The sequence below is a fragment of the Primulina eburnea genome, chromosome 9 (assembly GCF_022965805.1).
Source record: "Primulina eburnea isolate SZY01 chromosome 9, ASM2296580v1, whole genome shotgun sequence".
NCBI lineage: Eukaryota > Viridiplantae > Streptophyta > Magnoliopsida > Lamiales > Gesneriaceae > Primulina > Primulina eburnea.
In genome coordinates this window covers 27,899,480-27,971,568 of record NC_133109.1, presented here as the reverse complement: position 1 = coordinate 27,971,568, position 72,089 = coordinate 27,899,480, and the positions used below count along the sequence as shown (strand labels likewise).

The 72,089-nt window shown below is 35.5% G+C and overlaps 6 protein-coding genes across 15 annotated transcripts in view; 1 reads left to right on the top strand and 5 right to left on the bottom strand.

The window, feature by feature from the left end:
- Window positions 1-15,206: 15,206 nt before the first annotated feature.
- On the bottom strand, window positions 15,207-26,432 carry LOC140841438 (uncharacterized). The gene is made up of 10 exons (XM_073208854.1): window positions 26,085-26,432; window positions 25,879-25,984; window positions 18,570-18,630; window positions 18,183-18,478; window positions 17,427-17,566; window positions 17,045-17,119; window positions 16,723-16,813; window positions 16,165-16,368; window positions 15,829-15,873; window positions 15,207-15,566 (listed from the first exon to the last, which is right to left on the bottom strand). Exons 1-10 carry the CDS (start codon window positions 26,292-26,294, stop codon window positions 15,478-15,480), a joined length of 1,317 nt encoding a protein of 438 aa, XP_073064955.1. The 5' UTR covers window positions 26,295-26,432; the 3' UTR covers window positions 15,207-15,477.
- Window positions 26,433-30,338: 3,906 nt separating this feature from the next.
- Window positions 30,339-31,150, bottom strand: LOC140840487 (FCS-Like Zinc finger 3-like). The gene is made up of 2 exons (XM_073207673.1): window positions 30,914-31,150; window positions 30,339-30,803 (listed from the first exon to the last, which is right to left on the bottom strand). Exons 1-2 carry the CDS (start codon window positions 31,033-31,035, stop codon window positions 30,617-30,619), a joined length of 309 nt encoding a protein of 102 aa, XP_073063774.1. The 5' UTR covers window positions 31,036-31,150; the 3' UTR covers window positions 30,339-30,616.
- Window positions 31,151-49,880: 18,730 nt separating this feature from the next.
- On the bottom strand, window positions 49,881-52,973 carry LOC140840853 (uncharacterized). The gene is made up of 5 exons (XM_073208015.1): window positions 52,655-52,973; window positions 51,832-52,085; window positions 51,518-51,673; window positions 50,851-51,054; window positions 49,881-50,438 (listed from the first exon to the last, which is right to left on the bottom strand). The coding sequence occupies exons 1-5, from the start codon at window positions 52,971-52,973 to the stop codon at window positions 49,881-49,883; spliced, it is 1,491 nt and encodes a 496-aa protein (XP_073064116.1).
- Window positions 52,974-57,272: 4,299 nt separating this feature from the next.
- Window positions 57,273-63,177, bottom strand: LOC140841437 (cationic amino acid transporter 9, chloroplastic). Of its 8 annotated transcripts, none has more exons than XR_012120185.1 (10): window positions 62,895-63,177; window positions 62,350-62,756; window positions 61,379-61,555; window positions 61,019-61,243; window positions 60,754-60,930; window positions 60,305-60,541; window positions 59,233-59,322; window positions 59,026-59,115; window positions 58,430-58,531; window positions 57,273-57,421 (listed from the first exon to the last, which is right to left on the bottom strand). XR_012120185.1 is itself a non-coding variant. In XM_073208852.1 (10 exons), exons 1-9 carry the CDS (start codon window positions 63,112-63,114, stop codon window positions 58,481-58,483), a joined length of 1,674 nt encoding a protein of 557 aa, XP_073064953.1. In that variant the 5' UTR covers window positions 63,115-63,177; the 3' UTR covers window positions 57,279-57,421; window positions 58,434-58,480. The 8 variants fall into 8 exon arrangements, 4 of the variants coding, with proteins under 4 accessions (XP_073064953.1, XP_073064952.1, XP_073064954.1 ...); XR_012120187.1 differs by having other exon boundaries at window positions 58,430-58,517; window positions 62,895-63,176; XM_073208852.1 differs by having other exon boundaries at window positions 57,279-57,421; window positions 58,434-58,531.
- Window positions 63,178-66,578: 3,401 nt separating this feature from the next.
- On the top strand, window positions 66,579-70,580 carry LOC140841436 (uncharacterized). Of its 2 annotated transcripts, XM_073208848.1 has the most exons (9): window positions 66,579-66,640; window positions 67,506-67,577; window positions 67,666-67,800; window positions 68,455-68,602; window positions 69,008-69,097; window positions 69,687-69,741; window positions 69,842-69,964; window positions 70,189-70,245; window positions 70,336-70,580. In XM_073208848.1, the coding sequence occupies exons 2-9, from the start codon at window positions 67,525-67,527 to the stop codon at window positions 70,458-70,460; spliced, it is 786 nt and encodes a 261-aa protein (XP_073064949.1). In that variant the 5' UTR covers window positions 66,579-66,640; window positions 67,506-67,524; the 3' UTR covers window positions 70,461-70,580. The 2 variants fall into 2 exon arrangements, with proteins under 2 accessions (XP_073064949.1, XP_073064948.1); XM_073208847.1 differs by lacking the exon at window positions 66,579-66,640 and having other exon boundaries at window positions 67,385-67,577.
- A 544-nt stretch (window positions 70,581-71,124) lies between these two features.
- LOC140841435 (UDP-glucuronate 4-epimerase 3) overlaps window positions 71,125-72,089 on the bottom strand; it is a 1,791-nt gene continuing 826 nt past the window's right edge. For both annotated transcript variants that reach the window (XM_073208845.1, XM_073208846.1), the window contains one exon: window positions 71,125-72,089. This exon is cut by the window's right edge. In XM_073208845.1, the coding sequence (XP_073064946.1) occupies window positions 71,288-72,089 (802 nt within the window). In that variant the 3' untranslated portion in view covers window positions 71,125-71,287.

Genomic DNA, 72,089 nt, shown 5'->3' with positions numbered 1-72,089 from the left:
TCGGCCTATATGGCCCGATGATAGTAGGCTCAAGTATCTGGTTCAACACTGAACTTGGGGTTGGGGAATGCATGTAAACTGGACTCTCTTTTCTATCTTCGCCACGGCCTTTGATGGACCCAAAATCCCTGTTATAGTATCCGGCCTCCACTGTGTTGGCATGAGCTTGAAAATGCTGTGCAACGGCTTTCACAATCTTCACATCATGTCCTTTCCAAAATAAAAGGAGCTGATGCATTGAGAATGAGATGCACTGATTTGCATGGATCCAATTTCTGCCTAACAAAGCTTGGAAGTTGGCAGATGAGTTCACAACGAAAAGTACACACATAGACGACATACTCCCCACAGTAGCATCATCTGAGAAAACCTCAATGGTCTTGGTGGTTTTCCCTGTAAAAGAAACAACATAAACTTCTGTTGGGATTAGGTCCTCTTCATTTTTGCCCAAAATTTTCAACATCCTCACTTTCAAGCTATTCATTGCCAAGCCATTATCGATTAACACTTTGGACATTGGCTTGCCATTCACATGAGCCTTGATGTATAAAGGCCTTATGTGATTAGTCATAGCGGTTGTTGGCTTTTCCAAAATCACTTGCTTAGGCTTGTTAGGGTGATCTTCTCTGATGATAACTCCTGAACATCCTTCGGGGAGTTTGCTGCCAACTTTTATCTCTTCAATTGCTACCTCTGACATTGACTCCCCGCACTCTTCCTTGATAAATTTTAACCTTTCTGGTAGTATCACCACTCCTGTGGCACAGTCCACTGAGATGTGGAACTTCCCCACACAGAAACTGAGTGTTTTCCTTTCTTGATTCTCATCATCACTCAGCAAATCATCGTCTTCGTCTGCCAACTTATCTTCAGTGGTGGACCTACCAAACTTTGAGCTACTTCCCACTTGTGATTCGATGAATGACATATCACGTATGGATTCATTGTCCACCTTAGAAAGCTCTTTCTTTTTTGCAGCGGCGCTTTCCCTCAATAGCCTTCTTTTCTGGGTTCGAGTTGGTGGCCTAGGGAATTTTCTGTGTTGGGCCACTCTCCATTCGTCGATGAATTCTTTTCTGGCCGGACGTACAAATCTGGGTCGAACTTCCCTGACCTCTACGGCCTTTATCACCGGAGCTTCATTCACATGCCGACTTTTATCATGATAGAGTGACTTCTTCCTAATTTTTACCTTTCGTGGTTCGACTCCGTACATTTTTCTCCTGTTCGAGTATCTCTGGTGCTGATTGCGAGACGACTCCCCCCTGAACCCTTGATTCTCACGCATTGGTCTCTCGAAGAAATGTTGGTTCCTCGACCGATAGGCCGCGGATTCACCAATATTTCTGTGGAAATGCTGTTGAACTGTTATGAGATCAATAATATTCCTTCCATTAGCTTCAAACAGTTGACCCTTTGGGATCCAACATTTCTTAATTATTAGGTCTTTCACTGCAAAGGATCGGCTTCTTTTCTCCTTAGGAAGATTCTTCAAATCTGTCACATTCACATTAACAGAAGCTACTGGGGGAAAAGGATCATCATCAACTGCCATGGAATCATGTTTTTCGGGGAACTTCAAGATTCCATGGTTGATTCTGTCATGCAAAATGTTTTTGAAAGCCCAACACAATTTAGTGGAATGATTATATGAGTCATGATACTTACAGTATTCGCGACTTTTCAGCTCATCCTTAGCAGGCATCCGATGATCAGGTGAAAAAGCGATGAACTTTTCTTTAACCAGAAAATCAAATATGTCATCAGTTTTGGAAATATTGAATGTGTACTGCATGTCCTTGGGAGGTTGGGAGCTATTCTTCTTTTCAGGTTCTGTCAGCTTCATTTTTAGCAGGGGAACCGTATATGAACCAGCTGATCGAATTTCTGCCAAAACATCTTCCACCTCCTGGTAATAAGATTCCATTGTTGTTTTCTTGTTAGACGACTCATCTGTCAATAGTTCCTCGTACTCCTCAACCTTTGCTGCAAGTTCAAAGAAATCTCTGAATTTCATATCCTGAAACTTCTTCTTATGCTCAAAGTCTAGGCCCTCTTGTACTATTTTGACAAACTCAGTCTCTGGCAGAAACACCTTGCACTTGTTCTTTGTTTTCTTGAACCTATCAATGAACATATCAGCTGTTTCTCCTTTTTTCTGAAATATCTTTGACAAATGAGCTATGCACGCCTCAGGCTCAGTTCGGTAAAACTGAGTAAGGAATTGCTTCTCCATATCTTTCCAACTTAAGATTGAGTTTCGAGGAAGTGCGACATACCCCGAAAATGCCGTGCCAGTAAAGGTATTTGGGAACAATCTCAACTTCAAAGTAATAAAGTTTTCCAAGTCCGCCAGCTCCCCACACCTTATAATGAACCTAGCAATGTGCTCAAGGCTAGATTGACTATCTTCTCCAGAAAATAAGCTGAAATCTGGTACCTTGTAACATCTGGGAAATGGATTGTTGATATCTATGTGGTTGGGGTATGGCTTGTGAAATTCTGGGCGGCCAATTTGTCTCAAAGCCGGCCCATACATTTCTTGCACAGTTTCTCTCACCATATCAGGATCGATCATTGCTGCGTTTTTGTTGGGGAGCAGATAGTGATAATAGTTTGCCCCCCGAGCCTGAGCCTCTGTACTGTAACCAGCATTACATCCTTGGAAACTTCCATCAACTCCATGATAACCCAAATGTGGTATATCATCATCCATTCCTGGTTGATACAAAGGATTAGTAATCGTGTGGACTTGGTTGACAGGTTGTTTCAAACTCCCTGCTTCATCTGTACGTGGATATGGCCGAACTCTTCCACCTAAAGTTTCCTCCTTTTTATGTGATAGTGTGTAACTTCCTTCCCGTTGTTTTGGGAGTACCGACTCTGGGCGGCGAGGATCGCCGGCCTTTGAGTGTCCTGCTCCCTGGTCGAGTTCAGTGAATTGATTACTCCCCTGATCAGCCTCTTTGACAATGGTGTTTTGCTCTTTGTTGGTTGATTGGTTCGGTTTACCCAATACTGTCTTCAAGCAATCAGACACAGCTTTGGACAGTGCTTCTGATATTTCTTCAAATTTTATCGCAGCCAACGTTTCAACCAAATGATTTGAAACATGAGCATATACCTCTGGAATATGACTTGGATGCAAATTCAACTCCCTTGTCGGTTTTTCAGCAGCCGACTGTTCTGTCAGCAGAGCGTGAACCTTTTCCTTGCTTGGTTGAGACTCCCCATCTCCTTGATTGACGTTTTCTTTCTTTCTTGGCGGCATAGTGATGGTCCCACTGGGCGTGCCAAAAATATGTTTGCACAATATTTGGTGTTGCGGGCGTGCCAGGTGCGAAGTGCACCTATTTGTGTGAAAATGATAAAATCTAACTTCTAAATAATCAAACGACGTGAATTCTAAATTCGACCGTCAGTTATAGTCTCCTAAAACAAATGCAATGCCAAAATAAAGAAAACTATTGTGAATCGATGCAAATAAACCCCTGACATGATTTTGTATCAACAAAACTGTAGGAATTCATCAACACTTGAAAAATATAATAAACAGAGTTGCTGAAATCTAAAACGAGAATACGTAAATTGCTAGAATTATGCTGGAAAGCTTGAAAAACTATTGCTTGAATATTGAAATTTTAGCAGAGAGCTTTTGCAGATTTGTCTGTGTAGAGAGTTGTGTCTGTGTGTGGTTTGCCGATTCCTCCATTTTCTTTACTGTGCGGTGCGGTGCGGTTCCTTCCACTCCCCCATGACTCACGATCTTTTCCCATTTTCTCCAACGATCTCCTCCTCTCTCCACGATCTCTTGGACGTTATCTGCTTATTTAAATACACTAATGGGCTTCTTCTTTTTCTCTATCAATTTAAATTTTTGGGCTTAGACAATTAGTTGGGCTCAATTTAATTTTTGGTGCAAACAATGGCGTGCCGCACGAATATCCGTTGACGTCGAAGAACGGAGGGACACCTTGGCTAGCTTTCCACTTGAACCTTCGAAATTCTTTAACTATGGTTCCGTGTGTGTGTGCGCTTTTGGGAGAGATTTTCATAATAGGTGGGGTGTGTGGCCGTGACTTATGATGCCAATTGTAGGGTTTTGGGAGACTTAATCATATAATATACACTAATTAATTGCTGACATGGCTTTAGGCCTATTAAGCCAAAAATTAAGCCCATTAGCCTTTAATTAGAATTAAATAAAATTTTAGTAAAGTTTTGGTAAAAATTAGTTTGTGAATTAAATAGCCGGGTTGCCAAAAAGTACGTATTTTCGTTGAAAAACCAACCCCGATAAAATTTACGTCCCGGCGTATTAAATCATCTCAAAACCCCATATTTTTCAAAAATACTTAAAAAGCATCGACCATATTCTAAATAATTAAAAATAATTATTTAATAAAAATTATTTTCTATTTTCCAGCCCTCGGTCTCTGTTCCTCGATCGCAACTCGAATAACCTTTAAAAATACATTTTAATGCAACCATGTAGAAAAATATATTTTAAACATGTAAACATGCACATCATAATTAATTTATGCAATTAAAACAAGTAATTAAAATACAAGAGCATTTAATAATTGCATGCATGTGGTTTTTGTGGACATTTAAACTTTCGGGGTGTTACAATATCCTCCCAAGTTGTGATTGAACCTACATGTAAACAATTTAACCAAGTTTTAGCTCTATCTTTTAAAGAAAAGAAAAATAAGTGTAAATTTATAGCATCACTAGAAATTCCATTATGTATAAAAGTATCGCAAATCTCAAGGAAATTTGTGATATGAATATTAGGATCATCAAGCGTTGTTCCCCCAAACTGGACTGTGTTATGAATAATCTGAATTAATATTAGCTGGCTTGACTTCAAACAGGTTTGCTTTCACAACTGGTCAGACTATGCTTGGTTGTGTCCCATCAAGAGAAGGTTGGGCATACTCCAACATGGGTATGCGTCGTAGTATCTTGATGTGCTGCTCTTCCTCTTGTCAAGATCTTTCCATTCTGTCCTTGTTTCTTCGTTGTTGACGTCTTTGGCGAAACGTTCTTTCGATTTCTGGACAAGACTGCTCAAGTTCTAAATCAACTAATCGTCACATGTACTATGGGAAGTATCTAAAATAAAAGAGAGGGTGTTAGATCAATAAGAAAAATAATACTAAAGATAATAATTGAAAAAAAAAAATCGTGAAATAACAGTCCCCAAAAACTTCGTCAAAAACTTGATTAAGCTTCTCATTCACTGTAAATCTCCAAATAAAAATTTTAATCTTTTATGCTTGAATAAATCGCAAGTGCAAGAGTCAAGTTATAATATAGTGTACGAATTACGGATATCGTCCCACATAGACTGTATTGCACGATTATTACTTTCAAAATTAATCTTTAGTAAAGCGTAGACGAAAATTTGAATTTTTACTTATCCAATATATTCAAGGTAAAATGTAATGCAAGGAATAAATAAAAATAGACAATTTCAAATGAAGTTTTAAAATCGATTAGGCGCAAAATTTGTTTGGAATCTCGGTTTACCTATCTTTTACTAATTTATATAATCGACTTCAACCTTTGTTCCGACTTTTGACAAGATCCCCTAAATTAAAAAAATTATCTCTCAAGATATGCTAAACTAACCTGACATGATGAAATAATTAAATGTTTTAGCTATTTATCAAAGTTGAGTTGTATACATGAATCGTGGAATCCCCAAACTTTCGACCTATTGGGCTATGACTATCAATGTGTATTCAATTCATATGTCTATGCAAATAGTAAATCTGCGGATTATGTTACTCATTCCTACTGCAAACTATTCTCTCAACTTTATTCACAACATAAAATATATCAAAGTTAGATAGGCTTTAATAATCAAGTGAAAAATAATAACACAATTAAGTATATAGGAAATTCAAATGTCAAAATAAAAAAAACGGAGTTTCGGTGGTTGACAAAAAAAATGATTCAAATTACTTGAATCATAATATGAAATTATTATAAAATAGAAAAAAGTGATCAAATATATATACATTATAAGAATAATAAGAAGAAGAACATGCATTATCTTCTATAAAATATTACACATCCAAATGAAATTAAAATATGATTTTAAAAAAAATACTGCTAATTAAATGTGTTAATTATAATTTTTGTAAAATGAAGTAATATAAATCATCATAATCAGGTAATTATGGAAATTGAATTTTTTGTGATAAATAATTTACCTTGAATATGTTTTAATTTAAATAACGTTTTATTTCAATTGAGTCGAATCTAAAGGACAATATTAGAGATTGAATTCCTGAACAATTTAAAAAATACACAAACTAAAATAACGTAAAGACATATATAGGGATAAATTTATTATTGATGAGAAATATAACAAAATCTAATGTATATGAATGCAATTCCTGATTCAATTTTTGTACGAAAAAGTTAAATTTATCTTTATTAATATAAAATCTATATATCCAACAAATAAAAAGTAGATGAATAAAAACTGAAGAACATATATTAATTATACATTGATCAATCAAAGCAATACACATTAGACTAAGACATATATGATTTTGTCCATTTTGATTGTTTTGTGAAATCGAAGTATATTAACTCATTTGACTCAAAAAATGTAACGTCCAAAAGACAACCCATGTAAATCACATGCATGCAAATGATTTAAAATTGCATATTTATTTTACTTAATCAATTTTAAATACTTAAATGATATATTTTACATGCTTAAATGTTTAAAGTGCATGATTTCATGAAATTGAAGGATTTTATCCGAATATTCGATAATAAGCTAGGGAAAGGAGACCGAGTACGACCAAGACAAAATAAATATTTTCGATGCTTTTTAATATGATTAAATATGATTAAATTTTTCTAAAAATGATAGAGTTCAAACTATTTTATGAGACGCGCACGATTTTATCTGGGAATCTGGTTTTGGACAAACGAGGAACTTTTAAAATATCAAATGCATTATTTTGGAAAAGTAATTTTAAAAAAAAATTCAATTAAATTGGTGTTATTGTCCCCAATTTATCTAGGATGAGTAGGCCCAATTGCTCCTAAACTCAAGGCCCAAAACCTAAAGCCCGTTATCATACAAATTGAATTCTATAAAATAGAAAACTTAGGTTTTGGTGCACACCATCAGCTGAAACCCTACACACACAACACACACATATTTTCAAAAATTCCAAGGGAAGAAACAATGAGTCTTCGTCGCCCATTCGTTCTTCTTTCCACCCCACGCCTGACGATCGTATTTTCGAGCGTTCTAAAACGCAAAGGCACATTTCTAAACTCTTTTGACAAATCATTCAAATCATAGTATGCATGTTCTATGTATTTTGCATGAAAAATATTGAAGTTGAAATTTCTTACCGTTTTGATTATTATTTTTAAAGTTTTGAATTTTTTACGTGTATAAGAATGTGTTATGATTCCCAAAGAGTATGCTGCCAACATGGGATGTCTAAGGGATTGAACAAGTGCCGTTTAGGAGTGAAACGAGGGCTGGACACGAGCTAGAAGAGGCTGTGCACGTGGGAGGGTAGGATCCTAGGGGTTTTTGGGACTTTCCTTGTGCACTAGGTTGGTTGAGGGCTCGTATAGGTGGAAGCATGGGTTGCGGCTCGACCAGGGCTTGACCAGGGTTCGTGCTGGACGGGATTAGGTGTTAGGAAGAATCCTAGCATTGCTAGGAGTCATGTAAATCAGCTAGGAAAGAGTCCACGCAAGATAGGACTCTTCCCGTGCACTCATGCGAACAGCAGCTGCGTGGGGGGGGGGGGGGGGGGGGGTGGTCGCGGCTGGCTTGGGCTGGCTAAGATGGTCCAATAGGGACTAGGGAAGGTGTCTTGGGGTTGAGGCTGTCCTGGTGCAGACAGGACTCGAGGCGGCTCAAAGGTAAGCAAAGGGAGAAGGGTCGCGATCGAGGGCTGCGCATGCAAGGGTGCGTGCGACTTGTGTAAAACCCAAGAATTTTAGGTTTTATCATTTAAATTTTATCACGATAGTATATTTTGGATACCATGATTTATTTCATTTTGGGATGTGAGATTTTGAAAGATTTTACGTAGATTGAGTGAATAATAACATCGTGTATATTATTTAAAATTTGAGCAGATAAAAATCCAAGAATTGAGTTGATTTTGAGATACCGGGATAAAAATCAAGCAAGAGATAATAAAATCCCTATAATTCGAAATTAAATAGTGTATGGATATTAGCTGATTTCAAAAATTAGGGAGATAAAAGGTTGAAGATTTCGCATATCACGGATATATCACGATTAAGATTTGATTCATAATTCAAACACACTAAAACTCTTGATCACGATAGCTGCCAACCTCTATAAATAGGAGGACCATATAAGCTCAAAAATCACACCTAAATTCTCTCAAATTTTCGAGAATCCTTCCCCCTAGTTCCTTAGGATTTTCGAGCACAGCGAAATGCTGCCGCAGTCCAGCCGCCGAAGAGGAATTTTCGAAAATTCCTGTGCAATCAATCTTGGTCTTTCTCTCGTTTTTCTCCAAGAATTTAAAGTAAGTGGACTCGTTTTAAAACTTTAAAATTTCGGATTTGTGTATGCATGTTTTCGGTTTTTGCAAGAAAAATAAATAGTCGAGTACAATCTTTCTTCTACCCCGTTCTTGTATTATCATACGTTTTTAGCACTGTGAGGAGTCAACCGTATATGGGAGGGAATCCCAACCATGACGTACCCTTACGCGGTGGGGGACATAACCGCTATACGGCCTCGCCCCCTTAGAGGAGTAAAAATTAGGGACTGATATCAGTAAACCATATAAGGTAGATAAATCGCAGTGCTTGGTAAGTGTTATGCATGGGATGTGAAAATTATTATGCAAGTATGTGTTATTTTCGAAAATTATGCATGTTGTTTTATTGTGCTCGATATTCCCCCACTTGCTGAGTTTTTCCCAAAATACTCACCTCTTACAAACTTCCCCAGATAAATCCGAAGAACAGGTAGAGGAAGAAGAATCTTATCAATTTTGGGGATGGTGATTTAATTAGTTTCAAGATTTATAGAATAGGGATTTATTTTCGAATTTTAGTATCTTTATATTTTATAAGACGTTTCCGCAAATTTATTTAATTTATTCAGTTGTAAAACACTTGAGTTTTTGAGATTTATGATTAATAAACTGGTTTTCGGTTTATACTATGCTACGAGGCTGGTGTTTTCAATTGTGTGATTGTTAAACGACGCCGGGGTCAAATCCCGTGATTTGGGGCGTGACATTTAAGTGGTATCAGAGCCGCCAGGTTCATAATCCGAGTGGGAAAATTCGAGTTTCAAAAAAAAATCGAATTTCAAAAAAAAAAAATATTCGGCCAAACAGCGCCTAAGCACGCCGTCGCGTTTTTTGCCGGCCGCTTCCGGTACTTTTTCTTCGATCAGCGACCAGTTCCAGAATCGTCTGGAAGAGACGAACAACAGCCCTCAACCAATTTCAGATTTCCCGTTCAGATGCAACCGGAATTTCGGTTCTACCGATTTGGGTGCACGAACCCTAACTCCGAACGGTATTTTGTCCAATTGCCCTACCAATCCTACTTACGCGGTGGGGGACATAACCGCTATACGGCCTCGCCCCCTTAGAGGAGTAAAAATTAGGGACTGATATCAGTAAACCATAGAAGGTAGATAAATCGCAGTGCTTGGTAAGTGTTATGCATGGGATGTGAAAATTATTATGCAAGTATGTGTTATTTTCGAAAATTATGCATGTTGTTTTATTGTGCTCGATATTCCCCCACTTGCTGAGTTTTTCCCAAAATACTCACCCCTTACAAACTTCCCCAGATAAATCCGAAGAACAGGTAGAGGAAGAAGAATCTTATCAATTTTGGGGATGGTGATTTAATTAGTTTCAAGATTTATAGAATAGGGATTTATTTTCGAATTTTAGTATCTTTATATTTTATAAGACGTTTCCGCAAATTTATTTAATTTATTCAGTTGTAAAACACTTGAGTTTTTGAGATTTATGATTAATAAACTGGTTTTCGGTTTATACTATGCTACGAGGCTGGTGTTTTCAATTGTGTGATTGTTAAACGACGCCGGGGTCAAATCCCGTGATTTGGGGCGTGACATTTAAGTGGTATCAGAGCCGCCAGGTTCATAATCCGAGTGGGAAAATTCGAGTTTCAAAAAAAAATCGAATTTCAAAAAAAAAAAATATTCGGCCAAACAGCGCCTAAGCACGCCGTCGCGTTTTTCGCCGATTCCGGCCGCTTCCGGTACTTTTTCTTCGATCAGCGACCAGTTCCAGAATCATCTGGAAGAGACGAACAACAGCCCTCAACCAATTTTAGATTTCCCGTTCAGATGCAACCGGAATTTCGGATCTACCGATTTGGGTGCACGAACCCTAACTCCGAACGGTATTTTGTCCAATTGCCCTACCAATCCTACTTACGCGGTGGGGGACATAACCGCTATACGGCCTCGCCCGCTTAGAGGAGTAAAAATTAGGGACTGATATCAGTAAACCATAGAAGGTAGATAAATCGCAGTGCTTGGTAAGTGTTATGCATGGGATGTGAAAATTATTATGCAAGTATGTGTTATTTTCGAAAATTATGCATGTTGTTTTATTGTGCTCGATATTCCCCCACTTGCTGAGTTTTTCCCAAAATACTCACCCCTTACAAACTTCCCCAGATAAATCCGAAGAACAGGTAGAGGAAGAAGAATCTTATCAATTTTGGGGATGGTGATTTAATTAGTTTCAAGATTTATAGAATAGGGATTTATTTTCGAATTTTAGTATCTTTAAATTTTATAAGACGTTTCCGCAAATTTATTTAATTTATTCAGTTGTAAAACACTTGAGTTTTTTAGATTTATGATTAATAAACTAGTTTTCGGTTTATATTATACTACGAAGCTGATTGTTTTCAATTGTGTGATTGTTAAACGACGCCGGTGTCAAATCCCGTGATTTGGGGCGTGACATTTAAGTGGTATCAGAGCCGCCAGGTTCATAATCCGAGTGGGAAAATTCGAGTTTAAAAAAAATCGAATTTCAAAAAAAAAAATATTCGGCCAAACAGCGCCTAAGCGCGCCGTCGCGTTTTTCGCCGCTTCCGGTACTTTTTCTTCGATCAGCGACCAGTTCCAGAATCGTCTGGAAGAGACGAACAACAGCCCTCAACCAATTTCAGATTTCCCGTTCAGATGCAACCGGAATTTCGGATCTACCGATTTGGGTGCACGAACCCTAACTCCGAACGGTATTTTGTCCAATTGCCCTACCAATCCTACTTACGCGGTGGGGGACATAACCGCTATACGGCCTCGCCCCCTTAGAAGAGTAAAAATTAGGGACTGATATCAGTAAACCATAGAAGGTAGATAAATCGCAGTGCTTGGTAAGTGTTATGCATGGGATGTGAAAATTATTATGCAAGTATGTGTTATTTTCGAAAATTATGCATGTTGTTTTATTGTGCTCGATATTCCTCCACTTGCTGAGTATTTCCCAAAATACTCACCCCTTACAAACTTCCCCAGATAAATCCGAAGAACAGGTAGAGGAAGAAGAATCTGATCAATTTTGGGGATGGTGATTTAATTAGTTTAAAGATTTATTGAATAGAGATTTATTTTCGAATTTTAGTATCTTTAAATTTTATTAGACGTTTCCGCAAATTTATTTAATTTATTCAGTTGTAAAACACTTGAGTTTTTGAGATTTATGATTAAAAAATGGTTTTCGGTTTATACTATGCTACGAGGCTTGTTGTTTTCAATTGTGTGATTATTAAACGACGCCGGTGTCAAATCCCGTGATTCGGGGCGTTCTGTCACGCCCCGAGCTCGGGCCCGCGCCTGCTCGACTGCACAATGGGCCTCTATAGCAACTACTTCGTATTCGTCCTCGCTTACGAAAATGATTAACCCAAGTTGCTATAGAAGTCCATTGTAAGCTATTATAAACTCATTTTAAATCTTCAATTTTTCAGATGTGGGACAAGGGTATCACAATCACCCCTCCTTCAGAACGCGACGTCCTCGTTGCGGCCTGACCACTCGATCCACCAGCACCGAGAATCTAGAGGTGGCTCCTACAGGTTCAAGAGGTGGCTCCCGTCATGTTGTACTTTGGGACAAGGGTATCACAACTTGGATCAGGGCTGGGGGTTCGGTGGTGGTCTAGGCTAGGTCGGTGAGGGCTATGGGTATTTAGGAGGACGATGGCTCGGTGGTTGATAAGCTAGAAGAGTCCTAGCTCTACTAGGACTCCAACAAATTCAAGGAGATGGGTCGCGGGTTTCATGGCTTGTGCAAGGAGGTCCAAGCGTGGTGCAAGGGCTGGTTAGTGGGTTAGGTGTGTCCAGTAGGGTCCCTAGGTGGACTGGTCAGGTGATGGCTCGAGGTGGCTCGACCATGGTCCAAGAAAATTGAGAGTTGGCTCGGTACAAGTTATGCATGGCTCGAACTAGGGCTAGGTGAAAGAAAAGGGACTGAACTGTGGTCCAGAGGGGATCGATTCATGGCTCACGAGGGTCGTTTAGGTATGAAAAGTCTATATTTAAAATTTGAGAAGAAAATATTAAAGTTTGAATTAATTCGGGATTCAAACGCTTCGCGAATAAACAAATAGGAAATTGAAACGAAAGCTTAGAATTTAAGCTAAATAAAAATATTGAAAATTAGATTTAAGCTTAAATAATTATTTGGTATAGTCTCGAGTCAATAAAAGTGAGAAAAAGTCAAAACCGAGAATTTTTAGGCTCCAAGGGCAAAACAATCATTTTACACTTGGGTAGTAGCGTCCCGAAGGGTCATAACACATGTTAAATAATATATTATGATATGTTATGATTTATGGTAAAGCTGTGCAATTTTTACTGTTAAAATGCTATTTTTAGAAAGACATTATATTTTATGATTAAAAAGGAGATAAAATATATTTTGAAGGACGTGAATTGACTGTGACAAAGAGTATATATGATTTTTGGGAATATCGTGAGGGAAAAGGCCTCAGAGGGAGCCCGTTTACGAGAAAAGGCCCCAGAGAGAGCTTGACGATCGTATTTCCATTTTTACGTCGGTGCCTAATGCTCGTTCCCATGCACAAAGGTGAGCTAAGACTGATCAGTCGACTAGAGGATAAAAGACTAGTAACTTTCAATGATCAAACTTCACCCAAAATGATAAAGGAATGAAAGCTTTACGATTTTATGAATTTACGATATATTATTTGTTTATGATTACAAGTTATTTTAAATAAAAATATGATTTCAATGCATGTACATGCATAATTATTATTTGTTACTAATGTTTAGGACGTGCTGATTTATTAGACTCGCTAGGTTTGAATGTTGCAGTTGATGATATTGAGGGAGACGCTGACGCTTGAGTGGATCGAGTACGACAGTACACTCCTGATAGACTTTATTTTCCGCATTAGCTTGATAGTAAAAGTTTTAAAGGATTTTGTTAATGATTTTATTAGAGATTTTATGCTTTATTTTGGAGTTAGTATGATCATGTTAAGGGATGAAGTTGAATTTTGGTAATTGATGATTTTAGGAATTTTTATGCACTTGAGATTTTAATTTGTTAACTTATTTTGATTTATGGAAATGTTAATTTATTTTTATTTATTAATTTTCGAATAAAGTTTAAAAAAAATTAGTAGAATTTTAAATTTAAAACGTGGGAAGCGTTTCAAAAAATTCAACACTTTCGCATGAGAATGAAATTAATGATCATTATCTAAAAAAAATTGTTTAAATTAAAGCTTTAAATTGAAACTATGCATGATTTAAATGTGATAGTTTTTTTTAAAACAGGACCGAAGTCGTAAAAATTCCAAATCTCAAAAGCAACATATGCAACAAAGACATTGATCCTCGAGATTCGATATGTAATTATGGATTTAAATCGTCCAACCAAAATGTAGAAATAAGAAAATCCAAATATTAGTATCCGAAAAATATTTACAAAAGTACGTTATAACAGTAAAAGTAATACATGTAAGTGGATCGACTCATCATATTTCCATTGAAATAACATCCGTACGTGAAAAAACATTTTTCATTCATTTGTTATTAATGACATCCCAAAAACGTTTGTGTTAGAGTAATATAAATTATTCGTTAATATTCGATCAATCCCTCGTTATCTTGCCTTTCATAATTTTTAAATTTTTTTATTACGCTTTTTTCAATAATTTAAGTACACGTCTAACTTGAAAAACAAAATAATCAAAAAGAAAAAGAATGATATTGTGCACATTGTATTCTAAGTATGTTTACGCGTGTATATATACCACATTAATCCAATAATTCATATAGTGATAAATAAATTTGTTGTATTTCTAAAAATCCAATTACAATATCTAAATCTATTAATATGACTCTTATCCAATATAGTTTGATTTGCTCGTATTTGTAATTAAATATAAAAAATGATAAATGGAGAATATATATAGACAAACACCAAACATTAATTGTATATTATAAATGATTACCAAAAGACAAATATATACATATCTCTAATGATTAACACAAATCACACAAAGACAATTTAGTAAATAAACAATGAAAACTCACACTTTTATAATAATAAATAAATAAATAAATAAATAAATAATAATAATATAGATATAAATAGTTACGTTTCTTTAGACTAAAATTACAATAAATAAATTTTCAATGTATTTGGATTGTTACAAAGCTCACAAATAATATAATAAAAACTAAAAATCAAATAAAATATACTTATATTCAAGAAAAACCACATTAAATTAGCTAAATTTATTACATGATTTTTCTATATTTATGTCTCGGATTCAGATCGGTTTGGTTTTGGTGTATTTTTATCCAAAGTTGATGAATTTTAAAACAAATTCAAGCTTAAACCAAACCAAATCATACGGTTTGGCTCGGTTCTGAACACCGCTATACACTTCGCTAGCAAAGTTTGCAAAGGAAAAGAATGGAAAAGCGGATGGGGATGAAATCCTGAGTTTTATGCATTATATTATTTCCTGCTACATAAATGTAAAGATATAGTTTATGAGATTTAAAAATTGCTTTTGTAAATACGAACATATTTTAAAGTAAAAATTCACACATTTAAAATTGTGATCACAAAGCAACATTTTTGGATAGAGTCTACTCAAACATCGGCTAGGCTACACCAAGGGACCAAAAAACGATCTCCTTAGTCATAAACTCACCATCTTTTTTAGTGTAAACACAAGGATTGTGTCAAACTAGCTCAAAATTTTTCTAGAAGCCTGAATCTGCTATCGAACACTTCGACATTCTTCTGAAGGCAATGATTGAAGATTTAAAGCCTGTGACGATCACCCGTGCCAAAAAAATACTTTCGACACAAGTATGTATAAATATGCTTGCCTTCCTCCCACTTTTCCATTATATTAGCGAGAACAGTCCACCAGTACGTTTCTCTCAAGAGGGAGGAGAAGGTGGGGCTGCCCATAGCTTCACTTTCTTGTCAATGCCGGCCGTCGCTAAAACCAGCTGCTGCTTATTTTTTTCTACAAACATAGCACAAGAAAAACAAGGGTTAATATTCTATTCACTGATGTATAAATTGGAAGTGGGAAAAATATTAAGCAAAGCTTCCTTCGTGCATAAGAACTATAGAGATTCTAAACTAAACACCACTCATCCTGGTTTCTCCCAAAAACCCAATAAAAAGGAGACATTTCGTCTAAGATTCAAAGAAGTACCAACTTTTAGTTTTGAAAAAAATTGAATGATAGTAACAACAAAAGAGAATATCCCTCGAGCACTAACCTGTTGGCATAGGTGAGGGCGCCCATGACATATCTGAAATATCACCTGCGATAAAACATGCACGAATCAAATATTTGATGGAAAAAATGATGGCCAGGTAATTTGTGTGCATGATTTTACTTTTGGAAGTCGACTGATACGCAACAGAAAACTAACTTCCATCGTTCATAATTCATGACTAGCATAACATGGAAGAACACCGAAGAACACCAATCACCTTTTTCACTGGTTAAAAAGTGCGTGATCGATAAGTTACAAATAGAAAAACTTAGAATACCACCAAGCAAAGCATAATAAAATACGAAATAAAAGTTGGAACCATAAAAAAAGGTTTACCATCATGGGCTTTTTCAGCTGTGTCTAAAATCTGCCCGCTCTCGGCACATAGCCAATGCAACGTTGAACCATGAGTTGCCGCCAATATTTTTCCGTCAGGAGAAAGACTGAGGCGATCATAATGCAAACTCGCACCATTTGCATCATGAAGTGGAATGGGAAACAACTTCAAAGTTTTTGGATCCTCATCAAGATGGTACCGAACTTCATGTAACAGCCATTGGTCAGCAAACATATTATTTCCAAATTTTCGTTAAAAGTAAAGATGTAGTAACTTAAGTCAATGACGTGTGGTCAAAGAACTTAGTGTCACAATATAATAAGGTCAAAGAACAAGTAAGCTTCGCTTCAAAACCCCTCGTTGTAAAATATACAAATTTTTGTGGCAAAGTAATTTCACAACTGGCATGGGTGCAGCTATCTTTTTTTTTTTTTGCAGTGGAAAAATAAATCTCAACAATTAAAAGGCAAAAATACAGACCTGGAAAAGTACAAAATATTCTTAGTTCAGTAACAAAAAATTATCAAAAGAGATGTAGACTCCAAAAATAATCCTACCATTGATATTCCATAATCTTATTGAGCCATCCTTGGACGCTGTTATAATTTTTTCTGAATTTGGATCAAAGCACAGCCAAGTAACTGCACTCTGAAAATTCAACAGAAAATGTTAAATCCATCAAAGCCAAGTAAATTTGGTCAATAAAGTTTATTACAGAAACCAGCATACAAACTGAACTGAAAGAAAATGCTTTAAACATAAGAATGAATGCATGTATTTAATTCAGTTCAAAGACACCTTAATAAACTATCAGCTAACATATAAAAACAATAAGCACAAACGCATAACATAAAGAGCACATGAAGATCGGTATACAACCTTGTGCCCTTTGAGCTGCATAACTTTCACCACCTCTTTGACTGAACCATCTTTTGAATACACGATTTCCCAAACCTGTAAGATAAAGCTAGGTAAATGGAATGTTTTTTACACCACAAAAGTTCAGATGTCCTAACATCACGTGACACTTCATTGATAATAAAAGAAATAGTAGCAGTACAAAATGAGGGGATGTATGTCATTCTTTTCTGGGGGATATAAACAAAAGTAAAGGGCGGCGAAAATATGAATACAAACATTTCTCTGGAGAAGTTTGACAATAAAAACTTGAACGGTTAAAAAGTAGATTAAAAATACAAAAAAAATACTGCACACAGGACACCAGTCATGATGTTTACACGGCTGAACAAATAACTTTTACCTTCACATCTGCAGTAAAAGCTGCTGCTGCAATAAACCGCCCATTTGGAGATATACTGGCCATTGTATTTTTTAGCTGATTCGTATCAACAGTTCCCAATAGCTTCCCCGTTTTTCCATACCAGAGTTTAATATCAGTGCCTGAAGGAGAAAATGAGCATATTAAACATACAATATATATATATATATATATATATATATATATATATATATATATAGCAATAGAAAATGAACGAGGCTGTATAAAATGTGTAAAGTGACATGAGACCCTGAGGATGGTAAATACATCGCCACTGGTTGACCAAATCTCACCAGGACAGTCAGACTATGCAACTAAACAAACTGATGGTAAAAATAATAAGCAGAATAAACCATTTCTCAACGCTTCATAACATTGAAATGCTGGGTTAATAAATGAAATTGGAGCGAATTCCGGACACCAAAACCACCCACTCTTATAAATATCATTCCATACTATTTCACTAATTTGTGTTGGCCAATTAGTGCTTTACATAGCCAAAAGCAAGAGAAAAAAGAGGAACTCAAAATGCTGACAACAAACTTGTTATAAATTAATAGTGCATTCTATCTCTATCTCCCCAGTCAATAACCACCTTATGAAGCAACATAGATATACTGCACATGAAAAAAAAACAAGTTATTAACAACATTGGACAAGTGCCATGGTGGTGAGTTTCTCGGAGTAACAATAAAAATTGCGCAGCAATTTAATTGAAAATACATATACAAAATACACCTTCTGAACATGATGCAATAAGGGCACTTCCATCAGCACTTCCATATGTTGCCTTAGCTCCAATTAGAGTGATAATGGCCCTACTTTCATGAACTTTATGACGTTCCCATTTAATTTCTGGGAGAGGGAGTTTCGTCTGTTGATTCTGCTCAACAGTTGTTTTCGCCTTTTCTTCTCCATACATGTACAAAGATGATCCGGAAAGTGCTTGGGAAGCCACTACCACAGAGGATGCATCATCAGCAAATGCAACTGCAGTTGGATGACCTCCAGCAGGTAAGTTTATTCTCAGAAACCTAAAATTATATGATATGAATAATTAGTCCATACTGAATTATGAGGCTTGCACTATGGAACAGTGGATGAGAATGGTTGCACGATTCATACTTGAAACTTTTGCTTGAAGCATCATCCAACCTGAACACCCTGACCACACCATCTCCACAAGCTGGCAAACAATTTTTAAGGTACTATTCAATAACTTGGTGTCTTCAATCAGACCAAGATTCTAAGTCAGAAATGACAGAATTCTAGACGAGTTAAAAAACTAAAAGAAATAGCCCCCAATTCCAAAACATTTTTCCTATAATCAAAAACCACTTGGCAATATCCAATAGCAGGCTGAAATGAGAAATACTCCAAGTCATCTGTGCAGATTGAGTAAAGTACTCCTGGGATATTAATCACATCACCATAACCCTTTTTCTTTTCCGAATTGATGTTTGAACAACAGCCCAAACAAGTAGATGTCGTACAGAGCACACAAAAATAAACTCGTGAAATACATAAAAAATAATCCAACAAAATGACAAAATTTTCATCAGATACACAAAAAATCTGGGAGTTTGAAACAATTCAATGTAAAATAATTTTTTTAAAAGTATTTATCACTTACAAAATATACCATATTATTCTTTTTGCTTTTTAGATGAATGTATTAGAATCAAGAAATTAGTTGGCCGATTAATTAATATTGATCTTACAGTTGACTTACCTAGAATAGGTTATGAATGCTTTGTGTAATATACTTTTTTTTTTGATAAGAAACAAACTTTTTATTGATAAAATATCTTAGAGTCTATTACAGGAAGTGGACTAGAAATCCACCGAACGAACTAAAATAAGACTTCTACCAATAAATGTAAGACCAATCTCTAATTAAATCTGAAATCGCTAATCCCTGGAACTCTTTTACTGATCGAATCCAATTGGCGATGTTGATCTTGATAATCTCCCAACAATCTTCTTTTGTTCCTTGAGTATCTTGAAAGATTCGTCTGTTTCTCTCTAGCCATATGGCCCAACATATTCCATGAACAACCATTCGCCAAAAGATCTTTCCTTTTTTTCCGATAAGCTGTCCTAGGTCCGTGACGAACAAATCCTTTGCTGTTTTTGGAATAACCCAAACAAGTCTCAATTCTTCCAGTGCCCTAACCCACAACGCATTACTGAAATTGCAGTGAACAATCAAATGATCCTGTGTCTCCGCCTCGTTACGACACAACACACACCAATTTGGAGAAAGAGCACAATTAGGCCATCTTTTTTGAATCACCTCGGCTGTAGGTAGTTTTCCAAGAGTAGTTGTCCAAGAGAAAATTTGAATTTTTGTAGGGATAGGTGTTTTCCAAATAAAATTGAAGAAACTGAAATTCAGTGAATTGTTATTGGATTGGAAGAAAGATTGGAACATGGATTTGACAGAAAACTTCCCCGACGGATCCCCTTCCCATACCCGAAAATCATCAACCCCTTCCACCAATCTTACCCTCTCTAAAATACCTAAAAACGTAGACAATTGATTTATCTCCTCATCTCGAAGAGATCTACGGAAATGCAGATTCCATGATATAGCAGCCGATGGATTATGGAAAGAAACAAAAAAGGAAATTGGCAAGTTATGACAATTTGAAATGATATACAATGAAGGAAACATGTCCCGAAAAGATGACTCCCCCCACCAAATGTCCTCCCAAAATCTGATTTTAGTCCCACCCCGAACCTCTAAACGCAACCTTCGGTGATAAGCCGGGTAAGTTCTAGAAATGAATTTCCACGGACATTTAAACGTAACATTTTTCGCCAACCCCGCATCCCAACCGTTTTCTTGCAATCCATACTTGCTCTTAATTACTCTTCTCCACAACGTGTCGTTTTCAACACTAAACCTCCACCACCATTTTCCCAATAAAGCTATGTTTCTCAAGCATATATTCCCCACACCTAACCCACCTCTCTCTTTCGGTCTACAAACCTGTTTCCATCCAACCATATGATAGTGTGTTTCGCCTTCATTGCCATCCCAGAAAAAATCCCGCATTGTCTTTTCCCACCCCGCCGCCACTCCTTTTGGTACTTTGAAAAGAGACATGAAATAAATTGGAAGAGCTGTTAAGACTGCAGCGATCAATGTTAGTCTCCCACCCTTTGACAAGAATGCCTTTTTCCAAGTTGCCAATTTCTTCTTTAATTTAACAGTAATGGGTTCCCAGAAAGTTGATTTGAGTGGGTTTCCCCCCAAAGGAACTCCCAAGTATTTTATCGGCCATTGTTCCCTTCTACAGCCGATCGTGTGTGCTATGTCCACCTCAAATGCCTCATCTTGATTTAAACCCAATAAAGCGCTCTTTTCCCAATTGATCCTTAACCCTGACATATCACAAAATAGTTTGACCACTTGCGCCAGAAAATTAATGTCCTCTTCTGTTTTGACGAAAAACAAGGTGTCATCCGCAAATTGTATATGTGAGACTACCACCTTATCTCGTCCCACCTCAATACCGCTGATTAAACTTGATTCTTTTGCTTTGTCAATCAAACTTCCCAACACATCCACTACCATATTAAAAAGGAATGGTGATAAAGGGTCTCCCTGTCTAATCCCCTTATGTCCCTTAAATTTCCCCCTCGGTCGCCCATTAATCATGACTGAAAAAGATACATTGGATACACAACCTCTCATCCAACCTCTCCACCTATCCCCGAACCCTTTTTTTCGTAACACAAAATCCAAAAAATCCCAATCAACATTATCATATGCTTTCTCGAAATCAATTTTGAGGACCCAACCTTTCTTATTCGATTTTTGTCTTTCCTCGACCAACTCATTCGCAATCAAACAACAATCCAATATTTGTCTCCCCTCAATAAAAGCATTTTGAGATTCCGAGACTGTGTGAAACAAAATCTTTTTCATTCTTGTTGCCAGAACTTTTGCAATGATTTTATATAAACTCGTGATTAGACTTATAGGTCTAAAATCTTTTACCTTTAATGAGTCGCTTTTCTTTGGGATCAAACAAATGTACGACTCATTAGTCAATCCATTTACAACTCCCCCTTCATAAAATTCCATCAAAACCTTCATCACATCGCCTTTTACAATATCCCAACAATCCTGAAATAGCGCCATAGTGTAACCGTCGGGCCCTGGTGCTTTGCATCTGTCACATTCAAATACCGCCTTCTTGACTTCTTCTTCCATGAAAGGTTTCTCAAGCTCAGACCTCATTTCTTCATCAATAGGTCTCCAATCCAGTCCTTCAATCCCAAACTGCCTCCCATCGCTCTTACTGTACAATGTCTGGAAATAATCGACAATTGTTTTCACAATTTGATCCTCATCCTCTACTATCGTACCATCATCCATTTCCAGTTTAGTAATCATTGCCTTGTTTTTTCTGTGATTAAGTAACGAGTGGAAGAATTTTGTATTTTGATCTCCTTCTTTGAACCACACTGTTTTCGCTTTTTGAAATAACAATCTTTTTCTTCTACACAGCAACTCTTCCAATTCGCATTTGATTTCCTTTTTTACAGTCGCATCTTCAACATTTTCCCTGCCTTCACTTTCCTTTTCATCCAGTCTAACAATTCTGTTTTTTAATTCTGCCTCCCTCAACTCAACCCTCCCAAATTCTTCCTCATTCCATAATCTAATGTCACTCTTAATTGCCCTTAATTTTTTCATGAAATTATAACCCTCCCACCCTAGAGGTTGTGGTCTATTCCACCAACTTGAGAACTTTTTCTTAAAAGTTTTATCTTGCAGCCACATGTTTTCAAACCTGAAAGGACAAGGCCCCCATTTACATTTCTGTGTGTCCAACACTAGTGGAAAGTGATCTGATGTGATGCGTGGCAACACTGATTGTCTGTGATGAGGAAATAGCTCCACCCATCCTCCCAGAAACAGAAATCTGTCCAATCTGCTGCATATTGGTACTGTTCTTAAATTGGACCATGTAAATTTTGCGTTGAGTAATGGTGGATCGATCAATTCCAATTCATGTATCAACATATCAAAACAAGCCATACTTGTTGTGTTAGATTGACTGTTTATTTTCTCCAACACATTTCTTACAACATTAAAGTCCCCCCCCAAACACCATCTATCCCCACACAATACTCTCAAACCAGCCAATTCATCCCAAAACTTAGTTCTCAATCGAGCTGTGCACGGCCCGTAAACTGCAGTGAACCACCAGCACTCTTGGTCGTTGACATTTTCAATTCTAACGGAAACTGTAAATTCCCCAATCATGTTTTCCTTGATGACCACCACTCTTGGATCCCACATGACTAAAATGCCCCCTGATCTACCCAAAGATGGTAAATAAACCCATTCAACGAACCTTGATTTCCACACTGAAGCTATAAATCTTCTGTCAACCATTTCTTTTTTTGTTTCTTGTAGCACTACTAAATCTGGTTTCTCCTTCCTTAGCATTTCATGAATGAAACATCTCCTTGTTGATGTTCCTCCTCCTCTTATATTCCAAGAAATGATCTTCATAAAATTACCTCTTCTCCCCTATCACCCTGTTTTTTCTTTTCCAACGCCTCTCCCAATTCCACCCTATGAATTCCCAACAGCTGCATACATCCTTTACCTCTATCATACGCAGATGATATCCTCTTCCCTCCACAATCCCACTCTTGCTCGTGAATTTTGATTCCAGAATTACCCAGCTTATCACCAAACACTGTATCACCCTCACTATGACAAACCCTTCCCTCCCCAGATTTTTGGTGATCGAGAAAAGATGAAAAAGATAATGAAAGAGTTGTAGAGCGATTATGAGTAAGTAAATTTTTCCTGATTACCTTATCCGAGGGTGATGCAAAGAGAGGGCCTAAGTCCTCCAATCCCAAGCTTGTATGTGTCGTCTCCTCCGAGCTTGCAGAAATATGAGATTCCACGTCGCTGTAATCACTGTCTTCATGAGACTCAATAGCAATGTTGTCGTTAAATTCCCTGTCCTCCCTTGAATCATTCTGTTCTCTGTCCATTGCTGTTCTGTCCAGCCATTGTGAAGTAATATTTGTCACATCCTTGTCTTGAATAGTCGGCCATTCATCGTTTGTTCTCGGTCTTCTCCTTGAATAAACAAACTCAAATTTCTGTTTTTGTGCGCATACTTCCTGAGTAGAATCTTTGCTTTGTGGTTGATTGATCTCTGGTTTGTTCATCGATTGTACTCTCCCCTTGTTGAAACCCTCCATACCTTTCGGGCTGACCCTTTTGAGAATTCGAATCTGTTTGCCCCTTTGCAAATGATTTGGCCCCAGCACTTTAGAATCTCTGTTCCCTGTCCTCTCTTTATTGCACGAAAGTAGATGCTGATTCCCGACGAAGACTTCCATCCCCTGAATAAGCCGAGTTTTGCTGTAGTTGCATTCTTTAATTTGTTGAGGTACTTTGTCCTCCCCTACTGTCTCTTTGTCGTATGTTATTTGTGTAGCTCCTTCCCCAACAATCTCGGGTTGTTGTTGTTTTGTTGCGGCGACTGATTCCTTCTCTTTATCTGCTGTCGTGGAATTTCCAGTTAGTTCCTCAATTGGTCTTTTCACCCTACCCCAACCTGCCATTGTTCTAGCACCACCAACTAGTACCTGAGCATAGGATCTTTTTTCATAGACTTGATATGCTGATCTATTAACCGAGTCTACATAAATGCGAACACTCAGCGGACCACTTGGTGTCTGTACTGCCAATGAGCTGTTAATGAATCCCCCTTCTAAACCCACAACTTTAATTTTAGCTGCTGACAAATCCTTGAGGGAAATTGTTTCTTGGCTAATATCCACTAACCCTCCGCATCGATCCCCTATTTTTTGAAACACATCTGTTGTCCACAGATCCCAGGGTAATCCTACAATTCTGATCCAACTGTTGCAACATTCGAAAACTTCCTCTCCCAGGTTGATGTCCCTTGTCCAACGCTCGAAGATTAAGCTAATCCCTTTTTCGAAAAAACATCGACTAAGTTTCAGGTAGTAGTCGAATTCCGCTTCAGTATGGGGCCACCAAATAGCTTTATTTGCCTTGAACGGGAAAAGTTCAATCTTCTTCTTGACCTCTTTACCAAGGGCTACTTTAACCCATTCCCACGAAACATTAACACATTCCTTCGTGACGATCAATGCATTGTTCCATTCTTTGCTCAGGCATTGTTGGAAAACTGGATGGGCATCAATGTCCCCGCTCCTTGTGGCTTTTGTGACAATCTTACCATTAAACACTGCTTGTTTATGACTGTGTATCCTGGCCAATGGAAAATCCCTTTTTAATGTTCCTCTATCAAGAATCTTGTCTACAAAATGTACCATGCATTTCCAGCCTTCTTCGTATCTTCCACCTGGGATAATAATTCGCTGTCTGTTTTTAGTTCTCGTAAGTTTCGATACTTCGATGTAGCTTCCTCGACGATTGACAAACTTTTGCACTGATACAACCGCATCCCCACTTCGCATTCTGTGAAAATTTGTAAATGATTTGGGATTGTTGCTGTAGCCCCACATAATCTTCCTCAACCAGTATGCGGTTTGACGATCCACTTCCATCTTATAACTTGCGTTGCGAGTTCTTTCTGTTACACAAATGGAGTCACCCCTTTGGCCCACTGAAATCAGAAATAGCTTTTGCTCAATCCTAACCTCCTCGACTGCCGAGGTATTTTTAAAATTACTAAACTCCCTTGTCGACATCTCTGATGAGATTGAAAGTTGGAATGAAAATGTTTTTGGTTGGAGGTTTGGTTGAATAAACGACAAAATGCAAAAGAAGAAACCAGATCGCCAGTAGATGGACGGAAATGGTCAAATAGTCGGAATAAAACAAGGGAGGTCACCGGAATATCATATCGAAGGAAGGTTTGTGTATTAGTAATAGGGTATGATAAGTTTTAAAAGGGGTGTCGACGGCCAACGGCCGTCGCCGGTAACTGTCGAAGGTGAAGACCGACGGAAATCAGTGGTCGGAGTTTTGGTAGGGTGGAAGAAGATTCCGGTTAAGTGGGCGGTGGAAAAGACAAGGGAGCATTTTCGAATTTTTCTCTCTCTATGGTGTATATCCAGTATTCCCTTTATTTTGTGTAATATACTACCTTCAGATGTATGAACCTCATTCAACCAATTTATCAATTCGGTACCCGAGACCAAGGAAAAAGGAAAAACTCCACTGCTATTCTTTTTCTTTTCCTAGCTGAAACCGTAGAAGCCTCCCTCTTACGGACAAAGAAATTACCCAGAAAATTGTAAACCACTGAGGAAATTTAACAGCATTGCCCAAATAACCAAACCGTAAAAATACAATCTTCGAATAAAAAGGCAGGGGCAGCAAACACATTCCCACGAATACACAGTAACAAAGAGCACTAAAAAGCAAAATTAAGGATAAACAGCCCCTTACCAGTCGCCAAACTCCGTGCATCAGGTGAAAAGCACAGCCCCGTCACTGCATCACCGTGCCCTTTCAATGTATTCAAATCCAGCGGATGATGCTTCTTATTTGCATCCTGCTGTTCGCATTTCACCACAAAAGAAAGAACTAACTACTATTCACACCGATCAAATTACATAAACCCTTTGGACAAAATCACAAAAACTGATCTTTACCTTATCCGCGGCATGGGAATGTGCGTGGGATTTCTGGTGCAACTTTCGGGGCACCGTTGGCTTCGTCTTCATATCCGGATACAACATTTCGGGTCTTGCGATCGACTGAATTTCGGATTTCCTCTTTCGAAAATAATTTATAAATATTAAAAATGCGATCAGAGCTCCAATGATCACCGAGAATCCTACAATTGGAAGAGCTGCATCCATTTCCGCTCGATCACCGGAAGATTTTACACTTTGTTGACGATGAATTTATCAGGGCTTTAGACTGCTCACGGCCATTACATTATTTGCAGTAGCTCAAAGTCGCGTTCTTGACATGCGATAATGTTGGTTTTTACACACGCATCAAGAAGATAAGAATAACCCTTAGGAAACAAAAAAATAAATACAAAACTTATAAATTCAAGAACTAAAAAAAAAAAAAATATATATATATATATATACCTTCGGGGAATTTGTCAAAAAATCTCTATTCTCATTCTCAATCTTTTCTTTACTCCCTATCCCACTAAAACTTTGTTTCAACTCCTCATATCTTTAAAATTTCCAAATTTATCCTTATATATTTATTTTAAATAATTGATTTTTTCATTTGTAAATAATGACTCATCATGCTTCCGTAAAATTAATTAAATCTTTTACATCTTTGACCGAAGTAACACCGGATTATATTCACCTTATTTTACAGACTGCTCCTCACAGCCCAACCACGCGATCGCAACCGATGGTTATCAACGTAGATTCTTTCAGCATTACTTGGCACAACCTTCATTCGTTTCCTACCTTAGGGTGTACAATAAAAGATAAAATTTTGAAAATAATACATGATATAAGCTAAGAGCAAAGATCTCTTTATTCAAACACAAACATTTATTTATTACATAGTAACCTCCTGTAGAGGAGGAGAAACTTGTTAGTAGTTGAACTCACTACACACAATAACTTGAAAGGAAAATATTACAAATGATTTTGAAGAAAAACGAAAATCTTGAGTGATGCCTTCATCTTCCTTATGCTTCTTTATTTATAGAAGGCTCTTTCGGATTTGAAACTCGGATTTCAAATCTTCATAAGCCTTTACAGCTTGCCTTGGGACCCTGTAGTGGTTGAGTGGTCCCTTCTTGAACTGTCTTTTTCTATATTATTAATCTAGAAATTAACCTCTCATCTTCTTTTATCTCTCCGAGATACCAGTAATGATGATTACATAAGAGATCTGCAGTAATCTCATCTCCTTTTTCCTGGAAATGTTGGACTAGCCATTTAAGAGCATCCGCCTCTTTTCTCTTATACTTGATTCTTCTTTTTAAAACCTTCAGATATGTGGAATATATTTCTTTAGGTTTCTTTCTGGTGTGTTTAAGTGGTTCCATTTACCCTTATTTATAGTGTAAAGTTTGGGTCCAGTTTTCTTGTTTTCAAATAAAGTATCCAATGTCTTTTCGTCTTTTAGCACTCATTATTAGTGGTCCTTGTGTCATTTACCACCCATTATTGGTGGTCCTTGTTATTCCACTCACATGAATCTTCACATGGTGGTCATTCTTTTCTTAGTGGAATGATCACCTGTCTCTTTTAGCTTTGTCGAGAAATCTTTGGCTTTTTGTATCTTCAAGGAAAATGTGATTGTGGTCCTTCTCCACTTGTCCTTGCTTCGGCAAAATATTCTCCCAATTTTTCTTCTTCAATTATGGAGAAAAGAAAAATACTTCTCATTGAAAAATCCTCTTATTTTTTCTAGTGCAAAATAAGAGGGGTTCTAGCTTGCAAGTGGTGGGCCTAATTTTGAAGCAATGAGAGCTTGTAGATTGTCTTGTCATTCAAGAGCTAAGGTGTTTACACCTTAGTTGGAGCCATAACATCAATCTTTGAGATTGATAGGTAATATTCTTAACACACTATGTATGACATATTTTTGTATTTTTGTATTTGCTACACATTAGTACATAAGGTGTTCGAAATTGCCTTGAAAACAAATTTTGATACTTCCATTGCGTATTCAGGCACCTTAATTGATCCCCTTTCAGAGGCTCCGACACTTATTTTAAGCTCGTCCCATCATGCCAGGACACCGGGGATCATCTGATAAGGCCAGGCCCCTTAGGACCATCCTATCAGGACAAGTCAGGCTCATTCCATCGTGACAAAAATATTAACAAAGAAAGTAAACATCTCTCCTTGGTAGATTGTCCACCCAACTCACCAAGTCTACTTGGACATCATCACATATGATATCCACATAGACACTTAACCCAAGCATATGAAGATTTGTGGCAAGATTTTCAAATGTTTTGGATTCGAATTTGATCAGAAAACACAACAGGATTTGTGGCAAGATTTGAAGTTCCTAAGCATATGAATTTATCTGTTTAATGGACAAAAAAGAAAGAGAGAAAGAGGTTCTTGAAAATCTTTCAAATGAAGCAACCATACTAGGTAAAAGTAGGAAAATTCGATGCTGCCCGTGCAGGTACTGCCTGCACGGGCAGATCCAAGGGCCAGAAAATTTTTGGCCCATTTTATTTTATTTTTTAAAAAAAATTCCACCCCCCATGATTGAATCTTGACCCTTGATTGGGTGTGGGGGCAGTATCGACTTTACCGTAAAAGTATATGTATCAAATCAAGATATGACATCTACATGCTGTGCTAGCTAGCTAGTAAATGTGTGTGAATGCAATGTAATTATTAATATTATTTCTACTTTAAAATATTGGTAAGCTTTGTTTGGTATGAATTTCTATCGGTAGACGTGTCGGATGTAAATACAACGAATAAATGCGAGAAACTAAATAGTTGGAAATCAAACCATCGTCGTTAGTTCTAAACTACTATCGATTGAATGCCAAAAAACAATAAAATTATGATAGACAGATTAGGACTTGGAAATGAAATTCTTAATTTATTTTTTAAAGTTTTCTTATATAATTTTCAATCTGTCTACATTGTTTGTGGTTCAATAATTTTGCCATTTCGATGCCATTTAATTATAAAAATGAGTTTGGATACATAAATTGCAGCATAAAAAAAACACTACAATAAATTCAGCTTTTTAAATGCTTTTATTAGAATAATAGAATTGATTTTGCCGTTTATCCAATGTAAAAAATATATAATTTTCTTTTAAATTTTTTTAAAAATAATAAAAACCATAAATTTCAAATTTTAAATAATATATTTTGAGTAGGTCTCTTGTGAGATGGTCTCATGAATCTTTATCTGTGGGACGACGGGTCAACTCTACCGATATTAACAATAAAAAGTAATGCACTTAACATAAAAAATAATATTTTTTCATAGATAATCCAAATAAGATTTTCGTCTCACAAATTACGACCCGTGAGATCGTCTCATACAAGTTTTTTTCATTTTTTTAAATGCTTTTGAAAACCATTTTGTAATCAAACAATATATTTTTTAAGAATTTTTTGTAAAAAAAAAAAACAAAAACTTGTTTAAGACAGTCTCACGAGTCGTATTTTGCAAGGTTCTAAAAAGCGTGAAGCGCCCCGAAGCGTGAATGTCGAGCTTCAAGCTTTTCAAGCTTAAGCGAGATTAGCACATGCTTAAGCGTGAAAAAGTGTTTTTTATATTCAGTGTAATTGTAATTATCTCAAACCAATAAATAGATAAAATAATACATAAATATGATAAATTTTATGTCTGATGCATTAATTCTCATATTTATAAAATCATAAAATATCAAAATTACAATCTTAATTTGTTTTTGCAACTATAACACATTAAAAATATTAAATATTTGTCAAATCATTATCAGACACGCTTAATCATAATTAAAATTAAAAAATAAACATCGAAATTATAAACCTAATTTATTACCTTCAAAATAAAAAAATTAATAGATGCGATTAATTGTGGTTAAACACGCTTAATTAAACACCTTAATTATGCTTAATTCGGTCAAACTACAGTTTGACTGTTTTTTTACGCTTTCTCCGAAGCGGGGCGTTTTTTCCAAGCTTCAAGCTTAAGCGAGCTTAAGCGAGGCTTAAGCGAGCTTTTTAGAACACTGGTATTTTGTGAGATATATCTTTTATTTGGATCATCCATGAAAAATTTATTTTTTATGCTAATAGTATATCTTTTTATTGTGAATATTTATAGGTTTGACCCGTTTCACGGATATAGATTTGTGAGACCGTCTCACAAGTAACCTACTCCAAAAAAAAAAAATTAAACTCGTGAGCTTTTTACCCAAAACTATGACAACCTTCATTAGAAGTTCAATTTCACCCAAAACTATGACAAAATGTTATTTCGATATTCATATTTCATACAATTATCTAACACACGCATCGCGAGTGTTTGATTCGGCCGGTAGTCATAAAAAGGAAGAAGCAAGAAAATAAGTTACAAGGCAAAATAGGAAATCAAAATTGTTTGATGGATGGATTTCATCCAACCCTACTTTCCTCTACTGTATCCCATTTTCCCTCGAGATTTTTTTCTTACTTTTTTGGGTTCTGAATTAATTGTGCTTAATTTTATATATACATCTGTATGTATCATGCTACAGAAACCGTGCTGGAGCGTACTGATTTCTTGGAGTCGAATTCTTTCTTAGGTTCCGTGTTCTGTCTTGCTGTTTTCGACGATTTCTTGGAGGAATAAAGATTCGATCTTCTCTCGTTTGCCTCATCCATTTCGATCTGTTCTTGCCTGCATTCTTGGCTGCAAAATGGCGTGTTCCCTCTGCAATAATATATAAATGTAAATATTTCCAGTCACGAATTATTCTTCAAAAACCCATTCAAGATCAATCACGAGAGATCGAAAGAAGAGATGTTTACGGGCCGCCAAACCTGTACATGAAGATGTCGCTGTTGTGGCTCAGTTGTCTGTTGCAGAGGGAGCAGGAATCAAGAAAATGGGGTGGGTAGTCTTCTTGCTCCCATCCAGTGTAATATGAAGCGCCGGACCTCATTGCTTCTGTGTTTTATGTTCGGCGGCGGCGGCGGCGGAGGAAGGTGGCACTTAGGAGAGAGAGAGAGAGAGAGGTGTTTTGTAGAGAGGAGGATCCAAGCGATGGGGGAAGTGGGATTATATATAGAGAGGAAGGATGGCCACGGTTCAGGTGTCTGTGAGCCATGGAAGACCAATTGGAAAAAAAATTTGGCCTAATGTTAAATAAAAAAAATTAATTTTAATATTTTCTGTCTATGATGATGAAATTCGATTTTTCTTTTAAGTTCGATTTGAATAATCTAAACAAAAAATTTTGAGACATTTTTTAATTTTCGAGAAGTTAAATAGTGATTATTGAACTAGTTTGATGAATTATTGTATATAGCTTCAACAATTTTTTAAGGACAAAAATTTGTTTGAGACGGTCTCACGGTCGTATTTGTGAGACGGATCTCTTATTTGGGTCACCCATGAAAAAGTATTACTTTTTATGCTAAGATTATTACTTTTTATTTTGAATATGAGTAGGGTTGACCCGTCTCACATATTATGATCCGTGAGACGGTCTCACATGAAACCCACTCTTTTTTAAGATGTCACAGTGTTTGAAAAAAATGAATGATTTATTCTCAAATACTTATATTACCATTAAGATTTTATTGACCATGTAAGTAACAATTGCATAAAAAGCTTATTAAAGTTGATGTTAATAAATGTTTATCTTAATTCAACAATGTCACAAGATAAATTAAATGAGCTAGTTATGTTGTTGATTGACAAAGAAATGAATCGAAAATTGGATTATATAGATTTGATATATATATTTTTATTTTGAAGCAGCTACATGATTAATATTTTTGTAATTATTTCAAATATTCATTGACTTATTTTTATGTAATATATTGTTTCCGATATATTTATGTATTATTATTGTACTAATTATTTACTAACTAAACTTTAATATTATTTGTCGCAACACAAAGATGTATTTTTAAATTTTTGTTTCATACCACATCAAACACAGTAGTCACGGTCCTAAGCTACAACGACATGTAATAAGCAGAAATGAGCACGCTCTTAAAGAACCACTAACATTCTATCCCACAACCATGTTAACATTAGGGATAGAAATGGGCCTCGGCGGGGCGGGGGCGGGGGCGGGGGCGGGTTTGCCGTCCTCGTTTTCGTCTTCGTCTCCGAATTCCATCCTCACCCCATATTCATCTAATCCCCGCTTTTTCGAGTTCGGAGAATCTCCAAATCCGAAATTTCGGGGATCAACTTCTCATCACGTCATCATCTCCGTTTTAAAAATATTAATATGACAAGACGACGACAGATTCGAAAATTTTCTCAAACCAAAATTTTTTATTATCTATTATTATTAGTGATAGTATTAAATATTAATATTATTATTAATATTTTAAAAAATAATAATATTATTTTATTATTTATACTAATAATATTATTATTTTATTATTGATATCATCTTCGGACGAGTTCAAATATAAGGTTATTAATCTCGTATCCACCTCGATCTATATCGAAGATTTAAAAAAATTCCCAAACCCAAAAAAAATCAGGAAATTCTTATCCTAATTTTCTCTACAGGACTCCAAACCCGTGAAAAAGTTCGTGATTAACATTAATAAACGACAGACAATTTCAATAATTACAGACAAAGTCCCCACACTTTTTGTCGTTTTCAATCACCCCCACACCTCAAGCCACGTAGGACCGGGCCCCACGTTGCCATAATTTTATCCAAATGGACCCCACTTAAAGGGCGAAACCAAACAGGAGTAACATTACAGGTGGACCAATTGACACTCGCGGGCCAGATTCTAAAGCACCGATTGCGTCCCCACCCCCTGCCCGGGAAGCCTGCCCTCTGCCCGCGGGCAGCTCTATCTTTCCAAATAGATGATTTAAAAAGTTAGCAGGAATGAGACGTGAGACCACTGGATGTCGCCAGCGTAGCAAATGAATTATTACTTGGGAGGGTTACGTGTCCTATAAAAAAGTAGTCAAAAATATTTTTTTAATAATAATTTATTATAAAATTAATAAAAACAAACACGAATCTATCTTGCATCAAAATACGAAGGAATTATTAATTTTTTAATAAAGTATCAATAAATTTCATTAAATTAATTAAAACATTAAAAATATGGTTAGTATAGAATTTCTCCTTATTAGAAATATTTTGCTGTAAGTAATGTTAATTTTATTGAGTAAGTACATGAGAAAAATCTGCGAGAGGGGATGACCTGATAAATATTTATAAATAAAAGTAATATTTTTTTACATAAAAAACATATTTTTTATATGAATCAAGTCGATTGGAGATTTTTCTAACAAAATTTATTTGTGACACAGTCTTACAAGAATTTTTAATAATTTTAATAATAGTACACTCGAATTATTATTTTTAATATATAGAGTAGGTCTCTTGCAAGACGGTTTCACGAATTTTTATCTGTGAGATGTGTCAACTCTATTGATGACCCAAATAAAATATATGTATCTCGTAAGACGTCTCAAACAATTTTGCCTAATAAATATGGAAAAATTTAGAAAGTTAACCTTTTCATTTATTAATTCGAATTTAAATTCCGTCTCAAGTTAAAATTAATAAATTGGTGAATGAGTAGAAGTATTTTAATTTTGATTAATCGATCTAAAATTATATACATGTCAAATTAAATCCATTAATAAAATAAATAAATTGAAATTAGAAGGAAAAAAATTTAATATTACCACCCTCTATTATTGGGGGCAGTACTGTCTCTATCTTTTAATGGATAGGGCATAGGTGAATACTTCCAAGCTAATTATTAATTGATAAAAGAACAAAAAAAAGGCTATTTATAAATTCTTCTCCCTATTTTGAAATAATTTCAAACGAATAAATTAATCGACGAGTTTCAACTTGCCATAACTACATGTAATTCTTCGAGTCAGCATATTTTAAAAATGAAATTTCCAAAGTTACATTCTAACTTTCTAAGTTGATTTATTTATAATTTTGATTATTTGATCACATAAGATTTAAACTCTAGCATACCTTTTTTTTTCCATTTTAATCAATATTTAAGTCAGAGTTTTGACATAACATTGGACTTATGTGTGAATCGTTATTGATTAGGGCTGTTAGATATTTTAATTTTGGTGATAAAAAACTGTTGGGAATGAAATCAAAATCTCACATTTGGAATATTAATAAGAAGATCATTGTTTAATAAGATGAAATAATATCTTTATTGATTTTAGGTCTTTTGGGTAAAGTCCCAAAGCAAAGTCACAAGAGCTTAGGCTCAAAGTGCACAATCATACCATTGTGAAGATATGTGGCTTCCATATTTCAACAAGTGTTATCAGAGCTATGGTCTAGATGGAGTCATGTGAGTTGAATCCTCTGATACTTAGAAGAAAGAATTGAGGGCTCCCGATAAAAATCCTTGATAATTTTTCGAGTTGGTGATGTTCCTGTTATTTCAAAAAATATATACTGCTCAACAACCCACTCATGAAAAAACACAAATCAGATGTTCAAGAATCATCAAGGGATTCTATCAAATCATTCGTCTGTTTCTTACCAATATCTTTTGAGGAGTTTTTCGATAACTTGAATCGAAGAATTCATCACTTTACCTATTTAAGTGTTGTATTGTTGTTAGACTGCGTCTCTCAATCATTTGTCAGAATACTAGGAGTTTCAACTTATATAGTGGATAAACCCTAAGATTGAAGTTGACTGTTATAAATGTTGTAAAACCAATGTCTTCCAGTGAAATCCTTCCAAAGTAGAAGAAGAGATGAGTAGGAGATTGAGTCTATGAATATTCATAAATATACTTGTGTCATTTCTTTATCACAACTATTAATCTTATTAATCCGTTAGATTTGAGTATATAACCTTCGTAAGAACCTTCAGACCGTTTTTCGCACAAATTTGTGGTCTGATTGTTTCTTAAAGTGTTGAGAAAATCAGGTCTTTTATACTAACAATATCGAGATCGATCATATTATTTGACAATTTTTATATAAAATTTTAAAAGTATTTATTTATCATCTCTAAACACATTACATATCCTAACAAATGATATAAGAGCAGGTTTTTCTAGACCTTTGATATACATGTACTCTGATGACTTCTTTGAATAAGATTCAAATGTTTTCTAAATATTATGATTATGACCACTGTAAAATTTGTATGCAAACACACTTATTTGTACATGATGATGACATGTGGCATACCATCATTGAAGGACAAATGAAGATCCTAAAGGCAAATCCAATCGTTGCAATATCTGATGGTGCTCCATATATGGTAAAGAAAGTACGAGTTTGAGTGGACCGCCGAGGATTAAAAGGTCAATCTTGCCAATAACGCCAAATTTATCATTTATATAACACTTGATAAGAATATGTTCAGTAAAATTAAAACTTATTCTGCAACTAAAGAAATATGGGGGAGTTTTACTCAACTTTGTGAGGGAAACGACCAGATAAATGAGAACAAGTCAGCTGTGGACATTCAAAAGTTCGTTAGAACCAAGATGATGCCTGGAGGATCTCTCAATTAGTTTGATGAACGATTTAGCAATATCATTATTGAACTAGCATCTCTAGGTAAGAAATATTCTAATCATGAAATGTCTTGATGGTAATGTGAGCTCTGCCTTGAGATGTATAGACGGTAACAATGAGTGAATCCAATTATCTAAACAAGCTAGAGCTGCATGAATTTTTTGCTGGTATCAAAGCCTACAAGTTCGAACTCAAAATTCGGACTGAAGAAGAGCCATCTAAATCCCAACCAACAAAGGCTCTAGCTGCGACCATTTTTTATCTTACTTTCAAAAAAAATTCCAGCAAGAATTCCACTGAGCATTTAAGCAACGAGGCAATGCCTCTATTTGTCAAGAAATTTAATAAATTTATATGCAACAATCAATCAAAATTTGTTAAATGTTATTATAAAAAAAATACTAGACAGATGATGGTCAAGCATTTTATTACTGTGGCAAGAAGGACTACTTTATTGCAGACTATAATAGGCCCAAAATGAATGAAAAGAAACCATTCGAGAGAAGCCGGTTGAAGGATGTGAAAAGATCATTCGAGAAGAAGAAAGATCTGAAAGTTTATGTTGCTGAGGAGAACAAGAGCAAGTGGGCATACTCAGAAAGTGAGTTTTCTGGATCGGAATCCAACTCAAGTGACAGTGATGATGAGCTGGTCAAGTTCTTGATGGCAAACTCGGAAGCAAAAGAAGATGATGATGATGTATTTGATTTCGATTCTAGTGATTTTACACAAGAAGATCTTGTTAATGCACTTCATGATATGGTAAAATAGTACATGATTCTCTCTCGATCATTTGAGGAAGTGAATGCAGAAAAAGTAAGCCTGTAAGATAAGTCAAGTGAATGCATCAGCATACAGCAAAAGGAATTTGACGACTTAAAGATAAAACTAAGTTTGCTGGCCACTGAGAACAGTAACATGAGAAGAATGTTCAATTCCACTTTGAATGAAAATCAAAAGTTTCTTAGAGTAATCAACACGTGGCACCAATCTTCAGTTTCATTAAGTAAGATGATTGAAAAGTAAAAGCAAGCTGTTGACAAAACCATTTTTGGCATTGACAATGTTGATTGCAATCATACTGAAATGAGTACTCAACTGCATGTGGACAAAGGCAAGTCTAATATGATAAACTTCGTTTGGTACAATTTGATATATGAACATGATAAGCTCGAAATCCCAACAGACCAGAAAGTGCATTATGAGAACAAATATAAGCATAGAGGAATGAGATACGTTGAACCTCATGACACTAAGTTTGGAAAGACATGTTTAAAGTCATCAAATAGAACTGGACATGTTAACCGGTCGAGTTCCAATCGGTCTTGAGAGAAGCTGATTCAATCTAGACAAAGTGTATAAAAGGGAAAACCATGATAATACTTTAATTGCAGGACAATTAGAAAAATTTACATAATGGATAGAAAAGATAAAATACCTAAACAACATATGGCTAAACTAGAACACATCATAGCACTGCACACAACTCTATTGACTGATTCAATTTCTGGTCACACACACTTGTAGACCTATTAATGTAATCAAGTGTGGGCCTTGAAAGGATGAATCAGATCTGTATCCAATCAGATGTGGGTACCAAAAATATTGTGTTCTTGACATGTACAGAAGGTAAAAACAATCGAAGAGTCAACTTGGTAGCTTGACAGTGGATGCTCAAGGCATTGGATGTTCAAGGCACGTGACCGGAAACAAGATGATTATAATAGAAGGGATTGAATGCAAAAGGATCAAGAATCATATTTGGTGATAACACAAATGATAGAACCGTGGGAAATGTTAAGGTTATCCATGGTAGAGTAATTACGAAGGTGTCATACTAGTTGAAAATTTGTGTTATAATTTAATTAGCATTTGTGTGGCAATGGTTACTCAGTTGAATTTCATCAAAACATTTGCACTGTGAAATCTAGCAATGATGATGTCATGCTAACCGGACTAAGAGAAAAAACACCTACAGAATAAGTTGGAAATATAATCAACTTCCTTCCCCTACATGTTTTGTTGCTCAGAATAGTGACAAGAATTGGTTGTGGAACAAGTGGCTGAATCATCTTAATTTAAAATTTATTGAAACTCTGATTAAGAAATAGTTGGTGACTGGTTTTCCTAAATGCATTTTTATCAAAATATAAGATCTACATTGCATATCAGTTGGGCAACAAAGTAAGATCTACTTTTAAAAGCGAAGGTGTAACTCTTCCACCAAATGCTTGGATTAACTGCATATATACATATTTGGTCCTATAATGGTAAAGAGTATAGGAAAAATAAGTATGCTCTGATAATAGTGGATGATTATTTCTGATACACTTGAGTAATCTTTTTACCATCAAAATATCAAATTTCTTTAAATTTGATCAAAGTTTTATAAAGTTGAAAAATGAGAAATCTACAGTGATAGATAAGTTATGGAGTGACAGATGTACAAAGTTTACAAACAAAACCCTAGGATCTTATCTAGATGATCAGGGAATCAAACATGAGTTTTTAGTTGTCTGATTTCCTCAACTGAATGGTGTTGTTGAGAGAAGGAAACATACTTTAAAAGAGACCGCTAAAATAATTATGGATAATTCAAATGTTTATCAAAGGCTTTGGGAAGAATCAGTCAACACAGTTTTTTACACTCAAAAAAAATAGAGTGAGTCTCATGTGAGACCGTCTCACGGATCTTAATCTGTGAGACAGGTTAACCCTACCCATATTCACAATAAAAAGTAATACTCTTAGCATAAAAAGTAATACTTTTTCATGGATGACCCAATTAAGAGATCCGTCTCACAAATACGACCCGTGAGACCGTCTCACACAAGTTTTTGCCAAAAAAATATATGATTAATAAAATACATAATAAAACTTCGTATGAGATCTGAAATGGCATGAAACAGGATATCTCATATTTCAAAATTTTTGGTTTTAAGTGTTTCATTCACAACAATCACAAAACTCATTTAACTACCTTCGATGCTAAAGCTAATTAAGGAATATTTATCGGTTACTCACCAGTTATTACAGAGTCTTTATCAACAAGTATCAGACAGTTGAAGAAACCATTTATGTTATCTTTGATGAATCTATTGTATTTGTAACTCAAGAACATGTGAATATCAATGAGCTAAGTCAAAAATTGGAAAACAAAAATCTCATCTATGATAGTGATAGTGAGATTGAGTGAAGGAGGCACAATCAAGATGTTCCTACCGGTCCAATGATCATAAAGAAAAATCCGACCAGACTATATCCAAAGCTCATGGAACTGGTCATAGAGAGTGATCCAGGAAGAGGGGAAAAAGACATCATCATTGAAGAAAATTATCAACATCAACAAGATCAACAAGATACACATAATCTTGGAACAAACTACCGGTGGAATATAAATTATCCACTCAATCTGGTCATTAGTAACCCGTCTACTCCTCTTAGAACTAGGAAACAAATATTGATAAGTCCTAGTATGCAACGTTTCACTCTCATCTTGAGCCAAAGAAAGTTGATGAAGCTAGAAGAAGAGTAGCAGTTGACGAGGATAAGAAAAAGATAGATTATCATAAGAGAGGTGGTGAATCCGGAGGTGGTGGAACTCATGGTTTAGGAGGTAGATTATTTTTTTTATTATTGCTTTATTATTCTTTCTAACAAGGAAATTCACTATCTCAATAAAATTAATTTTGCTTTTATCGTGTATTATTTCTAGGGCGTATGTTTTGTCATCACAAAAAATGGATAAATTTTTAGATCATTTAGCTTTGGTGATAACATATAATATTGTGTTAAACCTAACTGTTGTTTTCTCAGTATTATAGGTACTTGACCAATTCAGAAGAATCCATTTAATCGGTCATGTAATGCTAAGCTATTCAATTGTTTTGTCATCAACAACATATTTTATTTACTCGACCACTCTCGCGCACCAGTTTGTGGCACATGGACTACTCAACCATTCCTTATATCCTAAAACATTAATTAATAGCTGAGCAAAGTTATCTTCATATACAAACAACGGACAAAGCTAGTTACATTTTGCTGTCATTAGTAATTTCCTATAAGATTCGATAAATGTCAAACTAATCATTAATTTAAGTATATAAAAAATCAAGAAAAGACTGAGACATCAGTACTATTGCATTTATGCTCATTTATTGAGCTACAGTCGAATATTGAACCAAAAGATGCAAAAAGTACTATAAATAAAGAATGTCAAGAGGAGAGAAAAAGAAAAACTACGAGATTTTACACATTTGAAGCATTCTCTGAAAAGATTTCTGAGCACTCTTAATCTTCAAAAAATATATACTGCTCAACAGCCCACTCATCAAAAAATACTCATAAAATGTTCAAGTATTATCAATGGCTTCTGTAAAATCACTCGACCATTTCTTGCCAAAATCGTTTGAGGAGTTTTCCGACAGCTTGAATCGAAGGATTCAACACTTTACTTCATTAAGTGTTGTATTAGTTGTTAGACTGTGTGTCTCATCTGTTTGTGAGAATACTAATATTTTCAAATTAGATAGTTGATAAGCCGTATGATTAAAGTGGGTTGTTATAAAGTGTAATCTTCTAGTGAAATCTTTCCTAAGTAGAAGAAGGTGTTACATAAGAGATCAATTCTCTGAACATCCACAAAAATACTTGTATCATTTTCTTATCGTAGTTATTTGTCTTATTAATCCATTATATTTGAGTATATAATCTTCATAAGAACCTTCTAACTATTTTTCGTACAAAATTGTGGTCCGATCGTTTCTTAAAATGTTGAGAAAATCAGGTCTTGTATAGCTAACACTATCGAGACCGGTCATATTATTTTTTCAGTGTTTTAGAGAAATTTTAAAAATGTTTATTAATATCACTTCTAAACATATTGCAGATCCTAACAAAGGCTGTAAACGAGTCGAGCAACTTACGAGTTGTTAGACTCGAGCTCGATTTGACCGAGCTCAAGTCGAGTTCGAGCTAGTCGAACTCGTAATCGATTCGATCTCGAGTAGCCGTGAGTAGTTAGTGAATCTAATCGAGTAACTCACGAGCTACTCGACTATATATGTATATATGTGTATATATATATATAATTAAATATATATATTTAAATTTTTTTTAAAAAATTGAAATCTAGTTTTTTGAGTTCGAATAACTCGATATGTTATCGAGTCGAGATCGAGTTCAAAAATTAATACCGGAATCGAGTCGAGATCAAGATTGAGCTCGAGTATTTCAAATTTTTTTCAAGTTAATTTCGAGTAGTGCGATACTCGGACTCAACTCGATTGCACCCATATTATCGGTTAGATCACATATTTTTATTTTAGATCAACAGGAAAATTAAAAATTTAGCCTCTTAACAAGAATTTTGTTGAATAATAATGCTTATTTTTAATGTTAATTTGATCTTTTCTTTAACTAAACGTTTGAATATTAATTTGCAAAAAATATATATATGACCAATTAAACGTTTGAATATTAATTTGCAAAAAAATACATATGACCTAAAGAAAATTATAAGTCAAAAAAATATATATGACCAAGCTTTTATATATATACCAAACATCTAACTTCACTCAAAGTGTCTGTTCCATCCAAAATAGATGGTTGCTATTCTAAACATGTAAGTGTATGGAACAACATTTTCTTGTGTTATGCTTCTAAACATATGGATCTTACCACATTAATACATCGATTAATGAGATGTGACAGTACGATATTTAATTGATCTATATAATCCCAAATAAACATGGTTTACTTTAAATTTAACAATGATAGTTGAATCTCATTTAAATTCAGATTAGGTCTCTGATGAGATGGTCTCACGAATCTTTATCTGTCAGACGGGTCAACCCTATCGATATTCACAATAAAAAGTAATACTCTTAGCATAAAAAGTAATAATTTTTCATGGATGACCCAAATAAGATATCATCTCACAAAATACGACATGTAGGACTGTATCACATAAATATTTGCCTTAAATTTAACAATGATGGTTAAATCTATCTTGAGAACTACTTAATCGGTAAGAACTGATAATAAATAAATAAATAAATAAATAAATAAAACAAAAAACAAAACTTTTGACTGTATTGGAAGAATATCCCAAGCGGAATATCCTTCAAGGGGGGTTGAATCATAAAAATATGTCATGTCAATTGTCAACAAGTCAATAATTTTTAATTTCCCATGCACCTTTATTATATATTTTCTTGAATAAATAATTCGAATTACAGGTCTGATTTTTTGGCACTGTATATTAAATGATCATGACTTGTGACCCCAAAAGTTATGAATTTGGTTCACAAAATTGGGAAAGGGGATATTTTTTTGGATCTTGTGTATTATTCCACTGTGACATTATTATATTTGGAGCTATGACATGTTATTCCTAATTAAACAATTGTTGGAAAAGGATGGACATTTACCTTGATTGAGTCATAAACATGTTTATTAAATGTCAATTTGGCTTAAATTGTTCGTGATTATGTCATTGCTTTGAACTTCCTTACAAGGATTAAATCATTTTCAATTTTTTTTTTTTTAAAAAACGATGATTATTATGATTTTTCCTTTTATCTTTTTATAATTAGACAAATCAGATTGATGTAGCCAAAAATTGTGATTATCAGGACTACTCTTCATGTTCGTAAACAGATCCAAGTAATCGTAGACGAGTATTTCAGCTAGCTCGTAAACGGGACCCAATAACTGGTGAAAAGAAAACTTTGTATGTCATCATCTGCGTCACAAACAAACGTCAGAGAACATAGACATATATTCCGATGTTCAATTCCGAAAACAATTCAAATATATTATCTGAAAGCTACAGAATTAAAGCATACATTTTTGGTCTTCGTCCTTTTAAGTTTTTAACACAGATGTTGTAAAGAAAAGAGGAAGCTTAGTGCCTGCTATTTAGAGAGCTGGTAAGTGATCATAATAACAATACAAAATTTGTGTGAGATGGTCTCACGAGTCGTATTTTGTGAGACAGATCTTTTATTTAGGTCCTCCATGAAAAAATATTACTTTTTATGCTAAGAGTATACTTTTTATTATGAATATCGGTAAGATTTACTCGTCTCACACATAAAGATTCGTAAGACCGTCTCACAAGAGACATACTCTAATAACAACCATAAACTTTGAAAATTGCTTTAGAAATATTATTATTATTAGAAGTAAGACTCAATGATGGTCTTTGTTGGTCCCACGTGCGGAATTTGAGATAATAAAAGTCGAAAATAAAGAATAAACTGGACACCGAGATTTACGTGGAAAACCTCTAAAAATAATAGGGTAAAAACCACGGGCAAGATGAAAAGAATTTCCACTATAATATTTTGTGGTGTACAACTCACTCACTGTGTTTCCAAAGAGAACACACACTCTCTTAATACAGGAGAACAAACACCTCACAAATATTATAGAACTAAGCACTCAAATGCTTATAAGATGAGAGAAAACTCGAAGAAGGGATGATTTCAGAATGAAGGGAGGAGCTCTATTTATAGAGCCCCTGACCGTGTGAACACGCGTTAAAAACGCGTATTCAAATTCCATCTGAAATCTCTGCAGCCAACCCACGTTTTAATTATTTTTCAAAGATGCAATTCAATTTTGCCACCAACTTTGGCCCACCTATTAATTCCTTTGTCTCTTTGTCGACATTTCTCCCACTTGGAGATTTGATTGAGAATCAAACACATCTCCACACATCCTTTCAATCTTGTCATTCCCTGCTGCTTACGTTTCTGCTAGGCCACTTGAGAATCTACACCACTCAAACTTATCAGTGTTCACTGGCTTGGTCAGAAAATCAGCTATGTTGTCCTTCGTATGGATCTTCTGCATATCCACGCTTCCTTCTTCTACTACTTCCCGCACAAAATGAAATTGTACTCCAATGTGTTTCGTCCTGGAATGAAAGGCTGGATTCCTTGCGATGTGCAAGGCACTCTGACTGTCACAAAACAAAGGAACATTCTCTTGTTTGTGCCCGATCTCCTCCAATAACCTTTTAATCCATATTGCCTCCTTGCAAGCTTGAGTAGCTGCCATGTATTCTGCCTCTGTTATAGATAACGCCACAACTGTCTGCAGTTTTGAAACCCAGCTTACTGCTCCTCCTGCAAGTGTAAACACATAACCAGTAGTAGATTTCCTTTTATCAGGATCACCTGCATAATCTGAATCGACATAGCCCCTGAGTGTAAAATCTGATCCTCCATAACATAATGCAGCATTCGAGGTACCCTTAATGTATCTAAGGATCCTCTTCACAGTGCTCCAATGCTCTCGTCCAGGATTCGCCATATACCGACTAACTGCTCCCACTGCTTGAGCAATGTCCGGTCTTGTACATATCATGGCGAACATCAAACTTCCCACTGCTGATGCATATGGTACTCGAGACATCTCCATCCTCTCTGCTTCACTGCTAGGACACATCTCGGAGGATAACTTGAAGTTAACAGGAAGAGGGGTCGAAATTGGCTTACTATCTTGCATGTTGAAGCGTTGCAAGATTTTCTTCAAATAATTTTTCTGGGAAAGCCAAATCTTTCTGTTACTTCTGTCTCGGTGAACTTGCATCCCTAGAATCTTGTTTGCTGGTCCCAAGTCCTTCATATCAAATTCCCTAGCCAACTGTGCCTTCAATTCTTGGACATGATCTTTGTTGGGGCCTGCTACCAACATGTCGTCCACATACAACAGCAAAATGATATAATCATCACCAGACCTCTTGAAATACGTACAAAGGTCTGCACTCAGTCTGTTGTATCCAAGGCTCATGATATAGGAATCAAATCTCTTGTACCAACACCTCGGCGCCTGTTTGAGACCGTACAGAGATTTCTTCAACCTGCAAACCAAGTTCTCTTTGCCTATTTCTGCAAAACCTTCTGGCTGGAGCATATAGATTTCTTCTTCAAGATCTCCATGAAGAAATGCCGTTTTCACATCTAGCTGTTCTAGATGTAGGTCAAACACCGCACACAATGCCAACACTACTCTGACTGTTGTAAGTCGAACCACAGGAGAAAATATCTCATTGAAGTCAATACCTTCTTTCTGAGCATACCCTTTTACCACCAATCTAGCATGATATCGTTCCACTTGATTATTGCCATCTCGCTTGATCTTATAGACCCATCTGTTACCGATGGCTTTTCTTCCTCGTGGTAGTGTAACAAGATCCCAAGTTTTATTCCTGTCTAATGCCTCCAATTCTTCTTGCATTGCTATCATCCACAAAGATACATCCGAGCTTTGAGTAGCCTCGTGGAAACTCGATGGCTCACCATCCTCTGATAATAGACAATATGCAATGTTGCTTTCAGTGACATAATCTGAAAGCCAACCTGGTGATCTTCTGTCTCGAGTTGACTGCCTCACATTGGAAACTTCAGACTCAACATGTTCTTGTTCTTCGTGCTCCGGTACTGCTTCACAAGAAACCTGACCTTCGTCCGTCTTATTTTCCACCTGAAATATAGTAGTTTCTGAATTCAATGTGCCTTTGTCTCCCTTTACTTTATCTTCCTCGAAGATAACATCCCTGCTGATGACAAGCTTGTGAACAGTAGGATCCCACAAGCGAAACCCCTTTACTCCATCAGCATATCCCAAGAAGATACATTTTCTGGATTTCGAATCCAACTTTGATCTTTCTTGCTCATTGTACAGAACGTACACCGGACTTCCAAATGTATGCAAATGAGAATAATCTGTCGGCTTCCCGGTCCACATCTCCATCGGAGTCTTCAGATCAATCGCCACTGAAGGAGAACGATTGATAATATAACAAGCGGTTTTGACTGCTTCTGCCCAAAATGACTTTTCTAGACCTGCAGTCCTCAACATAGCTCTTGTTCTGTCCAACAAGGTCCTGTTCATCCGCTCCGCCACTCCATTCTGTTGAGGTGTGTAAGCTGTCGTGAACTGTCTCTTGATGCCCTCATGTTGACAATATGCATCAAACTCGTCACTGGTATATTCTCCTCCATTGTCAGTCCTCAGACACTTGATTTTCTTTTCAGAATCAAGTTCAACCCGCGCTTTGAAATCTTTGAAGACTTGGAAAACATCTGATTTCTTCTTGATTGGATACACCCAACATCTCCTAGAGAAATCATCAATGAACGAGACAAAATATCTCGCTCCTCCTAGGGATACAACTGGTGCTTGCCAAACATCCGAATGAATCAGCTCCAATATGCTTTTGCTCCTGGCAGTAGAAGTGCCAAACTTTAATCTGTGTTGTTTACTGGTAACACAATGCTCACAAAAGGGTAGTGACACTTTTGTAAGTCCCGGCAGCAGCTTCCGTTCTGAGAGAATTTTCAAACCCCGTTCTGACATATGCCCGAGCTTTCTATGCCATAACACTGTTAATTCTTCTCCTGAACCATTTGATGCAACAACTAGCTCCGCCTCTTTGTGTGTTTCTTCCAAAAGTACATACAGATTGGCAGCAACCTTTTCCGCTTTCATAACCACAAGCGCGCCTTTCACAATTTTCATGATCCCGTTCTCGATCCGAGTTTTGCACCCGATGTCATCCAATTGCCCCAAGGACAAAAGATTTTTCGTCAGTCCTTTAACATGTCGTACCTCCTGTATGGTGCGAATGGTGCCATCAAACATTTTAATTTTGATAGTACCGACCCCAGCGATTTCCAAGGCATGATCATTTCCCATGAATACAGATCCTCCTGAGACTGGTTTATAATGATCAAACCATTCTCTCCGAGACGTCATGTGCCACGTCGCTCCTGAATCCATAATCCATGTGTCACAAAATTTGTGTCTGCCTTCTGCAACTGTTGCTGCTTCGCTGAATAATATTTCACCACTGCCTGAAGTACTGGCCACATTTCCTTCATCCGTAATCTCCACCGGTCTATCTCCAATAGCCGCCAAGCAATTTTCATTTCTTAAAACTGCTTGTATCTTTATTTTCCACAGCATAAATTTGCTTCCATTGAACTTTGCTATCTCGTACCTTCCCGCCATTATGTCTACGACAATTTTAGTAGACCCGACAAAATAATCCCGCCTTAAATAAAAAATCTCAAAAAATCTTTTCTGATGTGGAAGATCAGTCTAGGCTGCAACCACAGAGCATACTCAGAATTTTAAAAATTTAAAACCAAGGCTCTGATACCACTTGTTGGTCCCACGTGCGGAATTTGAGATAATAAAAGTCGAAAATAAAGAATAAACTGGACACCGAGATTTACGTGGAAAACCCCTAAAAATAATAGGGTAAAAACCACGGGCAAGATGAAAAGAATTTCCACTATAATATTTTGTGGTGTACAACTCACTCACTGTGTTTCCAAAGAGAACACACACTCTCTTAATACAGGAGAACAAACACCTCACAAATATTATATAACTAAGCACTCAAATGCTTATAAGATGAGAGAAAACTCGAAGAAGGGATGATTTCAGAATGAAGGGAGGAGCTCTATTTATAGAGCCCCCTGACCGTGTGAACACGCGTTAAAAACGCGTATTCAAATTCCATCTGAAATCTCTGCAGCCAACCCACGTTTTAATTATTTTTCAAAGATGCAATTCAATTTTGCCACCAACTTTGGCCCACCTATTAATTCCTTTGTCTCTTTGTCGACAGTCCTCACAATATCACCAAGAGCTCTGCCATACTTTGTCAAACGACTTGCAACAGGGTTAAATCATCAAATTCCAAGATAAGAATACAATGGAGAAGCGCGAATTTGTTATATACATCTTCCACGACATTTACATGTAAAATCTATTGTTATTATTACGTACATAAATGAATCAATGTTTAATTAATTCAATTCATTAATTTAAAAATATCTATATAAATATACATGTAAATATAAATTCATGGCATTCTCCTCATAATATATATAAATATAATTCATGTAATTCTTTTAATTGTTTCCGACAGAAAACAGTAGAGTAGTTGTTTTCATGCTCTGAGTGATCTTTGTAAATTGTACATCTGATAATATTTTGAAGAATGAACTGGAGAGCAATGTGTGATACATGAGAATCTATTAATTATATAAAGTAACAAATGTTTGAGAATTGTGATTAGCTCATATGATCTGTCTTAATTGCACCTTCACAAGTGAGGATAATGGAGGAGGCGTCATTTGGAACATTTATGTCAACCGGTTGAGTTGGTGTAAGTGGTTTGGTCAGAAGTAGAACCAGCCATGAAATCGGTGGTCGAAGGACCACAATGTGATTTCTTGTTGTGGAAAAAAGCAAGATGTGGCGCCCCAAACATTGTCACGTAATCATACAACATGTGATGTCTTATGCATAATTTTTTTTTCAACGACGTAATAATATAATGCATATACGATAACATAGTGCAATCATCACACTATCTACATCAGTGTAGCATAAACAGTATAATAAATACACATATAACTCAAATAAGATAATAAGCTATAGTGTCTCTATACACTATCAACTACATGATTGTTTGACTAGACAAACCTAATCATTCATCTTTATCATGTCTCACGACATAGTCTTGTAACATGTTTAATAGAAACAGTCCCCGAAGGTGAGCATACACGACAATCATCATCATAATACATAACAGTTATATGAACAACAATATAAAATATAACTGAAATCATAAAAGAAATAATCACTTTGCTGTCTCTGGACAATCAAACCATCAAAAACATCAACAACATCGCTCCCATACTACTGCAACAACAACATCAACGATACATCGCACCCCAAGTCCGGCGACAGCAATATCGTCGATCGAACAGTATCAACGATACATCGCACCCCTATTCCGACGACAACAATAACGTCGATCGAACAACAGCAACGATACATCTCCCAACAACGATAGCCAACATCAATAATAATAAACAACAACAAATATAATATCAAATCACTAAATTCTGAAGATTTACCATCGTTCAACACAATAGTATTCATCAATACTAAACAATAACAACATATGCTCGTACGTCAACACGTACCTGATAATCGAGTATATATATAAAATCTGGCTACTTCTTTGATCCCGAGGCTTGTGATGTATCTAAATAATTCAACAACAATATCATATCATTGTCACCGTAACAACACAATCATAACAGGCTCAATGCACAACATCAAATAGCCCAATAACAATTAATTCAACAAAATATAAAACTCGATTATACATCTTCATCGTTCAACAATTAATATTCTGGTGTATTTACTTATCAAGACTAACATCAAATACACCATAATAAATTAACTTCAAATAATATGCAATTTTACAAAATCCGTTAAACTACAAAAAGTTTATATGAACATGTATCCTATATTTCTTAGGCTCCAAATATATAATCAGAATTAATAACAAATGACAAACAACTCTCTAGTTTCAATTCAACGATTAAAATCCCTAATTATAATAAATTGAGAATAATTCAAAATAACACCACTGTAATCTTATCTTCTTCTTTAAAATCACATGCTACTCAACAATCTTAAATTTCTGTATGATTTAACAATTTATCAGATTTATTCCAAAAATTAACAAATTTCAAACATCACCAAAACTATAAAATTTATACATCAAATCGAAGACATCATGTCAACGATCCAGAACTGAAGTCGGTTCGTCGATTGAATAAACCGATAAGTCGCAAGGTCGAAAAGAAAATGGAAATGTTGTTTCCTCTCCTCTGTCTCATATGTATGTCGAAATGCTTTCTGACGCGGTGGAATTGAATCACCTGCTCAATTTTCAATTTTCTTTTTTTTAATATTATATTATATTAATAAAATAATATAATAAATTATATTTAACATTTTTAACACTGAGATATCCGTTAGGACCAGTCAAACGATCACGTTTTTCAAAATTCAAAATATGAAACTTCTATATTTTTTAGTTTCTAAGTTATATCCAAATTTCAAATCATTTGGACTTCATATGACCAAAATATGTCATATTTCATTCTTTATAAATCGTTAATTATTTAGTAATCTCACATTACTAAATAAACAACTTGTTATATTTACTACAGACATTACATTCTCTACCCCCTTAAATGAATTTCGACCCCAAAATTAATCAACAACAGTAATAACATGCATAAATAATGATATGGCATACCATCAAAATAAGTAGGGGTAGAGCTCCCTCATATGCCGCTCTGTCTCCCAAGTGGCCTTTTCGACACCTCTATGCTACCACTAAACCTTCATCATCGGTATAAGCTTACTACGAAGCTTTCATTCAGATCGATCCAAAATACAAACTGGCCTCTCAATATAGGACACATCAGGATCTAATTGAACCTCATAAATATCCAACACATGTGAAGAATTCGGCTCATATTTCCGAAACAACGACACGTGAAACACATCATGAATATCAGATAAAGATGGAGGTAGAGCCAATTGATAAGCCAAAGTTCCTATCCACTGCAATATCTCATACATGCCAACATATCTCGGTGCCAACTTTCCTTTCATACCAAATCGCACTGTGCCACAAAACGGAGAAACTTTCAAAAATACTCGATTGCCCTGCTGAAACTCTAAGGGTCTTCGTATTTTATTTGCATAGGCGGTCTGTCTATCTTGAGATGCTTTCAATCGTTGTTGTATCAACTTTACTTTATGTTCCATCTCCTGAATCATCTCATGACCTGAAACTATAGCTTGATCAACATTATCCCAGTATAACAAAGATCTACAACGTCTCCCATACAATGCTTCAAATGGAGCCATCTGAATACTATTCTGATAACTATTGTTATACACAAACTCCACCAATAGAATAGATGACTGCCAAATAGATTTAAAATACATAACATAAGCACGCAACATATCCTCTAGCGTCTGAATAGTACGCTCAGTCTGACCATCTGTCTGTGGATGATAAGACGTACTCAATCTCAACTCTGTCTCCATCACAGTCTGCAATCTTTCCAAAAAATGAGAAGTAAATCGAGGATCTCTATTAGAAATAATAGATACTGGAATCCCATGCAGCCGTACAATCTCTCGTATATACAACTGTGCCATCTTCAAATACGTAATATTCATGCTATAGGGTATAAAATGTGCAACTTTCATCAATCGATCAACAAACACCCAAATAGAATCAATAGTTTTAGTGCTCTTTGCAAATGGGTCACAAAACCCATCGATATATACTCCTATTTCCACGTCGGTACTTCTAAACTCCCCAGTTCACCTCCTGACCTTCTTCTCTCAACTTTGATCTGTTGACAATTGAGACATCGACATAAAAAGAAATCACATCACGTTTCATTCCCTTCCACCAAAACTGAGAGCGTAGATCCTTATACATCTTCTTGCCACCAGGGTGGATAGAATACCGACTACAATGTGCACGCTGCAATAGGCCTTGGTGCAACTCAGATGCTTCAGGAACTACCTATCTATCATGCATCCTCAAACTACCATCATCAGCTACTCTAAAACGAGTACCTTGTTTCCGAGAAACTAACTTCTTCCATCGATGAACTCTCTCATTTGTCATATGTGCCTCACGAATACAACCATAAATATCAGGTTCGGCTAATAAGGTAGATATCTGGATATGAGTCGTAGCGATATCAAAATCGTATCCCAAGGATCAACAAGACATGATGAACGATTAACATCCTCTGCGGTACAGCTCACTTTACGACTCAATGCATCAACTGTAAGATTAGCTCGACCAGGATGATACTCAATCTCACAGTCATAATCTTTCAACAAATCTAACCACAGTCTCTGTCTCATATTCAACTTTGTCTTTGTAAACCAAAATCTCAAACTCTTATGATCCATTAAAATCGTAAACAACAGTCTCTGTCTCATATTCAACTCTGTCTTTGTAAACAAAAATCTCAAACCTTATGATCTGTATAAATCGTAAACGAGATACCATATAAATAGTGTTGCCATATCTTCAAGACAAAGATAATGGCTGCCAACTCCAAATCATGCACATGGTATCTTGTTTCGTGTGGATTTAGTTGTCTCGAGGCAAATGCCACAACCTGCCGATCCTGCATCAAAACACATCCAAACCATGTAATGATGCATCAATATAAACAACAAACCTCTCGTTTTCTGTAGGGATTGATAACACTAGTGCGGTCATCGGTCGGTGCTTCAACTCCTGAAAACTCCTCTCACATGCTTCAGATCACTGAAATTGCACAACTTTCTGATTCAACTGTGTCAAAGGTCTAGCAATATTTGAAAATCCCTCGATAAATCGACGATAATAATCTGCTAAACCTAAGAAAATATGGATCTCTGGTACAGATGTAGGTGCAGACCACTGCGACATGGCTTCAACCTTCGTTGGATCAACGGAAATCACATCTCTCGATATAACATGACCCAAGAAGACCACACGATCGAACCAAAACTCACATTTACTGAGTTGGCATACAACTGTGTATCTCACAGTACCTGTAATGCTTAACGCAAGTGCCCTGCATTCTCAGCCTTACTCTTGAATATATCAATATATCATCAATAAACACAATAACAAACTGATTGAGATAATGCTGAAATACCCTATTCACCAAACTCATAAACATAGCAGGAGCATTCGTCAACCCAAACGGCATAACTAAAAACTCATAATGTCCATATCTGGTTCTGATTGTTATCTTCTGGATATCCTCCTCTCGAACTCGTATCAGATGATATCTTGACCTCAAATAAATCTTTGAATACACTGAGGTTCCCTGCAACTGATCAAACAAATCATCCATACAAGGGAGGGGATATTTATTCTTAATCGTTACCTTATTCAGTTGTCGATAGTCAATACAAAGTTGCATCGTTCCATCTTTCTTTCTCACAAATAAAGACTGGTGCACCCCAAGGCGATACACTAGGACGAATGTATAACTTGTCCAGCAAGTCCTGTAACTGGGCTTTCAACTCTATCAATTATGCTGGTGCCACTATGTAAGGAGCACGAGAAATAGGGGAAGTATCTGGCATCAACTCAATCCCAAACTCCAGCTAACGGGCTGGTGGGAAGCCTGGAATCTCCTCAGAAAATACATCGGCAAACTCAGAACTACAAAGTATCTCCTTTATTCCCACCTCCTTCTTCTTCTCTGTCTTATCTACATCATAAATAAGATAACCCTCAAGTCCATACTCCAATAATCGAGACATCCGGATAGCATATACCAATGGAATACGAGGATGAGAACCTTTCCCGTAAAAGGTCCAACGCCCTTTCTGATATGTGTAAAAATATACTACCCGCTGATAACAATCAACAGTCGCACAACATCTCCTCAGGACATTAATTTCCACAATACAATCAAAATCAGTCATCTCCGGAATAATCATATCAGATCTCAGCTCGTAGCTTTCGTAAGAAATATTACCATCTGATGTCATAGATACGACTTATATATCAACTCAAGAGGGTGTCGAAACAGAAAAAGAAATAGAAAATGGAGACGAGCGCATATGATGCTCAACCACAAACCTCTTCGATATAAAATTATGTGAGGCACATCAACAAGAATATAAGCAGGATAAGAACATAAATAATACTTACCCGCTATCATCTCCTCTTGTGCCTTCTATGCCTGCTCTCGTGTCAAAGCATACACTTGTGCCTGAGGCGGACCAGCTCCCTGCATACGTGGTTGTCCTCCAGAAGGTCGTGGTGTAACTGTTGAGGATGTCGTCCTCTTCTATATGAGGATCTACCTCTATCACTCCTGGGCTCTCGCTGTCCCTCACGACTAGGACAATGTCTGGCTATATGGCCCACACCGCCACACTCAAAACAAGTGATCTCGGTCTCTGTGCACTGTCTGATCAGATGAGGTCCCCCAAAATGAAAACATCTCACTCATCTAGGCTCTCCTCTCTGTACCTGAACAGACTGAGAACTACACCCACGACTCTCAATATGTCGTGAATCAAATCAACGATTCCCATATGAGGATAAAGAAGATGATGAACCCTTCTGATATTTAAAAGACTATCCCTGCGGTCGCAATGATTCCCTAGTCATCTCTGATAATCGTCCCTGAGCACCGTACTCCTGCATCACCAACTCAGTCATCTCAGCCCTCGTCAATGCATCCTCAGATATACTGGGTTATTTGATTGCACACGATCAAATAACTCTAACTTCAACCCTCTCAAGAAATTCCTCATCTTAGCATGAACATTCGTAGCAACATGTGACATATATTTCAACAATATCGTCGATCGAACATCATCAACGATACGTCGCACCACTACTCCGACCAAAGCAATATCGTCGATCGAACAACAACAACGATACGTCTCCCAACAACGACTGCCAACAACATCAACAATAATAATAAACAACAAATATAATATCAAATCACTCAATTCTGGTGATTTACTATCGTTCAACACAATAATATTTATCAATACTAAACAATAACAACATATACTTGTATGTCAATACGTACCTGATAATCGAGTATATATATAAAATCTAGCTATTTCTTTGATTCTGAAGTTTGTGATTTATCTAAATAATTCAACAATAATATAATATCATTGTCACCGTATCAACACAATCATAGTAGACTCAATGCACAACATCAAATAGCCCAATAACAATTAATTCAACAAAATATAAAACTCGATTATGCATTTAATCGTTCAACAATTAATATTCTGGTGTATTTAGTTATCAAATACACCCTAATAAATTAAATTCAAATAATAGATTATTTTACAACATCTGTTAAACTACAAAAACTTTACATCAACATGTAGCCTATATTTCGTATACTCCGAATATATAATCAGAATTAATAACAAATGACTAACAACTCTCCAGTTTCAATTCAACGATTAAAATCCCTAATTATAATAAATTGATAATAATTCAAAATAACACCACTGTAATATTCTCTTCTTCGTTAAAATCGCATATTACTCAACAATTTTCAATTTATGTATGATTTGACAATTTATCAGATTTATTTCAAAAATATACGAATTTCAAACATTACCAAAATTATAAAATTTATACATCAAATCGAAGACCCCACGTCAACGATCCCCGAACTGAAGTCAGTTCATCAATTGGATAAACCGATAAGTCGTAAGATCGAAAAAAAAAATTGAAATGTTGTTTCTTCTCTTCTGTCTCACCTCTTTGTCAAAATGCTTTCTGATGTGGTGGAATTGAATCACCGCCTCAATTTTCAATTTTCTTTTTTTTAATATTATATTATATTATTAATATAATATAATATATTTAACATTTTTAACACCGATATATCCGTTTGGACCAGTAAACGATCACATTTTTCAAAACCCAAAACATGAAACTTCTATATTTTTTAGTTTTCTACGTTATATACAAATTTCAAATCATTCGGACTTCATAAGACCAAAATATGTCATATTTTATTTTTTAAAAATCGTTAATCATTCAGTAATATCACATTAGTAAATCAACAACTTGTGATATCTACTTCAGGCATTACATAGAGGATCAAGGTTCATTGTGTTAACTCCTTTTCTTATCTCATTTCTTTGTTTTTCGGAATTGCTAACTTATGCAATTTGTTTTCTGTTTCTTTTGTTTTTCAAAATGCTAGCATCGATGCACTTTGCCTTTTTCTTTATTGGATTGGATCTGAACAAAAAAATGTTGCTCTCTATGCAAAGGTTAGGTGATCAAGGTTGGGGAAGCAAATATGTTTGACCTTGAACATTGGAAGTAAAAAGAGTTTTTCATAGTGTTTTTAAGGGAAAAAAAAATCAATAATCATGAGTTGAAATAAAATCAGAAAAGACATAGGAAATTATTTATTTCCTCATAACTATCTAGTGGAGTATTGCTTTGAGCATGGAAATTCTGCATCACTCCAATGAATATAGCAGACATTAACATGGAACAACCATGCAGTCAAGATTATATTCAGGATTGTAAGATCATTAGAGTAAGTTTAAACAGCAGTTGAAGATTTTACTGATATATTTTCACTATTCAAGTGGTGATACTCGTGAATGGGCCCCACTACCCTGGCCCATCTGTAGCCCGAAAGGAAGACAAGTCCATCAAGGGCCCGGGTATTATCCTACAAATACCAGGTTTGAGTGTTCAGTTGATTAATTAACTATATTGTTTTCAGCAGCACCTTTAGCTGCTCCCTCCATATATCCTCAGTCTCTGACTTGAGCGTCGGAGGAACTACGCCAGGACACCCTCCTGGTCCCCTCCTAACGATCTTTTTCGTGATTTCAGGTTCAGGACAATTTCAAAACCCTAAGTCTATACAAGTGACACTTGCTGGGAACGGACCTTAAATTTCCCGTGAGAATCATCAAGTATTTTCAATGTATTTGTAAATACTAAATACATATCTTCTATGATTTTCTCACTTGGTTTTGTACAAAACCCTTCAAATTTGATTGAAATATGTTTCATTTTTTCCCTTCTAATTTCAGCATATAGTTTAGCTTGTTCTTTCCTCGCTATTTACGCATATATCCTCAAGAGATATGTTCACCCACATTTACATGTACATGAACAATGTTTGATAGTACGAAAAAATAATTATAAAAGATGCAATATTTTAACATAACATCTATTTTAATATTTTTTCATTTAAAATTTTATTTTTCCGAAAAATTGTCTAAATAAATAAATCTATACATATATACATTAAATATAAATAGTTATTACTTTCATTAAATATAAATAATTAAAATAGACAGCTCAGAGAGAATATGGTTTCAATTAAGTTAGATAAATTGTGAGCTATTCTTTTATTGGAACGTGACTTTTTTCTTATTTCCTAAACTTATTCTCTTTGTGTTTGGGTTAATGATATATTAAAAGTTTTGCCTACACTGCAAATTCAGTGATCATTATCGATCTAATATGTGGGGTATAAATTTTTTTTAGTACAATAGTAGTCATTGGAGTCATCACGAGGGCAATATCCTCGAGGTAGATTAAATTATACTTTGATTTTTAATTATAATTAAACTCCGATAAAAGCTTCATTGAAGTGTTTCAGATGTGGTCATTCTATTGCAAGTGTTTTGTTCCAACTTTCTTTTGGTTTTATGTCTTCTAGGTCTGAACCCTTAAGTTATGTTTGGATTGATGAAATTTAAATCTATCAATTTCACAATCATTGACTTGTTTGGATAGATAAAATTCAAGTTGATCATTTTATGTCAAATTACGTAATTTCAAAAAATTTCACAAAAATAATTAGATAAATGTATATGGAACTGAAAATAATTACAAGAGAAAAATATGATTAAAGAAAATATACTGGATCTACATCAATAACCATTTTTATTAACGATATCGTGGAAAATATCGATGGCTAAAGTAATCAATTTCAAAATAATATGAATAAATAATATATTTTTTTACATGTAAATAAATATATATTATAAGTAATTTTAATGGTATCCTTATAAAAATTACAAAAGAATATATGGAATAAGAAAAATAATGATGTGAAAATAACGATTATAAGATAAAATATTCATTTCTAATGAATTGATATTGTATTGATTTGAAACACAAACATTTCACAAACATATATTAATTTGTCTTTGTTGTAGCTCGATATATAAATATATATATATATATATATACGTTTTTATGGGGAAAAACAAGTCACCTCAACACATTCAGCACCCCTAACCATTAAAAGCGCCCAATACTGTTCTTTAATAAAAGTTTGCTAACATTGGTGAACATCAGAGGCTTCACTCACCATAGCAAACAAGCATTGTTAAAATTCGAATATCTGCACACCATAGAAGACGATTATCGTTATGCACATCGTCGCGAGCCATATGGTTAAACAGCATCATTTGATATCATTTCCCCCAGCATTTACGGAAAAATAATAAAAGATCATAAGGTACTTGTTCATCATCAAGTATGCTAAGTGTGCCTCGCCCAATCTTGGCACTTCCTACATAAATCATCAAAGAAAGCTGACCATGACCAGAATCAGCTACAAACATCGCTCAGTGGTCTTGCTCTGTCATTTGTAATACAGATTTTCTTTTCATTTTCACTTGTACCGATATGTTCTTTAATAGAAGTTATCTTATTCTTCATCAATGGCTTCCGCCATATCTGCTAATATGGTATCAGAGAGCTACTTTGCTCTGCTGTGATTTTTTTTTCCTCTTTCGATTCCTATGGACTATAATATAAAATAACAATTGGAACAAGAGAAATAAACAAATGGAAAAACTGATTGGAACTAGCGATAATTTAAAAAAAAAAGGTGAAACGATAATGAATTTTGATGTAAAATTTGATTATGCGAGTGCACACTCACACACACGCTTAGAATTTTCAAATAGATGACTTTAAAAAATATAGCAGAATTCCTAACTTTGTCAGCTAAGTAAGCAAGATAAAAACATTTACACAAAGTTACTTCTTCAGGAAAAAAAAAAGGAAGGAAAATAATGAAAGAATGAAAGAAACAGAATACGAAGAGTAGCAGTAGGTATACTGCACGAGTCCTTAAAACCTGCACACAAAAAAACAAGAAAATAACTGACAAGAGACCACATAATTGCTATTTGATAGATTTTGGAACCCCTCTCCTGTTCTATCTTTTTTTTGGGAATAAATAGGTATGGATCAGTCCAAGACTCCATCAAGAAGTTGATGACTTCGACAAAAAAGAACTATAAAAGTCAGATGTTCCATAAACCCAAGGAAAAATTTAGTGATTGTCATCTGGCACGAATAGTTAAGGCAAGGAAGAGTTAGAGAAAGGTTAGTCAATTACCCACAATAGAGTAATAGTTTCAGTGCCCATGCATGGTCAGACATTGCCTGCTTACTTTGACGGTAAGGCTGAAATGCTAGTCAACTTCCTGTCAGCACAAGTCTAAAATAGAGATAAGAGAAAATTTAAGATCGAATTCGGTTAGACGAGCTCAAATGTGAGGACAATAGCAAACACTCATACGAGAATTAATACATAAATTTAGTCATAAGACAATTACTACAGAAGATCCAATTCATAACAAATTACACTTATAAACTGACACTATAAATACAGATATACCCAATACATCGAAACTCATTGCATCATGTGTATACATTGGAAAAGCTAATATACGTAACTCAGATTACATCTGGAATCCTACACAGATACAAACAACTCTAACCTCCAACATCTTATGTCGAATTCAAGGTAATTTTTGGTCTTCCATGATGGAAACTGCCTTGTTATTCAACGGCAAATACTCAAATGATAATTAATACACAAATTTAGTCATAAGACAATTATTACAGAAGACAAAGTTACAAAAAGAGTTGTATCTAAGTAGTTTCAACTGCAGGAGCTCTATGGTAGATAATCGACACATTTGAACTTACAGGATCTGCATGATACTGGCCATAAAATGCATAAACACCAATTGTAACAATGATGAGGACTACAAATCTCACCCAGGCTTCATAGTGCAGCTGCAACATGAAGAATAAAACAACTTGGTCTTCATTGTTTCTTCAAATTTAAATTCAAGGTTATGTGAAGCGATAGTTTTGTACTCAAAATGCAGAACAAGATAATGATTCAATTACCTGGGCAAACAAAAAAATGTTGATGAAAATGCTAATTGAAGGAATTATGGGAACTCCAGGACAAGAAAAACCCGGTGGATCTGTATACGCCTACAATAACACATCAAGGCATTGTACAACCCTCGTCAATAACAAATAACTAATGGAGCACACGTTTTCTATTATGCATATTATTTTTCAAGAATCATGCTTATTCCTAATCATTGAAAAATATAAGTGGACACACTTTCATGCCAGTCTGAAAAGCAAAGCTTCTATTTTCTTTCCATGGTAAGGTATCACAACTGAAATTGCATATCTTGCAGAACAGAATGTGAGACAAGAAGATTGTATCAGAGAGAAGATTTAAGTCAAAGAATTCAGAAAGAGAAGTGTATCATGTTGTATCCGACGAATTTAGAAGAAAAACATATCATGATGTTAAAAGATTGTATCCCAGTCCAGTAGACGAATTCGGAGGAGAAGTGTAACCCAATTCACAATTAAAAAGTTCATTTAATAAATTTGTTTCATTGCGTGAAAGAATAACAGGAAGTAGATGCAAATCGAATAATAAGAAATCCAAATCCATGAGCAGTAAAGAATCTCTAGTAGAAACACATGTACTGAATCAGCCAACCACGATGAATAATTTATAGTTTTAGACAACTGAGTTTGTTTTCGGCTACTATCAACGAATGGCTATTGAACTTCTCTGTGCGTTGAAACTTTTAGAACTTCGATGTGGAAGAGGAAGAATCATAACATCCCTAGTTTCTTATCCAAGTCTCTAAAACCAGAGGAATATATGTTCATTTCTCTTACAAAGACTCTTAAAACAAATGAGTAAGTTGTGGTCTGCATTACATGAAGTTCACACGGTATTTCATTTCACCACGATTATTGCGACACAGTCAGTAGAGTTCACCCTAGATGAGTTGAAGTTCTGGTTGATTTAAGTTTTTTGGTCCATGCATTTATTAATGCAAATCAATGCCTTCTTGTGAACATGTTTGTGCATAGAATTATTGTGGATGCAATAAAGTTCCCAAAGATCGTTGCACCATCCTGTGCGCGTGGTAATCGAACTTACTTGCCGCAGACAAAGAGCCACACCAGAGAAGATAGCAATGATAAAAGCAACAAGCACGAGTACAAATGAAGCACCAAAGCGGAAGAAGACACCAGCAGCAAAACCACAACAGGCAACTGTAAGGAGACAAATGACACCCTCCACCCATTTAGAAATCCACTTGGTAGAAGCCTGACTTGAAGTGTTATCCTTCAAACGAAGAGTCACAACACATGCTGAAACTACAGAATACCCTGTCTGAAAAGAACCATTCACATTAGTGGCACGATCCATTTGTCATAATTACAATCTCAAAGTTTTTTTTAAATAAAGAAATTTTAAGATTTTCAACTTGCCACACGTTGTCTATGGGATACACTGCCACAAATTATGGGACTCTAGAAATTAAGAAACCATCCTACTATTATCAATATCAGAGGAATGAAATTGAAATGTCAAAACCGACATACCAAAGATCCAACTGATAGGATATGTGAGAGCACATGCACGTTCAAAAGTCCTGCCAAGATACTGGCAATAATACCAACCCAAACTTGTGAATGAATTGGGGTATGTCTTATCTTGTTTACTTTGGCAAATATAGCTGGTAGCAAACCATCCCTTCCGAGACCGAGATATAGCCGAGACTAATTAGAAAACATGATACATTTACTTTTTAGTAATGGGAATACCTAAATTTAGTCTCTAATTGGAAATAAAAGGACACACATTCACCTGGACGTAAAGCCCAACCAGAAGTGTTGTAGTAAGGCCAGCAACAGCACCAAAGCTGATTAAAACAGATACAAATTTCAAGCCCTTGGATGTGAAAGCTTCAGATAGAGGAGCATCTTCTCCAAGATATTGGTATGGAACCATTCCAGTAATCACTAAACAAACTCCAATGTACAATGCAACACAGATCAGGAGACTACCAATTATGCCTAATGGTAAGTCCCTCTGAAACAAAAGTTCAAAAATAAGAATGGAAAATTTTGGCATTCTTAACAGCATAAACAATGTTATTTACACCAACTAGCGGAGACAAAAACAAAACCTCAAGGGGACAAATTCTACCTTTGTCATAACTCATACCTGAGGTCTCTTGGATTCTTCTGCAGAATTAGCAACTGCATCAAATCCTACATATGCGAAGAAGACAACTGTTGCTCCGGTAAGTACTGATTTAACTCCATTTGGGGCAAAAGGAGTCCAATTTGAGACGTCAACCTCAAAAGCTCCAACAACAATAACCATAAGAACAATGACCACCTGCAAAAGATTTATTGATCTGTCAGCCCTCTCAAACCCCTGATGCTTCTTTCAAGTTCAACCTTGTAAATGAGAAAACGAGAAGTACAAAAATAACATTTGTTGTTCTTGCATTTTTGACATATTTTTTGAAGGCAGCATATTAAACACTAAAATTTTGTATCAAGTTTCCAAATCATAAGCTTTATTTCAGAAAACTAAAAATTAGAGAGACCATATAGAATTCCTGATGTGCTTTATTTTCTATTGTTTCCTGTAATAGCTCCATAATTTCAAAATTACTTACTCTTCCAAAGGAATACCAAGATGCAGGTTTATCCAGAAAGAAGAAACACCAAAAATATATAAGAATTTATTTGCTCTAGGTTCAAACAATAATGCATCTCAAGCAGCACAAAGATAATGTATTACGCATAATGTCGCAGTGAACTTTTAATCAGTGTCACCAACATCTGTCTTTCACCTAGAGTTCCTAAACACAAGAAATCAACAACCACCTTAATTTTATATGAAAATAGCAAGTAATTTAATCCAGAAATATGTAATTTTTGTTTTCTCTTCCAAATATACCAGCTGCTTAATCCATATCGATGTCTTTATATGATCTAACCACCAAAGCTTTATCTACCACCCAGAATAATACGTATACATACAAAATTTTATAGCTTAACCAGGTCATTTTGGGATCAAAGGCATAGAAATATACCGTATGAACTAATTATTACCAGCAAACGCTTCTATTGATGCCAGTTTACTTCCATTGGAAAACAAGGAATGAAAGAAATATAGACAACCTTTGTTACTGTCATGAATGAATTCAGAATAGAAGACTCTCCAACACCCAAACAAAGGATGAATGTCAAGAGAGCTAGGAGAATAGGCGCCAATATATTAATAGATAATGCTCCAAAAACTTCTTCACCATGACCAACCCAGCTTGGGATGTTACCCTTGAGGAAAGGGATCAGCTCTAACAACGAAACCACATAGCTCGCTAAGCTGCGTGCTATGCTAGCTGCACCTATATGATAGTCAAGCATCAATTGAGCAAACACTAGAAAAGCGGTTAGCTCGTTGAAAGCGGTGTATGTATACAGGTAAGCCCCTCCAACAACTGCGGGAAAGCGAGAGGCTAGTTCGGCGTAACAAAGCGCGTTGAGAACACAAGATGCCCCTGCTACGATGAAGCTAATCGTAACTCCTGCATCGGGGTAACAACAATGGTGTTATGCCATGACACAGAATGACAATTGGAATAAAGAAACTCCAAATGACTCGCGAGATCCCCCCAAAGGACGAATATTGATGCAATGCATCCGCTTCAATCGAAAAAACTCACCCGGACCGGCGTCGCGTGCTACAGTCCCGGTGACGACAAATATCCCCGCGCCAATCGAAGCTCCGATTCCGAGGAGAATGAGCTCCAAAAGGCCCAGCCGTCGGATGAGACCCTCGCCGGAGCTCGTCCGGACGTTAGTTTCCGAATCCCGCGACAAAGGTTTCGACCTCAGCGCCGATGACCAGAAACGAGAAAACCATGACGAATAGGGTGACGTCATCCAGCTCTGCCAAATTCCAATATTTTCCTTTTTTGTTTGTGTTGTTGCCAGAGGACAGGAGAGAAATAACGCACGTACGATGATTGTAGTAATTTACAATTCTACCCATGCCGATTAATTCCAACCCACTATCCTTTTTTTGGTACAGATGTTACATGGTAATAAAGTGATATTTAAAGTGAATTCTATTCTTTGTGATCCGTATACCTTCGTTTTTTCCCAAAAAAATCTTACTTTAGATAAAATCACAAAAGAGAATGTTGAAAATACGTAATAAAGACAATCATTGTAACATAATCATCGTTACAAAAGGTGTCGACAAAGTCAATTGTGCATTAAATGAGTCAACAAAGGTTGGCAAAATAATTGTCAAAATGGCATAACAAATTTTGAAACAGAAGGTTACGTTCATATGAGGAATTGCATCTATAAATATATGTATTTTTTCATCAGTTGGTGTATCTCATTCTCAAGCCTCCTCTTGAGTTTTCTTATTATTCCTATTAGTTTTATAATATTTGTGATGTGTTTTTTCTCCTATATTAAAAGAGTTTGTGTTCTCTTTGGAAACACAGTGAGTGAGTCGTGCACCACAAAATATTATAATGGAATTATTTTCATATTGCCCGTGTTTTTACCCTAATAATTTTTAGAGGTTTTTCACGTAAATCTCAGTGTTCAGTTTATTCTTTATTTTTGGGTTTATTATCTCAAATCACCGCAAGTGAGACCAAAAAGTGGTACCAGAGCTTTGGTTTAAAATTTCTTAAAATTCTAAGTATGTTCTGTGATTGCAGCCTAGACTGATCTTCTACATCATAAAAGATTTTTTTGAGATTTTTTATTTAACGCCGGATTATTTTTTCCAATCTACTAAAATTGTTGTAGAGATAATGACGGGCAGATACGAGATAGCTAAGTTCAACGGAAGCAATTTTACACTGTGAAAAATAAAGATACAAGCAGTTTTAAGAAAAGAAAATTGCTTATCTTGAAAGCTACAAGCAGTTCAACAGAATTGATTATCTTAAAAGATAAAGATACAAGTAGTTTTGTGTTCTCATTAAGATAGTCAAGTTGAAGAAGTTGAATTTGACAATTGTAATTTGATGGAGAACAAACAAATTGCTTATAAATGAGTTTATAAATGGATTTCATATATTGAAAATTGTGGAAATTAGTTTAATTGTTAATTAAGTGAGGAGTGTGGAACTGTCTGGTTTGGTGAAGGAGTTTACAAACTGACAGCTGCCAAAAATGGATCGGTAGAAATTTGATATTCAAAAATTTCAATTTTCATTATATTAACAAAATTTGTATCATTGATACATTGACACTATCAGATCGTCAATCGGAATTATACTGAGTTCACAATTATTTATTTAGTAAATTTGAAATTTACTAATTAAATAATAATATTAGCAGTAATAGTGACTACTAATATATACAAAATTCTCATAAAATATTTTAATGGATCGGTAGAAATTTGATATTTGAAATTTTTAATTTTCATTATATGAACAAAATTTGTATCATTGATACATCAGCTCTGTCAGATGGTCGATCGTGATTATACTGAGTTCACAATTATTTATTTAGTAAATTTGAAATTTATTAATTAAATAATAGTGTTATTAGTGACTACTACTATGTACAAAATTCTCATAAAATATTCTAAAGTAGTATAGAATTAATTAACTAATAATTTAACTAAGGAAATTAAATTATTGTTATTTTTATTTTAAATATTTCTATGCATATAGTGTATGTGCACTTATAGATGTATATATATGTGTGTGTGTGTGTGTAAATATATTATACATTATCAATAGTTGATTAATACATGATATAATAAACATGAAAATTTAATTGAATGAAAATAAGTAATCTTTGTGAGAGTAGGATTATGAATGCTAATAGAAGAATGACTCCTTATGGGATAAGGAGTCAAACTCCACAAATATTTCATTTTGGGTTATATGAAATTAGACTATTTTTGCACACATAATTTTGTTAATCAAAAATTTTCTCCAACTCCTCCCACACACAATTTTCGGCCACTTGGGTTTTTTCACAAGAAAAATTCACAGCCAGTTTCATAGCCATCATTGCTGCTAGGAGTGATCACGTTGCGGTTTTGCGGTTTTGTTAAAGAATTCAAACCGAATTGCCATATGCGGTAGGTTAGTATTTTGAAAAATTAATCGCGGTTTTACATGAAAAATTAGCATTACGGTTTTGAACGGTTTCAAACGGTTGCGGTCGGTTTAAGGTTTTTTAAGTGAAAAATATTAGATCATATATTCTAATTTAATTGAAAACAACAACAATATATTGTCTTCATATATAAAATATAGTTCAAATCATATAAAGATCAAAATACATAAAACAATAACCAAGATTAAAAACTAAGCTAATAATTTAACAACACAACACATTCACAACAAAAATGACATTTACACTATTTTATCTTTTTTTTTTTTACTTTCAAACAAAATATTGTAGCAAAAGAAATAAATACTTTAATAAAAGACTAATATAATGAATAATTAAGAAAAATATAAGTTTTATTTGCAAAAATAATAATTTTGAAGAGAGTTGTGATATAATGAATGATGACTTCTTTATTTGAATATGTAGTTTGTATTATTATAATTCTAAGCTCAATATTATGACAATCGGTTTAGGCGGTGCGGTTTAATGTGGTTCTTGACAAAAAAATAACCGAACTGCGTATGCGGTGCAGTTTATGATTAATATTTTTAATCACGGTTTTTATAAAATATTATGAAAAACGATGCGGTGCAATTCGGTTCAGGCGGTTCGAGCGGTTAATAAAAAATTTGATCACCCCTAATCGCAGCAAGATCTCTGGAATTGCTGCGATTCAGTCTCAACGCAAAGTTTTTTTAAGATATCTAGTACGATCTGAACATGGATTTCAGTCTCCGATCATGGACTTGATTATATGATCAAAAGAAGAGATCCGTTCGAATGAATATACAAAAAAGACCAACTCCGCTAATCACGAATTGGTTTGATGTCCAACGTGATATACACAAAAGTATTAATTCTAAATACCCTATAAATGGTTTAAATTCATACGAGACCCAAAAAATATTTTCCACGTCGAAGCCAAAAATTTTGAACTTCTCAATTTCTTGAAGACTCTACTTTTAGATAATAATTTGAATTTTAGCGACAGGACATTAGCGACAGTTTAATTGACCCGTCGCAACATTGTTGCGGACGTTCCGCTGATATTAGCGACGGTTTTTAGCCGTCGCTAACTATTGTTAATTTTTAGGCACGTTTTCCTGAAAAACCGTCGCCGATGCCGTTACAGATCGGCGACGGTCTTTAGTACCGTCGCTAATAGCTACGGATTTTCAAACTGCCTCTAACCGTCGCTAATATGCCTATATTTTCGGCCGGTCCGAGCTCATTTTTTCACTACGGGTTCTTGTCTCGCATACCGGCGTGTTTGTACAAGTTTTTTCCGAAGACCCGTCTTTCCGTTTTTGAGGTATGGATTAAGTTCGAGATTTCATATTTTGAATCTTATTATATCTTGTTCAGATTTTTATTTTTTATATCGTATGTCAATTAATTAAGTGTTCGAAAATGTTTCATATTTGTATATTATTATGATCTATTGTTTAATCTGTTTTATTGTATTGTATGTATTAATTTTTTTAATTAGAAAAAAGTAGCTAATTAGCCACGATTGAATTTGGTTGATTTTACTTGTAGCGTAATTTAGGGTGTGTTTGGTTGAGTTATTTAAATAAGGATAGATTAGTCAAATATTTATCGTTAAAATTTTAAGTTGTTTTAATAAACATTTTGACTCGGTTTAAGATCTAATTTTATGGATAACTATTTGATTAATAAAATTGTATCTTAAACCGGGCCAAAATGATTATTAAAACATATTAAAATTTTAACGATAAATATTTGACTATTAATCTATCTTTATTTAATCCATCTCACCAAACACACCACAAGAAGAGGTTGCAATGTACCAAAAAAGTATAATATTTTAGTTCAAAAGAAATATAATAAAGGTGAATCTTAAATTCAATATGTATAAACTCCTTAAGTCAAGGATGAAAATTTAATATTTCAAAATATATGATATTAAAATTTTTTTAAGTGTTTATATTTACTATTTACTATTTCTAAATTTTTTCAATGATTATTAAAAACAAATAATTGTATTAAAAAATAAAATAAAATGCAAGGTCTGAGGACCAATTTTGTAGAATAGAAATCAGGTGTAAAAACTAGATGTGGGCTTCACTAACGTGCTGTCGCATGCGGATTCCGCTCAACCGCCCTCTTACAAATCCAATCCTCCTCATTGCCTCTCCTTCTCTGCTGCGTTACAGATTCCGGCTCTTGACTTTGATGGAGAATCGTCAAAATTCCCTCACCGGAAACCCCTATTTCACTGCATCAAGGTATATTTTTGTTCTATATTTCCTCTTTTTTTTGTTTTGGCCACTAATTATCAGTATCTCATCGAATTTGTGCCGTCATTCATGGCAGAGGTGGAGGTGGAGGAAGAAGAAGTGGACTGGAGATCAAAGATACTGAGGAAAGATCGAGGGGTCGCGGCGGTAGATACGGAGGTGGCAGCGGTTCCTCCGGAAAAGATAAAATCGATGCTCTTGGCAGACTCTTGTACGCAGCAGCTATCTACACTCTTTTATCTTTTTGTTTCTTGATTAGCTCATGACTCTCTTTTAGTATTATTGATGCTATAAAACTAGACTTCTTTTATGGAAAAGAAAGAGGGGCAATATAAAAATGATTAGGGGAATTGGTTGTAAAGAAATACTGGACTTTTTATGAGAAGGAATCAGGAGGGACCTAGTAATACTTTTGATTAATTCCGTTTCCTATGACAATTCAAGCTTGATGAAATTCAGTGTTAAAATTTGGTTTCGATGATATTGTGTTATCAATCAAATTGATGTTTAAACTTCGAAATTTCGGAAAAGAGTTTGTGTGAAGGTTTTGATGACCAGTTTATGTTCGTAAAGTGGTATAATTCTTGTTTTAACGATTGATTTTCACTTTTTTCTCTGGCTTTTTATGTGCTAATATTTTGCAACGAAAAAATGATGTCTTGGAAGATGAGTATTTGCATTTAATTTTCCAGATTTGATTAGGTCTTTTAGGTATTAAAGCTTGTTGCCTTGATCAATCGCCAATAATTTTGAGGTGCTGACAGCACACAAATTAAAGCCAAAGATTATGCATGAATGTGCATTGGTTGGAGATATCATACAGCTTATATTTGCTATCATTAACTGTTTGTTATTAACATTTCAGAACACGTATACTGCGGCACATGGCTTCCGAATTGAAGTTAGATATGAGGAGTGATGGATATGTCAAAGTCCAAGATTTGCTGAAGCTAAATCTGAAAACTTTTGCCAATATGCTATTACAATCACATGATATTGACGATGTTAGAGAGGTTTGAGTTTTTATTCTGTTTGTGTGCTAAGTTAAGATGTCCATTAATTGAGATTAAATGGATTAAATTTATTTATCCTGTAGTTATGCCAACACTTCTACGCTGTTGCATTGGAAATGTTTTAGCAAGTTTTTACCTTTTTTCTGTAGTATTTCACCTCAACGAGTGATGTCTTGTTTTCCTTTGTTGGAATGAGGAAATTATCTAATACAAATGACATACTTTCTTGAAGAGTCCTTTTTTGTCAAATGGCTACCAGTTATTAAATAAGAGATGGCTTCCAAAGATTGTCTTTTGGCTTAGGACAGTATCCGATCATTTAAGTGCTTTGGCATATCGTATGTCAGTGTGTCGTGTAGAACCATTTTTGCTAGATTGATTTTACTTTTTACAACATGTTTACAGGTGGTTAGGAGGGACAACAAGCAACGGTTTAGCCTGCTGGAAGAAAATGGGGAGCTGTTAATACGCGCAAACCAAGGTCACACGATAGAGGTGACATATCTCCTCAAAGTTTGCAATCAGGGCTACATTTTGATATGTGTCTAGAAGAGCATTACTATTTTAAAGTATATCCTGAGAACTGAATTTTATTTACTGCTTCAACTCCTGTTAGTTGTTGGAATCAAGTTTCCTCGGGGTAATCTGCAACTTCGCAGGGATGGACCTATTCTGCTAGAAATATTTTGGAATTGCAATGTGTACATGCATTATTTTTATTTATTTAAAAAACATACAATTTACATCCATACCTTCTTTGATTTTATTAAACACTTATACATGCCTGTCACTCGGTAGTGGACTGATAATGACAACTGGATTTGTTGGAAAATATCTTGGTTTGATTTATGTTGAGCTGAAAGTGCATATAATAGCTGCTTTTCGATCGAGTCCAACTTGCATGATGCCAAGATGTGTTGCAGTTTCTCTATGACCGTTGAACAAAAAATTCTATGCTGGCACAATTTTATTTCATTCCCTACACATACATTGATGCTAGTTTAGAATTGTATCTTGTTTTCTCTTCTGCAATTGGCGTCGTGCCTTCTTAATTCATTGTTTCCTCCTTCTAATACTCTTACAGACTGTTGAAACAGAAAGTTTGTTAAAACTCATACTTTCCCCTGAGGAAATTCCAGGTTATACATTTCAACTGTGGTTTCCCTTTTTTCACTTCTTTAATGAAACGTGCTTCTTTCATCTTTTTCTAAGTGCTTCTGCCTTTATGATAAAGCGCAGTTTGTGTACATGGAACTTACAGGAGGAACTTGGAGTCGATTTTAGAGCAGGGCCTCAAACGCATGAAGAGATTACATGTACATTTCTCTTGCGGCTTGCCAACAGATGGAGAAGTTATTAGCGGTACTATATTTTATGCTAGAATAGCATGTTGAAAATTTTCATACTTTTTTTGCTCTGAAACAACATTCTCTTATATGAATACAATATAACATAGATAGGTCGTCCTATGTTTATGAATCAACCTCTATGTGTCTGTATCCAAGTATCACGGGGATTCAATGTTTATTTGCTTGGAAAAACTGTTATCTGCCTCTGTTAAATGTTTGTTGCCATTCAAATTTCAGGTATGAGACGCGATATTAACGTGTTGATATTTCTTGACGTTAGAAAAGCTATGGAAGGTACTAATTTAATGACTCGCAAGTCGCAACTGATTATTTCCTTAGCTTTTGAGCTTTATTTATCATCGTTTCTCAATTCTTTTCTTCTAGAGGGGATGAAGCTTTACATATCCGACAATCGAGTGATTTTAACCGAGGGCTTTGGCGGAGTGGTGCCCATGAAGTACTTTTTGAAGATAGAATCTTGGCCGAAGAGAGAGCCTATACCGTTTTAGATGGGAATGAACAGTGTCTTTAAATAATTGAAAGGTGAACTTGTTTAGAGAAAGATTACTTATTTCTTGAACTTTAAGACACTTGTTCTCTCTGCACGTGGATCAACGTTGCAAATTTTCTGTATTGGTGTACAAAGTTACGCATGGAAAATTCATAAATACCACAAATAAATCATGCAGTATAGTGAATCATGTTAAGTTTCAAGTTTAAATCAATTAAGATTGACTATGTTATATGTAAGTTTTAATAATTTTAATTACTTAAATGACAGAAAATTGACTTTTAAGTTACTGGTGCACCTTCGATAGCGGAGAACAGGTGGTAGTAACACACTTGAAATAAGCTGGTGGAAGAGAGTCAATGTGGAGAATACGGTAATTGATAAAAGAAATTGCCAATCAAATTGAGAAACAAATACAATCTAGACTAATGGATTCTATATATGGTCTTTCAAGTTTTCTGCATAACAATCAGTATACGAGAACTGTATGTGCTGTTTTATTTGAACGAAACTCCTGATATATACTCATCTATTCATTGGAAAATTGCACCATAATTCGCAAATTCTACAAAGATTAAACTACAAAAATTGTCCTTGAGAGACAAGAATCAATTAGTCCTTCCATGAAGAGCAGAACATGATACCAACGTACCAACGTCCACCCAACGCAAAAAGTTCCAAGAACTTCCTCCTAAGATGATACCATCATGATATGTCGAAAATGGATTGGCTGGGTGACTAATATGGATATGTTGACATACAATGGAAGAATAAAAAAGAACCGAGGATAGAGTGATCCTATGGCACAACTGAGAAAAAAATATATCACTGTGCACTCTTATTCCCGTTACTATAGTAACCGAGGTACCATCGGGTGAATTTCTTCAACCCTGTTTGAAGATCTGTCGAAGGCTTATACCCGAGCTCCCTTTGAGCCAAGCTTATGTTGGCATGTGTAAATTGTACATCCCCATTCCTTGGTAACTTCATCACCAACCTCTTTGCCTTCACCTTGAGCAATCTCTCCAAAATGCTCACAAGATCTGCAACAGGCACAGGAGCTGTGTTTCCCAAATTGAAAACCCGTAATTGAGCCGGCCCCTTTTTCTTGCCACCGCTACCGGTACTCTTCTGGGAAGTATCCAATGAAGCCAGACAACCCTTTACAATATCATCTATGTAAGTAAAGTCCCTTGCCACTGTGCCATGGTCAGCAGCCTCAAAGATGGGAATTGACTTCCCCTTCAGAATATCCCTACTAAAAAAGAAGTATGCCATATCTGGCCTACCCCAAGGTCCATAAACAGTAAAGAACCTCAATCCAGTGAGTGATAGCCCATATATATGGTTATATGTATGTGCAATCTCCTCACCAGCCTTCTTAGTTGCAGCATAGAGACTAGCAGGCTGATCAGTCCTATCCTTCTCCGAGAAGGGCACTTTAGTATTCAATCCATAGACAGAACTACTTGACGCCCACACGATTGCAGGCTGAGGATTGACACTCTTGCAAACCTCAAGCAAGCTAACAAAGCCGGCGATGTTGCTATGCACATAGGAGCTGGGATTCTTCATTGCATACCGAACACCGGCCTGCGCTGCCAAATGCATAACATGCGTGAAGGCC

Excerpts from the sequence above, each read along its gene's own strand:
- LOC140841436 (XM_073208847.1), top strand. The coding sequence starts at position 67,405 with ATGTGGGCTTCACTAACGTGCTGTCGCATGCGGATTCCGCTCAACCGC. Across the intron at positions 69,098-69,686 it reads ACCAAGGTCACACGATAGAG|ACTGTTGAAACAGAAAGTTT; the intron begins GTGACATATCTC and ends ATACTCTTACAG. Across the intron at positions 69,742-69,841 it reads TTCCCCTGAGGAAATTCCAG|TTTGTGTACATGGAACTTAC; the intron begins GTTATACATTTC and ends GATAAAGCGCAG.
- LOC140841437 (XM_073208850.1), bottom strand. The coding sequence starts at position 63,114 with ATGACGTCACCCTATTCGTCATGGTTTTCTCGTTTCTGGTCATCGGCG. Across the intron at positions 62,757-62,894 it reads AGCACGCGACGCCGGTCCGG|GAGTTACGATTAGCTTCATC; the intron begins GTGAGTTTTTTC and ends ACCCCGATGCAG. Across the intron at positions 59,116-59,232 it reads ACATTTTTTTGTTTGCCCAG|CTGCACTATGAAGCCTGGGT; the intron begins GTAATTGAATCA and ends TTCATGTTGCAG.
- LOC140840487 (XM_073207673.1), bottom strand. The coding sequence starts at position 31,035 with ATGAGGTCCGGCGCTTCATATTACACTGGATGGGAGCAAGAAGACTAC. Across the intron at positions 30,804-30,913 it reads AGCGACATCTTCATGTACAG|AGGGAACACGCCATTTTGCA; the intron begins GTTTGGCGGCCC and ends ATATTATTGCAG.
- LOC140840853 (XM_073208015.1), bottom strand. The coding sequence starts at position 52,973 with ATGACTGATTTTGATTGTATTGTGGAAATTAATGTCCTGAGGAGATGT. Across the intron at positions 52,086-52,654 it reads TCCAGGCTTCCCACCAGCCC|GTACTGTGAGATACACAGTT; the intron begins GTTAGCTGGAGT and ends TAAGCATTACAG. Across the intron at positions 51,674-51,831 it reads TGACACAGTTGAATCAGAAA|GATCGGCAGGTTGTGGCATT; the intron begins GTTGTGCAATTT and ends GTTTTGATGCAG.
- LOC140841438 (XM_073208854.1), bottom strand. The coding sequence starts at position 26,294 with ATGGATGCAGCTCTTCCAATTGTAGGATTCTCGGTGATCATTGGAGCT. Across the intron at positions 15,874-16,164 it reads AGCTGAAAAAGCCCATGATG|GTGATATTTCAGATATGTCA; the intron begins GTAAACCTTTTT and ends GTTTTATCGCAG. Across the intron at positions 15,567-15,828 it reads GCCCTCACCTATGCCAACAG|AAAAAAATAAGCAGCAGCTG; the intron begins GTTAGTGCTCGA and ends CTATGTTTGTAG.